Raw genomic sequence first — 70,198 nt, 5'->3', positions numbered from 1 at the left:
AGGAGTGCAGTTCCAGCTTTTACTGATATGGTTTCTTCTTGGCTTGAAGGTACGTGACATTAAAGTGACATTTTTCGCGTTTCACATCTACGTGACGGGCCACTGGCTTGCTGTTGGTAGCCATGTGACTTGTCATATGACCGGTTGCATGGCGCTGTCCTGCCATTTCAAGAGGAATTAATCAATTTTTCCACTCAAATGTGAAAAAGTAAAACATTTTCCCAGCAAAAAGAGCACTTACTTTTCATTTCCTTGTAAGGTTTCATAGCTGACAGAGTTAAAATTTTTCTTCCTATTTCCGAAGTTTTAACATGAAATGTATATTAATGTACCTTTAACTATATATGTAAATAGCTTCTACTTCTTTTTGATTTTTGTGGCCTGATCTGCATCGCATGCAACTCTGCTAAAAAAAAAAAAAAAACCTTTAAAGTGCTTCGAAATACGTAGAGTAGCAAAGCTGCAGTCTGAGTGGAAAAAGATTGCGACTGGAAAACCCAGCAGCTCTGTGTTTGCACTTTAACCACTTGCAAGTTCTGTGCCCATATGTCCGGGGAAGAGTTATTGTGGCTATAAGGTTTCAGAGCCTCAGCATCCGAATAATGAAGCTTTTCGGGTGGCTGATGTTATCGTTGGCTACATCCTCGCTATTCCTTTTATCTCCCCTTCATTTCCTCTTTTTTTACTTTCTGCCTCTCCCTCCCTCTCTCCCTCTCTCTCTCTCTCTCTCTCTCCTCTCTCTCTCTCTCTCTCTCTTCTCCCTCCCTCTCTCTCCCTCTCTCTCTCTCTCTCTCTCTCTCTCTCTCTCTCTCCCTCTCTCTCTCTCTCTCTCTCTCTCCCTCCCTCCCCTCTCTCTCCCTCTCTCTCTCTCTCTCTCTCTCTCTCCTCCCTCTCTCCCTCTCTCTCTCTCTCTCTCTCTCTCTCTCTCTCTCTCTCTCTCTCCCTCCCTCTCTCTCTCTCTCCCTCCCTCCCTCTCTCTCTCTCTCTCTCTCTCTCTCTCTCTCTCTCTCCCTCTCTCTCTCTCTCTCCCTCTCTCTCTCTCTCTCTCTCTCCCTCTCTCTCTCTCCCTCTCTCTCCCTCTCTCTCTCCCTCTCTCTCTCTCTCTCCTCCCTCTCTCTCTCTCTCCCTCCCTCCCTCTCTCTCTCTCTCTCCCTCTCTCTCTCTCTCTCTCTCTCTCTCCAGGTGGCTCTGCTCTCTCATAGGTATGCTGCTGGTTGGTGTCAGCATTATCTGTGTAAGTTATGTTAACTCAACTCACTCTCACCAGCTCAGAACAGTTAGTTCACCTTGTAATTGTCTTTTTGTACTCAGGTAAAGACGCTTGCTAAATATATGCAGACATAAACTGGAGACATATGCTTTCTCAATGGCTAATTAGAATTTCTTAATGTTTACATTTTTTGGGAGTGCCATAGAAAGGTGACATCTTTGGCTTTGTTTTGTTCTTGTAGGATTTTTTCAGTTTGAGTATGTGCCGACGGGGTGGTGGGCAGCTTGAGAGGCTGCATGGCGTTTCCTATGTTCCTGTCAAACAGGAAGTTGGGCTATTCTCCAGGATTTTTATTCATTTGAATATTTTTATTGGATTAGTTTTCGTGTGTGTGTTGTAGTGTGGGAATGGGAACGCCATTACAATAACAGTCAATAACATTAACAATAACAGTCAATAACATTAACAATAACAGTCCTGCAATAGCAACTCGGGATATTTCCTGCCTTTCTCTTAGACTACAGCACAAAGCCTGAATGGCTACCGCTCCACGGAGGAGGTTTAATGGAAAAGGAGAATACAACACTTTGTATTTTACATGTATTCCTCCTTCACAGGTGCCTTTTGCCAAGGACATCTATGGACTCATACTGCCCAACTTTGGAGTCGGCTTTGCCATTGGTGAGCCTTGACGTTACCATTTTGGATTTGAAGTGAACGAAAGTTGTTGATGTCTCTGGGTCTTGTTTGGACAGGCATTAAACCCTTCTGTTTCCTCTCCACTGATCAGACAATACCAATCTTTTTAATTTCAATTAAACCATTTTAAATTAAAGTTCATTTTGATTTTAATTAGTTGTCACAGATATGAAGCTAATTGGTTATAAATACAAACAAAAAAACAACAACAAACGTCTCACCCAACATTTATATAGCGATGTGTTTGTAGACTGCTGCTGTAAGAATTAAACTGATGACTGAATCATGTTGTTCCCCTGTGCTGTGTGCGCGTCCGCACGCGTGTGTGTGTGTTAGGCATGGTGGACTCCTCCATGATGCCAATCATGGGATACCTGGTGGATTTGAGACATGTCTCTGTATACGGGAGTGTGTATGCCATAGCTGATGTCGCCTTCTGTCTCGGCTTTGCTTTTGGTGAGGAGCTTATTCAGTCGGGTTTTCCGCAAGCACGCTAGGGTTGCGTTAGGAGATAGAGATTAGGGTTAGGTTTATGGTTTATGAAAGCCACAGTCCAGGAGAGATTAGCTGGACTGTGGCTTCAACAAACCTCAACTCATTCAAATCAGTGGATGAGTTCATACTAGTTCATATCAGTTGCTGTAAAGTGTCTGAAAGTGTCTCCTAAACCCAGAGGGCCTTAGCCACGCCCTCAAAGTCCTTAGCCACACCCCCAAAGTTCCTCTGCAATAAGAAAGAAAATCCTGGACCTGCTGTAGCCACGTGAGGACTGGGAGCAGGGAGTAACCACAGAAGGAGCATGTTTCAGAAAGCACTGGGATTTGGAGGTTCTTTATCAACATTTTCTGTTTACAACCAATAATGTAATGAAAACATTACATTAATGATAGATCAGCTACCAACTTTGGACATTATTTAGTAACCATAAGTCATTTTAATAAAGTATTCACATTCATCAACATTTTTCAAACTCAAGGGAGTGTTTCCTGGATCACTGTGTGCCCTTCCATAGTGCAGTAACTGCTTCTTTTCTTCTAACTTCTGTTCACTCCAAGCACTTAAGTCTATTAAAACACAAGTTAACATTACTTGTTAACATTACTTGCGGTTTATCATTACTGAAGTAACCCTAAAACAAAGGTTTACCATAAAAAGGTTTTTTTTTTCTCATCTAAGTAAGGTTACAGTCAGAGTTTATTTTTCTATGGTATATATTATTATGAAATAGTATTATGACACTAGCGTCTTGTTACACTATTTATTCAATGTCAAACAAGTGGAGTAATACATAATGTATGTAAATTTGTGTGTGTGTGCACGTGCAGGTCCTTCAGCCGGTGGAGCTGTCGCACGCAGTATCGGCTTTCCATGGCTGATGACCATCATCGGCGTGGTGGATATCCTCTTCGCTCCCCTGTGTTACTTTCTGCGCAGCCCCCCTGCCAACGAGGAGAAAATGGTCAGGCATCATATCCTCGTTTTTCCGCTTTGATGGTTGTTGTAGATCCACATTCGTGAAATATTACCCTTAACTGCCAATTCTAATAACTGCCAAAGCTGAAATATCATTTGAACCCTAACCCTGACCCTCTTTAGATTTGGTAGAGTGACAAGATTCTATTCACATGCTACATAGTCAAATACATCTCCGGAACGTCCTCTGAGGAAGCTTCTGGGTGGTTACATTGTGTGATGTGATGTGATTGGAGAAGGATACAGATGAATTCACACCTGTTTACCATCTGTATTAAATGCGTCTTTTCCCACTTCCTAATGAAGTTTGAGCAATCAGATTTAAATCTGCTTTAAATGTGTTTTTCGTACATTTACACTTTTTATGTAGGCATTCTGACTCGATAATAATCCTGATACTCAAGAGACATGAAACGACCAACAGTATATAGGAACAGGACATTTTAGCCAGTTGCTGTGACATACCAGCAATCCAGATAATTCTGTTTACACTCTGTACTTTTGAACTGGATCAAGAGGTTGTTCTGATCTAATGTCAACACGTTTGGGACAGAAATACTAATTATGTCATATAATAACAACATAAACATGAAAAAACAACATGTGTCTGAAAGGACAACTGTGGTTTTGGTGCTGTGTGTCGCAATAAGTGTTTACAAAATTGATATTTATAATAATGCTCCTTATATAACAATTATACATTTTAAATGCAAATGAGTGAGTTCTTGGCATAACAGCCCAGTGTTATGATAAGTGCCGTGCTACACTGCAATTGAGCACAAGGTATCATTCATCAAGAACATCTAACAAGGATAAGAAAGTTACTGTGGATCAATTAGCATAATCTGATTCACAAATAAAAAACACTCCCCTTTTCGCTTTCAGTCATCTGTGAACATTTTGGCCAGTGGTATTATCTTTAAAATACTCCAAAATGCTCAAGTCCATCAAAGAATGATTCTTAAGACTAAAACATATAAGATACAAGTACATTGCAAAAATTCTTTAAAAATAGTTCAGCTTTGAGCCCTGTTGAAGGTGACAGACAATGAGACAGTTGCAGAGTAACCCTGAGACAGGGTTCATAAGCATTTGCCCCTTCTTTGTGACTTCAGTGTCAAAAATGATCTTAAAAATAAGTAAACCTCTTCGCAACCTCCATGTACAGACTATCTATGCTGTCCCCTTTAGAGCCTTTGACATAACAGAATATGACCGAAATGGGAAATTACATTACATAAAAGATGCAAACAAAAGATTACCCAGGATGCAGGATGGCCTTAAGCAAAGATCAAAGAGGGATGCTGAGTGGAGGGCGTCAGTGTGATTGCCCTCAAATGCAGCCTTTGATCAAAGCTCAGCTTCCTGGGTTCTATCTCAACAAGAGCGCTACGTCGACTCTCAAGAGTATTCCCAAGGATACACACACACACACACACACACAAACACAGCCTTCTCCATAGTCTGGAAATATTAATGAAAATCTTACGAAACACTTCATCACTTGAGTTTTGGGTTTACAAAGCCATATTTAAGTAGAGTGAAACCACGCTATAATAAAAGTCCCACGATTAATAGTGAAACAACTGAATACACTTACAGAACAATCAAAGCATAATCAGTTCATCACATTTAATTTCACTTTTGCTTATTAAATAAGTGGCTGTCTCTGTCTCCGTCTGTCTCTCTCAGGCCATCCTTATGGACTCCAACTGCTCCATGAGAACGCGTTCCTACTCCACCCAAGGCTCCAGTTATCAGATGGGAGATGACATGGACCTGGACAGCCCAGAATAAACCCCCTCCCACCCCACCCCACTCCACCCCACCCCACCCATGTATGTGCCCTTCTGGCCTTTTATGTTGTGTTAATTGGGGGTGGGCTGGGATGGGGGCCAAGGCTTTGAGCACGACTACGTGGCTGGTTTTGTGAGAAATGTCCCCTTGTTTGTCCTCCTACACCCTGTGCCGTACAACATTGTTCGTTCTGCTGAAACCAAAGCTGCTGTCATCGTCCTTTAAAGCGCAGCGCATGAGGAGGGTAGCAGCCCCAGCTCCAGACGGAGCACTGGGGTCAGCGCAACCTTGCAGGTCCCGCAGAGGGCCTGCCAAAGCCCTTTTTATTAGACTCATACACTACATTCCCGTCGCAAAGTTCAAACCTTCTATACGCCTCATACTCCAGATATAGACCGCTCCTTTATGAGCGACTTACAGCTGAAATTACACTGTTTGCAAGTAACCATTTCAACCATTTAAAGCTTTGAAATTGCTAAATTGTCTCAACTGAGGATATCCAGGGGCTTTGCTTTCACTTTGTTCTTCTGAAAAAGCCTGTTTGTGACTTTAAAAATCAGCGACAACCACGGCAGCATAAACATTTAAATATTGAAACTCTTGCATATAAACTCTGTGAAACAGGACAACCCGAACAACCAAAACAATCACTAAGAGGCTACCGGGAAACCTTCAAAATTCAAATTTCATCACATTTATTAATCATATTTGATTGTGTTTAATATTTATTTAACATCAGAAAGAGGCATTGCAGCTATACAGAGCACACAGTAGATGTGTGCTGGTTGATTTTGGTAGGAGGGAAAGCTACTCTGTAAATTAACTCTTTTAAAGAAGTGCTTTGAACAGAGTACACGCACAGACAATGTGCACTTACATATCCACCTTTCTGAGTTTGATTTTCATGATTTACCTGGCTTAAAAATGATCATAGTTTTACAATGAAATGGCCTTAAAATGTTTTCCGCTGCACACTGAAAGGCGACTGAAATCGCGTGATGCATATGTCCTACACTGAAGGCTGAGAATAGACACTGATAGAGCAGCTTAGTGTGCAGAAGGATACAGGAGTAGCTCAGCCCTCACAGGCAAACCATGATTTATTATGAACGTCGATTATGGTTTGGGATGTTTCTGCTGTATTATTCATTATGAAAATGAATCAAGATTCATTTTATTCTTTCATGAGGAGCACATCATTACATCACAGTGAAAGATCCCCTTCAGCATGTCCAATCAAATTCATTTGTGTTCAGAGATGTGTTTTTATGTGAATTATAGGATAAGGGGTATGGTTTGTTTTGTGAAGGATCGGTGCCAAATTGAACAGGGTCGACCACTGAGATTACCAGGCTGCTCAAGACAACATCGCCCACATTATGTTGACAAATCAATCCCTTTTCATTTGCCAAAAGATTATTTTATTGTACTGTGACAGTATGTCAGTTTAAGTAGAATATATTTTGACTTTTAAACTGTATATACGATCGCCAATATCTATATTTTAATAATTTAAATGTGTTAAAATGTTTAGCTTATTAAAGATGTGTGTGAATCTTTTTTTTGTGTGTTTTAAAATGTGTTTATTTTTCAAATAGGCATCTTAAATTCAGTCTCAGATATGGTTTTGAAATTTTAAACATGCCCAAAAAAGCCATATCACTTAAATGTCCTTATTTTTTAATACGTGTATTACAAAGCCCATTTGTCAACAATCTCCCTCCACTCTTGCATTCGTTTGCTGCTGGATTACTTCCTGTTTCCTGTCCTATTATCATAGCAGAGTTCAACAAAACACAGCTGGGATGTGGTTAGAGCCGAAGCCTCAAACAGCACCATCTACCATCACGTAACGAGATTGTGTGTGGTGAAAGCTGTAGGTGGTGCTATCCGGCTAAACACGAACACGTACACACACACACACGGTAGGGGTTCAGCCACACACAGATGCACAGCAGAGGCTGATCACGGATCAGTGCCGTCATGCTGGCTACATCTAGGCCTTCACATCAAGGGTCTCACAATCCCAGTACTGAGGACCACTTGCCCCTCACAGCCTCCAGCCGGACTACCCGTGCAGCGGACGCTGGCATACAGTCGATGCAGCATTTAATAGGTCTTGCCAGCAGTAGTTTCCCCACACACGGTGGTGGCGAGATTCATTTTACTCGTCAAGTTGCATCTCGTACTCGTTAAAATGAGAGCTTCTGGCCGCAGTCCATAATCTGAGAGAAACATCAGACAAGTTGGGATTCTGCCGGAAGCCGGCATCCCTGCAGGGAAGCACTCGGCGTTAATTACCATCACGCAGCTCTTTAACCCGCCCCAGCACTCGGACAGTTAAGAGTGGAAACCATCACGTCATTTCATTTTATTTGCTTTTTAGAAGAACGGTTTCATTTGTGAACGTGTGTGCGCCAATGTTGGTCTGTGCCTTCATAAATGTGTCTTGTGTGTGTGCGTGTGCATATGTAAGGTATCTCCTCAATGCAAGGAGACAGCGGTTCAGCAGTTTTAGATCCTGTGGAAAGTCCTGTAGTCAGGGTTCAGATCGTACGACTGTAACTCTATAAGGTTCTTGTAAGTAGTGGATGGGACCAAAGTCCTACACCAAAAAAAAGAAAAATAGAAATAAAATGTTGAACGATGTGTTTGAAAAAAAAGGCCCCTTTGTGCATGTGTCATCGCTTGCTTTTGGTTTTAGCAGTTTAGGGAGAAGTTTAGGGCCACACGAAGAGGCCCAATTTCCACAACGCTCGAATAACGCAATCGACTCGTGCTAATATGTTGTATTGATTTTTTGTTTTTGTTTTAATATACTTTTCAGGTTTCCTTTAGTAAACAGGAAATAAGCGTTTCCAATTATTGATCAGAGCATCACGGTTTTCACAGGTGGACATCTGGTCACAGATCAATAATGCGCCGTTTCCTGATTCTTCATTTAACATTCACAGCATTCCTTAATGACTAAACTTAAATCTGAGTTTAGACATGGGAACGGATAGTTCACCTTACGTTTGATTTTTTACATTTCCATAAACCATAGCAAGGTGAATTCCAAACAAATAAAGCTTTTAATGAAGAGACCAACACCGAATAAATACAAAACCCATTCTTAGTTATGTAAAAAGTATTGAAGAGTAACTTACCAGAACTGCCAAGATGGTAAATACATGAACGCTAGCAGCTGATCAGAATTACACTAACTGCCCGCGATGAAGTTCATTATACAAATTCACAACTAGAATTCATATGCTAATAGTGGACACTGCGGTTCACTCAACATCCACCATGCTGCTAGATTCAGTCAGACTAGCCCTCTAAAACATGAAGAGAACACAGGATTCATCGGGAGAAGGTAGGGAGCAACACTTTTTCTAAATAATTTATTTGTATCAAGTGCATAAGCAAATATGATATGTCAGTGTGTAGTTACTACAGCGTTACACAAAGCTGTGCAGTGCTTTAGCAGCTGTCCATAACCATGTTTAAAACAAACGAAAATGAAGACATCGATACAAACAACAAAAATTAACCACCGTACGGCGCACTACTGCGAAAGGGTTTGAGGGGGTCGAGAGCGCAGCGTCCATCTGTGGTCAGGCTATTTACAATAGCGCCAAGGTTCCGTACAGACACTCCGATCTAATCGGCTTTCCTCTGTTCTCATTTGATCTATTCAGTCAACTCTGAGTGCGCCGAGTCTGTTCGGTTCAACTTCAACCAGAAGCATCCAAAGCGCACAGTGTTACACGAGCACCACACGAATCAGGTTTAAGGAACAGGAACATGAACGAGAAATCCGATTAGAGTCGGTTGTCTATACGCAGCTTAAGAAACATGACTCAGCCTCCGACGAGGAACGGCAGCGCTTGCGGAAACACTTCACCATAACTAGCCGAGGCGGACATGGTTTCTGTCGCCGTGGCGAGACGGCAGGAATTTGCACAGGAGCTTTTGGTGTTTGAAGAGCACAGGGTTACAGACACAGCAGCTACAGGACAGAAGAACGACCAGGTTTCCCCATTAACGCTCGAGCTCAGAGTCTGGAAACATCTCTGAGTGAATTAAAGAAATACAGACCATAATATCCCCTCCTGACCGTTACTGTGGATCTCCTCCGAAAACAGTGCACGGAAGCAGAGTAGTGAAAGTGAGTTTGTAGAGCAGTTGTGGCTGTAAGCGTCTGCTTTCCACACTAGCATATATCAGAAGCACATATACTGTTCGCAACCTGGCTCTGTTGTTCTCAGAATTCCCATCATACCTTGTGCGCGTCCTCAACCGCAGCCCCAATACTCTTCTAATTAACCTCGGTAATTAAGTAATATGGAAAGCTTTTTGATAGTGTGTTTAATGAATGCGGATGCTTTGCTGGACACAAAGCCATATGCGGGCCGAAGGAACAGAAGCAGCGAAACAATACTCGGGGGTTGCCAAGTAGAGTTTCAGTCAAATGGGAGAGAAGGAAGAGGGACCAGGGTGTGCATGACCACTCAGGTTGTGTAACGTTAATGAACTAGAGAGCAAAGCAATGTTGCCAAGACCCTCTGCACTGGTAGTACTAGATTAAGTTGTTTGGGGAAATATCTTTTCATGACGATTTAATGTATCAGCTTCGAGGGTATAAAGAAACAAACATGGGTGACAAACGCATATCAAAAATACAAAACAAAAACAGTAGAAAGAAAGAAAACAATAATAAAAAGAAAAGAAAAGATAAACAAAAAGCCAATGACTACGTCTGAAAATGATCTAACATTTGCCATTTTGGTTCAAATAAACCAAAATGACAAATGCCATTTTGCATCATGTGTTGGGTTAAGGTTTCAAACCATTTTTTCTCAAGTATCTGAGGTTTGTCATAATGATGAAAGTCACAGAGGCCCAAACTAATGAATGTGAAGGGACAGAGAGAAGATATTCCATAATCAAAACACACAATTATTAATACAATAAGAATACTCCTCCTGCAATAAGACTAATAATAAATAATTGAAAACAATGCCGCTACAAAGAATCATGTCACATTTGTTTGGCATGTCATTGCAACATATTAACAATACTAAAGAAAAACTAAATTGGTCCAAAAATACATATCATATCATAACCTGGTGACTATCCATGTCAAAACGACTCCCTTGTAATGCAATATTGAGACATTTTTAAAAAAAACAAAAAAAACATAAATAAACCAAATACTTATTATATAAGTGAAAAGAAAAACATCTAGTATTATAAAAAGTGCTCACATGCAGAGATGAAATGTGTACAAATAACTGTGGATCACATATTATGGGTTACATTTTAGTACTTACTTTAGTATCCTACTGGAAGAATGCAATCGAGAGCTAAAGGTCTCGAAGCTCTCAAAGTGGACTTGCCTGCTCCTGCATTTCCTACTGCAGGTTTTGCCAGCAATACAAAATTTGACCCAACTTCTACTGACAGCAGCACCTGTGGACCTGTGGTCTAGGCAAGACGAAATGGAACAAGAACTTTTTGGAATCAGGCTTTCCAAAAGGGCTATTTCGTTGCAAAACCTGGTGCTGTAGATTACCACACAAACCTCTATTGGATCTACGATTCTACGTTGGTCCCGAACGAGGACAATATAGGTTAACTCCAGTACTGCCCCGAAAGTAAAAGCTGTTGTTCTTGTTTGATATTTGACACTTTGTGCTGATACTCCTAGGATTGAGAACAATACTGAACAAAATGACAGTGGAAGAAGGGGGGAAAAAAAGAAAATAAAACATAAAAAAGCAGGGTGCGGGGGGAGGGGGTTATAGTCTTTTGGGTATTTTGGAAAACAACTTTCTAACTTCATTTTCGTATGAAATTCAAATGCTGGCGAGTCCTTGTCTTTTCCAGCAATCCCATGATAAAATGCGTCGCTGTGAATCTCAAGCCCCTGGAGGCTAGCCTTCTGTCAGCTAACGCGGCAACGCCTCCACACATATCTGCTCGTCGCTAATCTCATCCAGCATCTGCACGTCCACTGGGCTGCAAACCTCACTGCTGTACACCTCCGTGCCCATCATGTCTTCCTCCAGACCTCCCGCTTTCGATTTGGGGAAGCCATGTTGCTCGGAGGGCGAGGTGCTCTCCACGGACTCCAGGTCCTCGATGCCAGCACGATAGTGGATCATTAACAGAGTCAGGGCCTGGAGCCGCTCGCCAGACTTGGCCAGAGCCGACGTGACCAGGGCCTTGCGTCGCGCGTCAGCGGCTTCCCGCTCTTCGGACATCAGCGAGTTGTTGTGCTCCAGCTCCTGATCGATCTCTTGCTGTAGCTTGTCCAGCATCAGCTCGAGCTTCTGCGAGCGCTCATCCGGAGGCAGGCCGCGGTACAGGTCTCGGCCAATTTCCTTCACCGCGATAAAGACGCTGTCGTCTAAGCCGCCCTCCTTGCGCGCCAGTTTGGTGCCGCCGCCTCCGGGCGGCTGCTTCGAAGGGCTCGCTCCGACATATGTCTCCGTGTCGCTGCTTTCGTTGTCTGAGGTGTTGGGGGTGTGTTTTGGAGAGGGCTCGGCCGGTCCAGGTCCCACCTCTGGAACTTGCTCTGCCAGTCGGGTTTTGGGTACTTGCCGCAGATTAAGTAGGCGGGAGCTGGTGTTGATGATGTGGCGTGTCAGGCCAGTGGTCGCCCGGTTGATGGTGGACTTGGCCTCAGGGTCCGTGCTGCGCCGGTCATTAGTCGCCAAGCAGAAAGGATGCTCGGCAAGGCACTTCTCCTGACACTTTTTGTGGCAAACGTAGGCACAGACGATGCACTGCGACGCGGCCTTGGTCCACACCTTCTTCTTGCAGTATTCACACCATGTGGGATTCTGGAACTGCGTGTCCTGGAAATTGTGCCGGACCTCACCGATCTGCATGGGGTTGTAGCTCAGGTCATCCCGGGTTACTGCCGGCGCCTGGTCTCGATCCTTCTCACGTTCCTTCAGTTCCTCGTCATGCAAGCTCCCCTCGCGCTCAGTGAGCCCACTGGAGAGGTCCGACTCCCCCTCTTCCAGGTAGATGAAGTTGAGGGTGACGTCTCCGTAGCACAGCTTCTCACTGAAGCCCTTGTGCGTGTTCAGACTGCGCAGAGCAGTGCGGCTGACGTTGGCTCTGGGTTCTGGGGCACACAGACGGAAAGTGCTCTGGTATTCTGCAGAGGAAGTGGACAAGCACTCCAGGGCTATGTGCTCCAAATGCAAGCTGATGTGCCCCAAGCACAGCAGACCACCCAGCTTAAAGGGATCCTTGCACCAGAGTGCTACGTTAAGGTATTTATGGTTGCTTTCCACATCGAACACCACTGAGGATTTGCTCCAAGAAGCAGATTTGCTCTCGAACATCACCTCAGCAGACTCCCAGAGATTCTGCTCATCCACACTGTCTCTCCTAGTAGAGGCGCTCTCAACAATTTTTTCTTTGGCTGAATCTTGCTTACTGGTGACGGGGGCTGTGAGAAGTTCGTCGGTGGCCTCTGGAAGTTTGTTTATGGGCTTTGGCTCCAGAGCCTTATTGGCCATTTTCTCAGATGTAGGTTTGTCTCCATTGCTTGCGGCAGGCGTGATTTTTTCCGGACTTTTCTCCACTGCCGAGTCATTTCCTTCCGATGCGTTCTGGGATTCAGATGAAGCTGATGTCACTTTTATGTGGGGCCTGGGCGGGACAGGGGGACGAGCAGGTGGAGGAGGGGGGGGCACCGTTGGTCTCTGGGGTGGTTCAGATGGCTCCGCACTCTTGTGAGGCGACGGCTTTGGCAATTCCTTAGGCTGGGGTTTGAGCGGAGATTGAAGGCCGGCCAGGTTGAGCTTACGGTTGAGGATTGGGGAGATGGTGCCCAGGGGCTTGGAGGCCAGGTTGGCCACAGTCTTTTTAGGGCTTTGGTTAATGGACAGTAAGGAATCATCTTTAGCTTCTACACTGGCGGAAGCTCCAGCTGGTTTGGACTCCATTATCAGTTCCTCAAACTCAGAGTCATTGTCTTTGCTATCAGTTATGTCCATGGTGGTAATGTGGGCTGGGTCTTCCTCGTAACCTCCAGCGGGGGTGTATCCAGGATCCTCCAGGGGGTTTAGGGTCTCCGGGAGTGGTCCTAAGCTCATGGCTGGGACCTGGTGTCTGACTGGCCTCTCGTACAGGACAACCACTCGATCTCCTGCTTGCTTCAGTAGCTTCAGAACTTGGACAGATGATGTTACTTTGACTCCTGCACAGACATAGAGTAATTTCTTTACGATTGTAAAATGAGAATATTTTTCCTATGTCAGTGGTTGGTGATACCACCCCTGGGGACCAACTACCCTGCAGGGATTAGTGTTTCCCGTGATTCAAATCAATCCCCCATGAGAAACACTACTCTATGTGGTTGTAAAGGTGCCTGACCTAAAACTGCTCCATCTCCATCACTGAACACGTCAACCAAATACCAAACCACCCTCAGAAAGGTGTTATTTAAATTCATGTTTCAAACCTAAGTAGAAACAGTATGTCAAAAGACAACAATTACAGATAAGCCAAAGATATACCAGGCTCTTTTTATGAAACATTTGCAATAACTTTAATAAAATAAACCGTGAAATTTTAGATGAGCGTATAAAAATTTATACATGGTATAATAGCACTAAGATGAAAGTACATTCTGTACTTTCTGTATTGGGAGTTACATTAATTAACATTGACCTCCAATAGCAATGAGGCGATCTCCCTTCTGCAGATCGGCCTGGGCAGCGGGGGAGCTGGGGGTTACGGTCTCGATGCTCACGTGCACCACATCACCGTCAGAGGCTGGAACATGCCGGAACGTCATCCCAACGCTGCCGTTTGGACCCTTAATGACTTCAGTCTGCAAAACACAGAGCACGCGGAGACAAGAAAAATCAGCAGTGGCATTTTGGCAGTGCATGTTGGGCATTGTGCACTGCAGACGCTAAAGTAAATAGATTTTCAAAGCATGCCCAGCTGTTTATAATACTCTGTACTATATAAATGTACGGTTTCTGTGTTTTAAAAGAGGAAACATTTTTATATGGCTATATATCAATTATTATGAGACAAAGGGTTTTTTTGTTTGTTTTTAAAAAAAAAATTTCTAAAGACAGCACTGTACACCAACGTGACAGCACCAGCAGTTAGACCTACAGGCGGGTGGGCGGCAAACAATACTGAACCATAATTAGAGGGGGAGTATTTAAATTCTGATGGCTACGAGGCAGTCATCAATCTCAGCAAAAAGCAGCTTTTCCTACCCCACCCAAGAGCTTTCATCACCGTAAAACAATGAACTGGGAGTCTGCGAGAGAGGGAGGGAAGGCGAGAAAGAAAGAGAGAGAGAATGGCTTGGCAATTAAAGCCACACACACACACACACACACACACACACACACACACACACACACACACACACACACATGGTGGTCTGGTGGCTTTCGGTGCTGGCTCCGCCTCTGTGCAGCCCCCTCCTGCTTCAACCTGCTCGTGGCTACAGCAGTCCCACATGAGCAGGTCCGGAGCAGGAATCAGCCGCCGAGGAAGATCGCGTGGAGGTGCATCCAATTCGCACTAATGCGTAAAGTTCACACGAACTTCTCAATTGGACATCTATATATGATTTTGTGTGTGTGTGTGTGTGTGTGTGTGTGTGTGTGTGTGTGTAATCCGAAGTAAATAAATGCAGTCTGAGTCTATTTCCTATTTATCCATGTCTCCCCCTTCATGCTTCATCGTTCTCCCTCGTGTCTGTTTTTACTTTTTTGGGGGGGGTGCATATGAAACACTTCTGCCTGCTCAGAGATGGATGACAGTAATTTTGTTGCCGTCATTTGTTATAATCTTGAGAAGGGCACTGATCGAGTTAAACAGGGAGCGAAGAACCAGGCAATCTATGCACGCCAGCGGGCAGGGGGAGGGCACCAGGCTCTGATGACTCACTCAAAGAACCTTCTAGAACCTTATCAGGAGTTCTCAGAACGCAACACACAAACTACGGAAGGCTGAATGGTTCAAAGGGAAGCACAGTTTAGTTCGGTCAGCTCCAACAGCAAAAGCCCAACGCAACCTTTTGGATCCACATCCATGGGAATATTGACCATTAAAATAATAAACTGGAAAAATAACCTTACATGTAATGCTTCACTAGTTATGCCACTACTGATCTCCACAAACTGGAACTCGTGACTAGAAGGGGGGGAGAAACCCCTTTTGATTGTACCTGTGCAAGAATAAGTGTGAAACTCAAAGCAACACTTTACAGACACGCGGCCGGACGAACGAACGACGGAACTAAACCGTCAACTAAGTCTTTGTTCACACACAGTGAAAATGAGCTTAAACAACCTTTGCGGAAGAACATCAAGAGGGAGGAATTTCTTTTAGCACAAGCGATCATTTCCTCCTTCTGTTCCTGAGCTACTAAACGTATAACCTGTTCCATCTGTCGTCAGGGCTTTGTACTCCTATCAGGAAAAACTGAAGTACAAATGATTTTTTCAGTCGAGCTGATAAAAAAAAAAAAACTCAGTCAGTCAGACACACCAGCCAGAGCGCGACTCCCACAGGAGTAAAGAGGACGAAGTCATAAACAACCTCATTTCAGCCTTTGTTTCTTTACTCTTATAGTGCAGGTCAAAGCCGCTGTATATAAACCCGGTGAAAACAGCACTCAGAAACAGCTCAATATTAAACTGTCCACAGATACCATCTGCCGGATATAGAACAACCGCGGCACGCACAACCACGGTACACACACACACACACACACAACTGCAGTGCACGCACAACCGTGGTACACACACACACACACAACTGCAGTGCACGCACAACCGCGGTACGCGCACAACCGCTGCATGTGCACAACCGCGGTACGCGCACACAAAGTCGTTCCGTCACCTCCAGATGGAGAAGATCCGACAGACCAGCGATCATACACCACCACGCGAAAGAAAAGTCACACAGTTGCCTCGAATTTGAATAGAGACACACATGCATATGCAAATAAGTGAATGAATATATAAAGAAGGTTTTTATTGTTCCGGGAGACTGGCGGATGCATCACAGCAAACAACAAACCCTATTTGTAGTTGTCACTGAAATCAAGGGAGAAAAGGCTGTGATGTAAGCCACACTTTTATCTGTCTTTACCACAGATTACTCAAACAAAACTGAGATCAAAGTCAAAAGCGCATGCGTGTGTGCAGTCAAGAAGGCAGTGGGAGCCCCACCGTTTCGCTCACGTGAGCTCCCACGAGCCGCTCGGTTTTGCTCAGGCGAGCCTCACCGTTTCGCTCACGTGAGCTCCCACGAGCCGCTCGGTTTTGCTCAGGCGAGCCTCACCGTTTCGCTCACGTGAGCTCACACGAGCCGCTCGGTTTTGCTCAGGCGAGCCTCACCGTTTCGCTCACGTGAGCTTACACGAGCCCCTCAGTTTCACTCACGTAAACTCACATGAACCCCTTTGCTCGCTTTAGCATCTAATGTGGAGAAAGAACACAGTCAGAAGCATCACGACCCGGTACGTGCAGCGTGGCTTCAGTCCTGGCTGGCATGGCCTTGCTTCAGAGGGGTTTGTGGGTTCAAAGCTCAAAATGATGGATTGTGGGATTGGATTTGATTTATCAAAACAGCCACAGGACACACCTGGAACTTTTGAGATTGGTCAGGATGTTTGGTCAGACAGCACACCCAGGCCAGGACATTTTCAGCAAACTCAGCTCAGGATGTTTACAGTACCCTTGTTTCAGGATGCTTATGAAACACACGTCTTATATCGCATACTCAGACCAGGATGTTGACAGTAGTTCTGCAAAGGGCAATATTGCAATAATTATCATCCAATCATATAACATGGTTCTTCACACACACACAAAACACACAAACAACACACATACTCGTGCACACACACGGACACACAAAAACACAACCACTCCACCCACGTATGCATATTTCACACATTCCAAACCCCCGACTACCAACCCCAAAGAAATATTCAAGAGATATTTTTCTGCTGGTGACAAGTAACAATCTGATTTAAGAGGCTGAACAGTGTCTGCAGGGTAATCACACAACAGCAGTGTGTGTGTGTGTGTGTGTGTGTGTATGTGTGAGAGAGATAAGTGTAGGTAAGCGGATGTTGACACGACCTGTGGCTGGATCGTGATGATGGCATCCAAATGACAATTTATGCTTCACCTCACCTCTCGAACACATTACCTGGCTTTTGTCCTCTGTCTGTCTCACACACACACTCACACACACACACACACACACTTAAGCTTTCACCTACTCCTGCAACCAAACAATAACATCTCCTTTAAGGGAAATTGGCATAATAATCTCCTGCTTTAAACGCAGATTCAGGGTACCGACCGACCGGCTCGATCGCGGGTTCAGGGTACTGACCTAGTCAATCATGTATTGTTCTGAACAGTGCAGGAAAAAAAATAACACACACTCATGCACGCACACTCACAAGTGCATGTACACACAAGATCAAGCACATTTCTCTTCAGACATCATGCTTGGCTGGGCTGAAATTGCCTCTTCGCAGAAGGCAGAAGCATCAGTTTGTGTGTGTGTGTGTGTGTGTGTGTGTGTGTGTGTGTGTGTGTAGGAGAGACAGGCTGGATAAAGGGACTTATAAAGAGACAAATTACCTTCAAGAGATAAAAAGAAGATACACTATACAACAGCAGCTTTACACACACACACACACACACACAATGCATGCATTTTTGAAGTGTAAACACAGAGGTAGGAGAGGCTATCTGTGTGTGTAAGAGAGAAGGGACACAATCATGCAGGCATCATGTGTGTGTGTGTGTGTTCGCTAGCGCGTGTGTTTAGAACGTGGGGGGGGGTGTATGTGTGTATGCCCACGCGCTAGTCATCATGGTGACAGACATCCATTGAAGCCATTGTGACAGGGGACAGTTGCTCTGTGTGGACACCTGTTGGTGGTGAAGTAACTGTTCAACCCCACCCCCCTGCCAAACCCTTTTCTCTATCGGCGAGGTTAGTATACACGGGGGTGTTGATTTCACACAGCTGTGGACAAAGCCAGTCTCCCAACTTCCACTGTAATTTAAAAAAAAAAAAAAAAAAAAAAAAAAAAAAACACTTAAACCAATAAGAACACACAAGTGCAAGCACACACGCGCACACAGACACACACACAGACACACCTAGTACCATCGAGGCCGAGAAGAAATCTGATCACGCAGAGCTGTAGTCTCCACGTTACGCGCCACAGAGCACGACGGTTCTGACGAAGGTGAACGTAAACACCACCCCTGCACCTGATAAACGGGTGCGAACATTAGAACAGCTTCACCGCTCCAGACGAGGGTGCGAGGACACAGCAGAAGAAAAGCTCCCTCAACTCCGACCAAACAATGGACTCGTTTATCACACATGACCTCAGAAGACCAGAGAGGCCTCGACAACTCTCCCAGCTGGAAACAGCGACACGGGGCGGAGATTAACCTGATGCCCTGTGGGTTCATTCCTGGGGTTTAAGGGGCGAGGGCGTTTTTGACTTGGAGAGGCTGTTCCATTTGCTGCCTTCTCGAATCTTTCCATTTGTTCTTGTTATTTGCAGGTTTAGCCAAGCTCTGAGCTACAGAGGCAAGTTAACGAGTTTAAGATCGACCACAGGTGTGCGCACACGCACGCACGTGCACATACAGGCGCACGCACACACCGACACACACACACCCCTTGGGTCACTTGTTCTTGTGCTTGTGAGAAAACGTGCACTCACACATACGCATGCACACAGAATGGCAATGCATTGAGTGTTAGTTTATGATTATATGGTGTGCGATGCATTACAGGCATGTTAAAATTATCGTTATTATTATTTATTAGAACTCATTATACAGTGTAAAGCTGCTGGACAACAGTGATAGGAGGAAAACACTCAGACAACACACATCCGTGACAGCAGAGGTGGTAGTGGTGTGGCTTCTCCCCAACGGCCGTAATAGTGGAGCCACGACAGATTGTCTTCTCTCTCCCTCACCACCAGGAGCACAATCACACAAGAACCTAATTAGCCACTGCCAATTATCACAGTGCTGTTTACGCTCATCAACAACACAGGCGACAGCTACACCTCCGTCAGCTACAGTCGGCAACACCTCCAACAGCTCCATCACCTCGCAAGCATCAAAAACATCCACACCCACACCCCCACCCACACACCCCCACCCCCCCACAGCTTGGGTGAATGTGGCAGAAGGGTTTGGTCCAGCGAGTGTTTCTCTCTTCCCAACTGCACCGGACAGTAATCTAATCATCAGGCACATGTCAAAGAGATTAGTGTCTGAGTATAGGGTAGCCGTCCCCACAGGCCATGAGCACAGACACGTAGAGACGCGCGCGCGCACGCACGCGGCCAAATATACACACACGCAGACATAAGTCAAATGACAACCAATGCAGGGAAGGAAAACAATAACTGATTAATTAAGGGGGGGAGGTCAGACAGAAATGGAATGAAAACTGGCAAGACAAACGGAGAATTGAACACACCGATCTGTGAATATTTCAGCTGGGAAGCAGAGTCACAGTAACTAAGGAGCTGGTCATGTGTGTGTTACAGCTTGCACGGGCAGCATTTTGGCAGATACTCTAATCCAGAGAGTATTGTATATTTGTCAGTATGATGGTATCCGCTCTCCCCGGAACGTAATCCCATGCCACAGACCTTCCTCTAACCAAGATGCCAGTTTTTATCTGAAACGCACTCCCAACACTGTGGGATTAAACCCAGGATAATCTGGGAGATTTGGGAGCAGAGACGATCATTTCATTTTGCTGCGTTGAAAGCGGATTAAGACGCCACGCAGCCAGACCCCAAAAAAAGGAAGCGATCTGAAGTGAGCGGGAAGCGCAACTTTGGCGCGCGGAGTCTCGGACGTCTGGCTCGCGTCACGCGTCGCGCGGCGCTCAATTCGATCACTCGCTGCTCTCCTCCACTCTTGTCGGCGCAAAAACACTCCGTCTGACCCTGCGTGGCTCCGTAACCCCTTAGAACATGCTCTCACTCCTTAAAAGTGGCTTGACACTAAACTACCGCACAAACAAAATACATATATATTGTCCCCGCGTAGGCTTGGGTCTGTGAGTCTAGTGACACACTGACCATCGCTACACGCCGTTTCATTTCCTGGAGGCCCGATTTTTCCCGCCTCCTGGAAGAGACCACTACTGTCCTTTCATTCTAACGGATTTCTCTGTTGTTCCCTTGATTCATTATTGAGGTTTTGCTGTTCGTGTCATTCACATCCTTACGCTGCTGGATGTCGACCAGAAGAGGATGCTTCCCTATTATGAATCTTGGTTTCTCTTGTGGTTTCTTCCTCTCAGCCTCAGGGACTCTTTACTCACCACTGTCGCCTCTGGCTTTGGACTCAGACGTGTAAAATATAAGGTTGCTTTGTGAATAGCGCTATAAAAAAACAACAACTGACGGGCATTCATTCACACACTTGGCATTAGGGATCCATCAACGTGAAATTTCCTCCAAATAAACACTTAATGATGGTCTTTAATAAGTGAAACCACTATTTATTGGGGTTATTATTTATTATTAATGTGCGTTTTTGTTTCATTAAATGATTGCGCTCGTGTGTGTGTGAAAGCACTGCTTAAGCAGATGCGCCTCCCTTACTGTTGCGATTTTCATGTTGCCGGTGTGCTTTTGTGATAGGAGTTCGCGTTTCATCAAGCGTCAGACAAAAGGAGGGGTTGTCAGGGAGACAGGGACGTGAAAACACGGCCCTTCTCGACTCCATTCGGGAAAACACGGAAGCGTTCCTCTAGCCGCCCGGGCTAACGTGACCTCGCAGCGTCCTCGCCGTTACGCGCAGGCTCGTCCGTTCAGGACGGGCGGAGCGCCACCAGGGGGCGACACTCACTACAGGGGAGCACTGGAGGCTCTGCCGTCACAACTCCAAAGTTGACTCGAGGAAAGAGCGGAATAAAAACGCTCCAGGCCGTTATCACGCTGACATTTCGTGTATTCGTTTCCGCCTTTATCAGGCCCCGACTTGCCAGCCAGTTAAAAACTGGCTTAGACTGACATACAGCGAGGTAGACGGGCAGAGAGACAGACATGCAGAGAGACGAGGAGTCAGAGATGATTTTCAGCCTTTCGCTGAAGAGGGCAGTAATCAACAGGTGACATTTACTTTCAGATAATGACTGGAAACGTGGGAAACATACAGAAGGGCATTTAACAGCTTCCCGTGGCGCTTAGCAATGCTGAAATGGAATCTGGTACCACCGACACCTTATCGAACAAAGACAATCTAAAACAAGGAGCGTGTAGGTAAAGAGCGCATAGGTAGGCTCTATAACTGTGTGTGAGCCAAGACGCAAAGACCGACAGTTCACCAAAGCTCACCGCAGACGGCATCATATCTCATCACGGCAAACACCATAGTCTACCGCATAACCCTTTCCCACCAACAAATGGGCTCCATTCCTGTTCAGGCTTCCAAAAACCTTGGTTGCTATTCTGAGAACCGGTCCACATCTGCACCAATTTTGGATGGGTCACCAACGGAGGACGTGGCACAGTGCACAATGGAAGGAAAGTGTAGTAACAACACGGAGCATACGGATTACCTGCCAAGATTTGTGCTGCTGTTAGAAATATTTGTTTTTAATCTGAAAAGCAAGCTCGGATCAACTACTGGTGATTAAGAAGACAGATAACAACAACAAACAATTAATAAGTTGACGAGAGATAATGGACTATGACAATATTAATAACATTTAATATATTAATAATGTAGGCTAAGTATAACGTAATCAAGCGATAATCATTAATGAGGATGGAGAAGCAGGTTCAGCTTCCAGCGATACTGTAGCTGAATTCAGCACCCGAGTCATCTGGTTTGCCAGTACACCATGATGTGCTCGCCAATTACCCCATCCAGCTCCGCTGTGATAACTCTTTCCTCTACAACTTGGCACAGTTCAGGCTGAAGAAACAACTATTCTTTGGTTCCAGCTGTGAATGGACTTCTGGGACTTTGGGGTTCTGGGACCTATTTATGTTCGTGGAAACGTGCCAAAAAGTTCCAAATTAGATGCGTGACCTGGAACGATTCCGGTTCCTCATTGGTGAGAAAGGGCTAACAGACACCACCGCCGTTCACTACAAACACCATCACAGTTCACCAAAACATCATAGCTGCCCAGTAATCTTCACCATCACAACTATAACAGCTCCTTCAGAGCTCAAGCAGATATACAGCCTCTGTGTCTGTACCCCGCCCGGCCGCCCTAAACCCCCATCCCCCCAAATCCCCCCCAACGCCTTCCACGCCCCTGCACACAGGAAACGCAATAAAGTGCATAAAAATGAAATTTAGTCTCAGCACTTCAGTCTGGATCAAAACAAAACAAGGGAGAGAGAGACCAGCTGCCTGCTCACAGACCCATGAACAGCAAAAACACAGTCTGACTGACACACACACACACACACACACACACACACACAGGTATGTATGTCAGTGTTTGTAATGGCTGCGTTTATATCCATGTTAGTGTTTTTTGTGGGTTTCCAGCTCTGTGTGCGTATCAGTAGGAATGACGTGAACAGAGCTAGATGTTTAGGAACAGTGCCTGAGCCTGAAGGCTCACCCCAGTTCCACATGTTGGTGCTGGGTGGAACTGGAGCTCTGTCAGACTGAGGTCACAGCACCCCCTGACCCACGTGGCCTATGTGGCCCAATGAAAGGCCAGCGAAGGAGCCACAGTAGGAAACGCGTCCGACCGCCCGTGTGCAACAGGATGCGAGGAATACTGCAAAGACCTACAGTGCGCGCGCGTGCGTGCGTGTGTGTGTGTGTGTGGGCTCACATGTACAAACAGCCTCCGTGTGCTAGCAACAGCACAGTGCATGCACGCACACACATACGGTCTCTCATTTTCGGTGCCAGCTGTCTCACACACACACACACACACACACTCCTCAGTGCAGATAAACCAATGTAAATTACATAAATCTAAAATTTGAAGGAGAGAGAGCAAAATGAGAGTGGGAAATGAGGGAAGGGGGAGGGAGAGGAAAAGAGAGAGAGAGAGAGAGAGAGAGAGAGAGAGAGAGAGCAGGAACTGTAGAAGGGACTGGGAGAACCAGAGAGTAGCTGACTTTAAATGAGGTCATGACCCTCTCGTGGTCCCCCAGTTAAGGTGGAAAGATCACAACAATTGACCAGATTCTCACTACACACACACACACACACACACACACACACACAGTCCACAATGTTCTCTTGGCTGGTGATAGGACTTGGCGGACCTCACACAGACGAAAACACCTCAAGTATTGTTGCCCCAGCACACCAACACCAGCTCCACCACCACAAAAACCACCAGCACAGTTCCAGTACTCTCCACCATAGCCAATCCGAGAAGTCTTCGGCCTCCAATCGCAACGAGGCCTATTCCTATCAGTTTTAGACTTCCATTCGTGAATTTGCTTTTAACTTTAAAAGGGGACATAGCTGGGCTTTTCTATGCAAACTCAAAGTTTATTCTCAATGTTCTCTCTCCAGTTCTGCTTCTGGCATTTAATCTTTCCCATGAGGAACTATGGGTGCCAAACAGCTCAGTGAGAGAAGAAACCGTTCTGGTCACTCTTGCGAGGACGTCTAAGCCAGGACTACAGGAACCTCGTTTGAGTGATTGAGTGCATAAAAAAAGGTGAACATTCAGAGTTTCTCCATCTTCTCAGTAAGTGTGTGTAGACACGGGCGCTGGTTACTTGTAAGCACACAGCCTGATGTGTGCAGAGATCAAAAAGGTGAATAAATACAAAACGCACTGCAAAACAGTTGAAAACACACAAACCACACACAGACAAATAGGTTGTGAAGAAAGACAGAACCATCAGTAGTCAGCAATCAGAGCAGGTGTGCAAACACACACGGACACACGCGCACACTCAGAGTAATAAAACCCTCAACATTGCTGTAATGGAAAAGAGCCAAATTTAACCCCATTGAATTATCCGAGGTGAGAGAGTGTGCAAGTGTGTGTGGTTGAGTGTTTGGTTGTGTGTATTGTAAACTGCCCTGTGTATGCGTTCGTGCGCATTATGTATTCTAAAACTGCAGGGCGGGTAAGCCTCACTATCTGAGAGAACGGCCGTTAACATTAGCCCCTTTGGAGAAAGTCCTAATCTGAGCTCAAATCTCTGTTCACACACACACACGCACACACACACACAGAGGTGAAAATAAAAATGCACAAATGCACTCATACACACATGCATTAACACATACACACGCACACACATGTAAAAGAGACATGTGACCACATGAGCAGAGCTTTGCCTGGGACAGCTCAACTCAAGGAGGTCAAAAGGTCACACTCACCAGCCACAACCCCTGGGGGAATTTTCCACCTCTGCTCCCGGCCCGTGGGGCACAAGGGGGCAACAGAGCATTAGCACAAAGGCAGACCACCAAAGAGGAGCTGGACTGGCACTCGCACTGCGTACGGCAACCACTGCACACACACAGCAACCGCATGCATGGAAACACCACACACACACACACACACACACACACACGACAACTGTACCAGCTGAAGGGCTGAAGCAGGGACCTTTGTAGCTAAATCTACAACAAGTGACCACAGTGTGGAAGTGGAAAGAGGCAGACACCACAAAACATGGATACCAAGAGAGAAGAGACCCCTGTGCCCTAATGGAAATGGAACAGGAAGTCATTTTTTTCTTTGACCCCTTTTTACATATGACTTACTTTTGTTCTGTTCTCCTGACGTCTGGAGCCAGGGGCTTATAACCCCAGTTCACAAGAATGGAGACTAACTGACCCGAACAAATTCAGAGGCATTCGTGTGGGTGTGTGTGTTTGGGGCGGGGGGGAATCTGGGGAAGGTGTTTAGTAGCATGTTTAGTAGCATTTTAACTACGAGGGTTTTCACATTCCTTAAGGAACACAAATGTCCCCAGTGAGAGTCAAATTCCAAATAACGGTCAAATAATGAGTGCTCATTTCCATCCTGCACACCCTGTGCAATAAACATGCAACACTCTCTTTCAGGGAGCTGGCTCTGTGGTCTCGTGGCCAGAGCTCACGTCTACCGCCTGTCAGGCCTTGGTTCGAGTCCCGGGTAGGGTAACTGCCTCTGTAACACGGTATTATTGATTTTTCAGAAGGCATTTGATTCCATTTGGCATGAGGGATTACATTACAACTGCATTATATACTTTATAAAGTAGCAAGTCTAGATCCCCTGGACTCACCGTACAAGAGAGGGACATTCTATTCAGGGCAGAATTAAGCCAATTTACACCATCAATAAACATACAAAAAAGTGCTTTCCTGGATGCATTTAAAGACCAGTCCCAGAGCCCTAAACAGAGTGTATGAATTGGTAGAGTATCTTCTTACTGTCAAAGATTATGATTATTACTACTATTATTATCATTATTATTATCATCATCACTACTACTATTATTACTGGTGGTTGTGCTTGTTTTATTAATGCAGTTACTCATCAGCTTTTGAATATGCTAAATTATATTAATTTTCTGAAATGGAACTTCCAGTGTTGCTTTGGACAATCATGCCAATAAAGCCATCTTGACTTGACAGAGAGAGAGAGTGAGAGAGAGAGAGAGAGAGAGAGAGAAAGGGGAGAGAGGGAGGGGGAGAGAGAGAGAGATAGAGAGGGGGAGAGCAGCACAGAGCGAGAAACAGAGAGTGTGTGACCTTTTCCAGATGGTACAGTAATAATCCCTGTTTGAGACCCTGCTGAGGACTCCTATTCCCAAAGTCTGGAAGGTCCTGATAAAACACACACACACACACACACACACAGATGTATCTGCACGCACGTGCGCACACACACACGTATCTGCACACACGTGCGCACATACACACACACAGATGTATCTGCACACACGTGCGCACACACACACACACACACACCCCAATCTGCATCTGAATAGCTGTGCCACCCACACACCTGCAAATTCAGATACAAGTATACACACCTCACACACACACACACACACACCAATTCATAATATCAAAGATTCCTTTTTTTTTTATCATTAACTGAATGAATAATGGATAATCATGCATTGTTCATATCAGACACAATGGTGTTACACATCTCATTCACACACAACCACCCGAAGCACACACACAAGCAATCCCCCCCCCCCAAACACACACAACCACACACGCTCACAGGTTTATACTCTACACACGCATGCGCACACCCACACACACACTCCCTTTCATGTACACAAAGCCTATTGTGGCTGGTTTAATGAAGCTGCACAGTAGCATTTTGCTGCCTGAATCGTGTCTCTCACCATAACGCCTACTTTACGCCTTTTCACCATAATGGAACATCAACTCTGAACCTTAAACTCCCTTTCCTGCAAATCTTCACGTTTATAGATCATCTTAAAGTGAAGAACTGATTACTCTTATAAATAAGTACGCCGTAAGCTTCAGAAACGGCTGGGTAAGGCTCATTTACAATTTCATTGGTGCTACTGCCCCCTAGTGGATGACAAACACTGTTTTTTTTTTGCCATCTGAGCACAGGAAAAAAAATGTTAAAAGACATTATGTAAAACCTAGCTTATGGTTAATGAATTAAAGAAAGTTATATTATATACTACTGTAATAATATAATACAAATAATGTTTATTATATACAGTTATATTTTTCCATTACACACAGGAGGAAGGGGATGAAGGTGGATGTGTAAAATGGCTCAAAATGAAACCATTAACGTTTCCATTTTCAGTGTCAGGAAGAAGAGAGAAAACCATTTGAGAATGTTAATTCCTCTAAATTGCAATAATCAGTAAATGTTTGCTCTACATCTCATTTAGCTATAAATGTCAAACTGGATTATTGGAACATATTGGATTATTGCCTTTTTGTTCAACAATGGCACTTTGGGACATAATCCTACATCTGTGTCCAGTGGTTGTGTGGGGAAACTAGGGTTAGGGTAGTGTGTGAGACATGGAGAGAGAGGCGGAGAAATAAAAGAAAGGTGAATATTTATTTGTTTTGTTTGTTTGTTTGTTTGTGTGTGTACCGTTTTAATGGAGCTGCGGGGTTTTTCCCGCCATTCCTGCCTGCTGAGCTCGATAGTGCAGTGAACGTATGTCTTCCTCTCATACGAACCCAGAATAAACAACCTGGAGAGGGAGAGAGAGAGAGAGAGAGAGAGAGAGAGAGAGAGAGAGAGAGAGAGAGAGAGAGTGTGTTAAAACTGGCTCTCAGATATTGATCAGTTCTCCTTTTAAATGACCAGCAAAGACGCCGTTTGTCTCCTTTGGTCTTCCAGCGCCCTCTAGTGGAGGAAACTGTATACCACAAGCCTGACTGAAGACCACAGACAGGACGGCCGTCGTTAAGCGTAACTCATGGGGGTGTTGGAGTACACATATGGACTAACCCTAACCCTATGTTTATTTATAACGTCAAATTCACGGCGAGGCCAGTTTATTTATATAGCACTTGTAATAAACAGTGGCAACTGTAAAATGCTTTTCACAGACATTAAAATAACAGGAATAATAAAGTTTATTACATCTCAAGATCCATCATCTCTGGTAGATTTTCGCCGAAATAATTAAAAAGTTACAAAAACAATATTTTAAAATATAGTTATATAGTTGGCTTAAATAGAAAATGAATTTAAAAAAAATTTTAATAAAAGAATGAATCATCTTTTAATGTATTTTATCAAACTAAAGTAAATTTAAAGAAATAAAATATTAAATAGAAAAAAGTTCAATTATGTTTAATAAAAGATATAAAGTTCATAAATCCAAATTAAACTTATAAAGTGCCAAGATAAAGGAGGAAAATAAATCAATAAATGTAAAATAAATAAAAGCACACTGTAGTGCTGAAAATTATGAGTTCCATGAATTACATGGAATTCATGGCCTTAAAGTTCCGCCTACATTTCCATACAAGGCCTTGAAGACACGCCCACTTATAGTCTGCAGTCTGCTGGCCCGACATTACTGAAGAGAGGAAACTTTCCCTCCATTCTCAGACAGCCAGGGTCAATCGGCATACATGCGACTTGATTCAGTCAAATGCAAAACATGATTTTGGAGGCACTGCAGAACAGAACAAACGGGTAAAGGTGAACACAGTCACGACAGAGGAGACCTCGACGATCGTGAGCTCAACAAAGACGGAACCTCGGACATTCGGTACTGGACCGGATTCAAACTTTCTGGCTGCAGCCAGCAAGCTACTCTGTGCCAATTATGTCAACACGCTGCATCAGCTAGAGGTGGACACACAGCAACAGCAAAGTTTCGCACACACACGCACACCCTGGGTGTGTGTCAGGATAGGGTTGACCTCATAAATGGCCGACTACATGCATTATTAATGAGCGACTCTTTCTACCACCACACAGATACCTATGTTGGTGGGGTAGTTTGTGTGTGTGTGTGTGTGTGTGTGTGTGTGTGTGTCTGTGTGTGGAGAGAGAGAGAGAGAGAGAGAGAGAGAGAGAGAAAAAAACATTACATGCTCTATAATAAAATTCTCTAGAATTTCATCAGATCACCAAACAAAGAAACAGCCTACCAAGACTTTACATGCTAACCCACAGGTAATGTGGTGATAGTATGCAGTAACTGGGGCTCACTGCCAGGTGGCAGCATAGGACAGCAACAGAAGTTGATCTCACCAGCAGGTAAGCTCCAGCACACAGCTCACATTAGCAGGCATGAACAGGGCCTACGAAACCCGAGTCAGCATGGCTCTGACCCAGAACTGTGTAAATACTTAATAGTGGGGACACACCACTTCAAGACATGGTCAGAATCACATTCTAGCCAGATGTTATGAGTGTCAATGGAGCTGTCTGTTTAAGCCACAGTTGCAAACCAAAACCCCTCCCAACACATCACGTTCCTCCTTGTAGCAAACCAGGACCCACAAAGCGGAAACACAAGCTTCGAATTTGCCTTTTTGCTGTAAACAGCACTCACTAAGCGATGTGATTAGACTCGAATCAGGATACAATCCAGATAGACGTCGCTTGAAAAGACTGTGTGAATGATAAGGTGTTGGGCTGAAGCCAAAATAACTTCACCAGTCCAGGGCCTTGCTTAGCTAAGCCCACACACACAGACACATACACTACATCATCCTCTGCTTAGCAATCCAGCTTTGTAGTTGAACCCACTCAACTTTGACTACGGACGCTTTGATGACTAACCATCACTATAAAGTGGTGCTGATTCATGTTAACCCTTTTGCTAAGTGATTTACGAGCAAGTAATATTCTTCTGTTTTGTCAGAGTGCTGGCTGGTGCAACCACATGTGAGAGAGAGTTAGAACCCTTCGAAGACTCAGGCACTGCGAGGTTGTGGAATTCTCATTAGCATAGCATCCGCACACTTCTGTTGCGTCAGAGCCGGAGCTCCTCCTACCTGCTGCATTCAACAAGGGTCACACGGAGGCGTCCTTCCACCAATCGCATGTCTCCGATCGAGAACGCCGGCTCACATGACGACGCCGGTGTCGGCTGCACTTGGAATGGGAAGAAGGGCTTGTACCTGTCAATCAAAAAGAGGCAGACTGCTGTCAATCATCCGTCTGACAAACAACTGCACAGAGTGACAAAACAGCAGGCAACCGTGCAGGGCTTCAGTGGCTGTGTTACAGTATCTTTCACAGTAATCCCAACAGTATCATTAAGGACAACCGAAACAATCCCTTTCAATAGTGATCGCTCATAGCAGCCAACTGACTTTTTCGATCTAGAGGGAAGTTACGTAAATGCCTTTCACATGATCAGATGAGATTTGTGGTCCTTGAGCAATGACTGTAACTTCCTCTGTTGGATGGCCAAGTCACACAGCCAAGTACATCTGGCAAACAGTTTATGCAATTAGTTGTGTTCTAAGAGGGTGTAGCACCTCTGTAATGTAATTCATCTCTCTCTCTCTCCCTCCCTCTCTCTCTCTCTCTCTCTCTCTCACACACACACACACACACACACACACACACACACACACTTATACACAAACACTGATCATCACACATGCCTACAAACACAATGACCAGCAAACACAAACACGCATACGCACAAGCACATTCACACACACACAGTGGCCACTCTGTATTACCAGCAAACACACTGACCAGAGCACCACCCAACAACACACACACACACACACACACACACACACACACAAGAAAAACTCAAGTGCCGTCACGGAGAGCTGTTCATTAGCCTTGTACACGGAACCAGAACCGCATAGTTCTTGCTGTTTTAGCAGTCATAAAGGCCTGCAACACAAGGAAACAGGAAGCCCCCCACCACATTAGTACCCACACACTCTAGCCACACGGGCACCACTTTACATGGAAAGTGCTTTACATAATTAATTAAATGTTTTGTTTAATAATTTAACATATTACCAAATGAACAGGACAAGGCAAAGCAACCCCCAATTCTTTTTCCTGTAGTTTTGCACAGAGAGTTGTTTCAATCTCATCTCATTAAATCCCATACATTTATATAATAAATACCTTGTCTGATGGTAAGATTCTACAGTTAACAGATGCTTTATTCCACAGAAAGAAAATTTTGGGTTATTGGGTTGAGTTGGGTAATGTGGGTTATCCAGAGCATTATCGTTTACATCATCAGGTCGTTAGGTCAGTAAGCAATAGTCTGTTTTATCACATCTCCAGTTCCCCTCTATAGGCATCATGAGAATACTGAAAGAGGCTTCAAATGATGACATTTACAAAGCGTAAATTCCTGATCATATAAATACTGAAGGGGATCTGGAGTAACCCTACACACAGGTCACATGGTTTTATTAGCCTGAGAGGCACAGCAACCTTAGACACATCAAGCCCAGCTCCATTAATTAGCAGTTAACATAAAGCAAATAACAACTGTAACCCAAATCCAGACCTCACCTCATAGTGTGTGTGTGTGTGTGTGTGTGTGGTCTCATAGGTTATCATCTTAATGTGAGTGTTGGTGAAGTCCAACAAAATCCTCATCAACAAGGGCACAAAAAAACTCCAGTTTGGAAGCAATGTGCCATTATCAGAAGAGGCCAGGGTACGTAATACTTGGACCTTCAGAGGGAAGCAGGAAGTGACCTCATCTTGAATCATGGATCAGACATTCCAAACTCAGGACAAAAGATGTTTCACAAAAGATTGTACCCCCCCTCCCTCCCTCTCTCTCTCACACACACACACACACACACTCCCGAAATTCGACCCACTGTGTAAGGGCTGGCAGCTGCACCTCTCTGCCCTGCAAGACTCTTGATTAGAGGGACAAGTGTAGTTTGGGCAGCAGCCAGCAGGGGGCGGTGTGGGTCAGTGGTCTTCAGGATACAGTGACAGGAGAGTGTGGGTTACATGAGAGGGAGGACAGTTTACCCATAGGGTTGCTGACACACACACACACACTGTAGTGAAGTTGAACCAGCTGTTTGTTCCAGAGCAAATGAAAGCCACACTAGGTGCCCCTATCACTTACTCTCCACACACACACACAGCATTAAAAATGCAACACTCACAGACACAGATACTCATACAAGCATTTAGGATGTGTCAGGCACCACCGGGGGGAGGAAGCATGGAGCGGGAGAGAGAGAGAGAGAGAGAGAGAGAGAGAGAGAGAGAGAGAGAGAGAGAGAGAGAGAGAGAGAGAGAGAGAGAGAGAACGGGAGAAGAGTGGGAGAAATGGTCTCTTGCAGGCTGACCCAGTGGTGTTCCATTCTCCATGGCAAAATGGCTGCAGAATGTCACACAGTTTGAAGCTTCTTTGCCCGTAAACATCAGACTGAGCAGGTAGAGTCACCACTGCAGGGTTTAAATGTTCTTTGTGGACATGGTGCAGTCGTACCAGTCTTGGACCACTACCACTTCAGCGCAGAACGCGGCGTAGAACTCTACCGTATAATTTCCCCGTGTAGCTGTACAGTTTGCCAGACCCGAAAATCCCCCAGAAGCCTGGAGTTCAGGGGACAACCAAAGATGCAGTCTACCTGCATGGAAGTTCTACCCATCACAGAAACAGGCCATCCCCATCATGGCAACACAGCATCCTCAACACAGCAACACGCCACGCCGTCCCCTATGATGAACAGTACAACGGGGCCACAAAGTGAAAAGGTGTGTAAAGAGATCTGTGGTGTTTTGAGAGATCACTGCATATAGGTTAACAGATCACTGCATATAGGTTAACAGATTACTGCATAGATTATGAGATCACTGCATATAGGTTAACAGATCACTGCATATAGGTTAATAGATCACTGCATATACATTAACATATTACTGCATAGATTGAGATCACTGCATATAGGTTAACAGATCACTGCATATACGTTAACAGATCACTGCATAGATTATGAGATTACTGCATATAGGTTAATAGATCACTGCATATACATTAACAGATTACTGCATAGATTATGAGATCACTGCATATAGGTTAACAGATCACTGCATAGATTATGAGATCACTACATATAGGTTAACATCACTGCATAGATTATGAGATCACTGCATATAGGTTAACAGATTACTGCATAGATTATGAGATTACTGCATATAGGTTAACAGATTACTGCATATACATTAACAGATTACTGCATATAGGTTAACAGATTACTGCATAGATTATGAGATTACTGCATATATTATGAGATTACTGCATATAGGTTAACAGATTACTGCATATACATTAACATATTACTGCATATACATTAACAGATTACTGCATAGATTATGAGATTACTGCATATAGGTTAACAGATTATTGCATATACATTACAGATTACTGCATAGATTATGAGATTACTGCATATAGGTTAACAGATTATTGCATATACATTAACATATTACTGCATAGATTATGAGATTACTGCATATAGGTTAACAGATTATTGCATATACATTAACAGATTACTGCATAGATTATGAGATTACTGCATATAGGTTAACAGATTATTGCATATACATTAACAGATTACTGCATAGATTATGAGATTACTGCATATAGGTTAACAGATTACTGCATATACATTAACCAAATTACTGCATAGATTATGAGATTACTGCATATACATTAACAGATTACTGCATATACATTAACAAATTATTGCATAGATTATGAGATTACTGCATACTGGTTAACAGATCACTGCATATAGGTTAAGGAATACTGTGACACGGCAACTCCACACTACCTTATTGTCCTGAGTCTCAAATTAACCCATCGTTGCATATCCTTCATCTCTTTGGTTTCCTTCCACGCCACATTTGCTGAATGATTCATAGCGCCCCTGCTTAGAAACAACTCACAGCCCTTCACTGTCCGCTTAGGGGTCGTTTAGGTGGACACAGCGGGGGAAAAAGTACCCGAAGACGGGTACATGCTAGGTTCCATAAGCGTGCTAGGTGAGCATGCCTCTCCCAGAAACTCAGCATCTTTCTGAGTTTGAGAATAAACTTCCAATTGTAGCTTCATGTATCCTTCCCCTTTAGGACAGCAACCTTATCAGCGCCAGTGTCGTGGGCCAATTTCCAAACACGCCTTGGCTAGTTAAACACATCCCGAGTATGTGAAAAATCATGTACTGAACAATCCACTTAATTAGCGCCAAAACGAGGCACCAAAATCTGCATTGCAATTCGGTCCAGTAAATAGTGATCGTGCAGCAACAAGTTCCATATTAGTACCGGACACTCGACCCTACCCCCAACCCTAATCCCCGAACTCCTAACTCCTATACCCCAACCCCAAATCCCTATACCCCCAACCGCTACAACTCCATACCCACAAGATGTAATCCCTATAGCCCAACCAGTATATCCTTAATCCCTACACCCCCGAGCCCTAATCCTTATACCCACAACCCTTATACCCCTGCCCTCTAGACTCAGGATCCCTAATCTCTACACACCCCATCCCTATGCCCCCACGACCCCTATATACTAACCCCCAATTCCTGCAACCCCAATCCCTACACCCCCAACCCCTATACCCCAACTCCCAATTCCTGTACACCTGTATTCTCAAGGCCTAGACCCCAACATAATCTACACCATAACAACTACAACCCCCAACACCTTAACTACGCTGCCAAGAACAGCGATTGTTCCTCAGACTGTAATGAGGATAAGCAAACTCTAGTATCTTAACATGTGTGTGTAGATATACCGGTACTGTTGTGAGTGCGTACCACGTCTTCGATTAAGAAGGAAGTAACAAATATAGACCATCTTTGCACTGGGGGGCCATAGAGATCAGTAGTAGAGAGGCTGAGCCTTAGAAACTTTATTGATACAATACATATAATTACAGTTTTAGAATTACAATTATTTACAATTACTTACAACTATTGTAGTCTTTATGGTAGCTACTTCTTACAATTGCTTTGAACAAACATGGAACTTCATTGCGATTCTTGCCTTTGTTTACTAGGGGTTAGCTCATCACGCTTTGTTTACAATCATTACGCAAGGAGCTCCAGTATCTAATGACACTGTTCATTAGACGGGGAGTGGCGTGACGGACCTTTTAATTAGGGGCGTAAAAATCAGACCGTTTCGTTACCACTCGACTGCACAGTCGCGAACCGAATACGTGCCGTTACGTCACAGGCTTCGTGATGCGATGGATCCGCACCGCTGAAATGTCACGGTGACGTCCCGTTTTCCGAGTGGAAAAGAAAACCGTCGTCCTGATGACTAGTAAGGCAAAATTAAAAAAAGAGGGAGAGAGAGTGACAGCATACGAAAGCGAGAGAAAGAGGGGGAGGGTTTTTGTTTTGTTTTTTTAAAGAGGAAGACAGTAAGTGCGTGTCCAAAAATAGCGGAAAACTGAAGCAGAAATAAAGCAGTTTAGTGGAGTACGTGGGTGATCGGCACCTATAGTCCCCACAAAGAAATACCTCTGACCCCACTAGCCTGTAGTCTGCACTGCTGGCAAGCCTGTCACTATCACGACATTTTAGCTGACAATTCATTGTCCTACAAATAACTGCTATTAAACAATTTGTCTGGTTTTTTATTTCACTATTTGGAGTATGCCTGCATGCCTATAAATACTATAATAATAATAATAATATAAAAGTAACCCCCATGATGAAGTACCTTATTTATTTAGCAGCGTACTATGGGAAATAAAACAAATTACATTTGCATGCTTATAATAACTGCAAAACAAACTGCACTATCAAAATGAGCTGCTAATCAAAACAAACTACGGCCAAAGCATGTGCTCAACAAACTGATGGGGATGTTGGCAAAGCCGGTTTCATGTGCACGTGGTCGAAGTGCTTGTGCCCTCGTTCAGGAGCAGAGTCTCGACACGTTTCGTAGCGAGGCTTCTCTTCTGCTCATTTTTAGCCATTTTTATGCACATACAGGGTGAGAAACTACAGAAGTAAGCAGTTTGAAATCGCTTAATAACTCTCCACTTCCTTACGTGAAGATCTCCCCAACACCGAACTCCACTCATACTACTCCACCTCTGAATCGACTCTACGCTGGGTGACTCCTCTCTGCCCTTCTGTGACTTGGTACTGGATGGTATTCAGGATTAATTCATTTAATTCAGGGCGCATATGCGAGTTGAGTTGAGCTGAGGCAGGACGCATATTTGAGTTGAGTTGAGGAAGAACTGATACAATGATGAGCGATGTTTATTTATGGCAAATCCATTCTCATTAACCTTGGGAAACATAACACAAAGTTAAAAATAGATATATATTTTAAAAACAGTTTCTTACATTTATAAAATATAGCTAAAAATACATCTTAAAAATAGCTAAAATATATCTCAAAATAAAGTTAAAAAAAATGTTTTTATACTTGTGCACTTTTAAGTCTCTCCCTCTCTCTTTCTATCAATCAATCAATCAATCAATCAATCATTCACAATATCTGATTGGCTAAAACCAAAAAAGGAAAAAAAATGTCAAAGTCTACTGTGGTTTCTGCCTCGATCTTCCAGCCCAAACAGAAGCTTTCCTGTGTGATAATTCTTCTCCAAACAAACACACACCCTTCAAGTTCACATGGCAGGCACTGCAAATAAAGTGAGCCTCTGGGTGTTGGGGGTGAGCTGTACTGCCGCATTTAAAGGAAATCTTTGACTCCACTGTGCCAGCTGACCTGCAGTGTGTGCGAGACTCTTATCGGCTGCGTGCCGTAAACACCATTAAACTTTTAACACCTGAATGTTCGCATGACTTCGGCACAAAGTCCCGAGGTGCTCCAGCATGTTCTGCCAACAAGCTCAGCAAGACCAAAGAGACAACATGTCAATACCACTGACCTAATAACACATGCCTGACACCCAGTGATCACGTCAGCATGTGTCTGTGTGTGTGTGTTTTAAAACTGGAGGAGTGTAGCACTGAAACTGAGCTCAGGCCATTGGCAAGTTGGTTGTCCTGTGAAATCTATAAAGCATTTGGCTTCAGGGAGCTAATATCTGCAGAACTGGTTGTGAGAGAGCGAGTCAACAACACTGATTCTGTGCTGTAAGGGTCTGGGTACTGTATAACTGAAGTTAGAACTTAAATGCTGAGCTTGAAATGCAGAATGCGTGTGTGTGTGTGTGTGTGTGTGTGTGTGTGTGTGTGTGTGAGTGTGTGAGAGAGAGTGTGCGAGAGAGAGAGAGAGAGAGAGAGAGAGAGAGAGAGAGATCGCGATAGAGATATCAGTGAGTAGAGGGGGTTGCAGATATACTACACAGTGCTTGAAGCCTACACACAAGGTCATTGGTAGCTGCAGGATGAAGAACAGGGTTGAGTGAGAGAGTTGATGGGGGGGGGGGTGTTCTACTACCTTACTGATGTCCTTAACTCCGGCAAAGACATTAGAGAGGAAAGGAAGGGAGGGAGAGAACCAGATACCATCCTCAAAGGCGCGGGGCGAGGCAGGGCTCAAATAAAGTCCAATATTCAGTATTGATGCAAATTATTTAGCTTGCACTTCCTGGGCTCTCATTAAAACCTCACACGGTTCACACTTTCGCTTCCAGCAGTCGAGCAAAAAGACTACAGCAGCACATAAACTGTAGTCGTTCAAAGAAAAGTCGGGTATCAGGAATCCAGACCCCACTTCACTGTAGGACCCGGTAGAACATCCGCTACACAGCAAGTGCATCTGTGCCACACTATGTTAATGCACTAATAATTAAAAAGAACACAAGGAAATGACAAATTGGGCAACAATTTGATTACACCTATGGCTCTCTGAGCAATCATAACCACTCAGTCAGCAACTGATTCTACCCATTCAGAAATAATCTTTAAACCTTGAAACACATCTCAAAAGTACAACGTGGTGTGAAGGACCCAAAAGACCAGCCCTGTGGCCAGTGGCCTGATGCATCATCAGACACAGCAAAAGGGCCTTCGGAAACACACAAGCGCACCGTCCAAATGAACCCAGCCTTTAATATCTTAACATGCATAAGAATAACATTACATCTTAACATAAGCAACAAAAGTACAGCTTAATATACATATAAAACAATAACAATATAGCTTAATATGTTTAATATTTACTATATAGCTTAATATATGTCGGAGTAGGTTGTTTCTATATTGTATTATATATCCTATCTTCTAATATAAGGTCTCAGAATATCTGCATGTGCACACGTGTACATGCAGACATACTCACACATTCATGTAAAAAAAGAATAAAAACATACTTACTCTCTGCTAAGATAACCACAAGAAAGTGTGTTCATGGCTGTTCCTCGGCAGTAGACTACTGAAATAAACAGCAAGACTTTCTGCACTGCTTCTACTGCCCAAGATGAAGTCATGTCTCATATTCTGTGAAATGTTTGGCATTTTAGTTGCCATTCCTCTGCCCTTCATGCTGCATTTTCTCTGGATTTCCAGAGAAAGAGAAACACCTCTCCTCCCTTGGGAGAAAAACTCTTCACATCTCCCCATTCCCTGGCGCGCCTGTAGTCAGATCCTGGGGAGGATCCGTCTCTTCTCTGTATCGCCGATAGCCTAGGTGTACTTGTACTGTCACGTATATAAAGTTATTCTGTTTTTGTTGCATATAATAAAGGTATACTCTTACATATTTAAACTATACTGTTGACACCCACACTCTTAGCACTGTGAGTATTATTGCATGGAGTTTGTATATTAACTTCTTTTTAGCAGACCTGCATGAAAAGGGAGAAAACATGAAAGAATAGTGCCACAACTTTGCATTTCCTGCTTCTTATCTACACTCACATCCTATACATATAGACAGAAACACGAAGTTATAAAACAACCATTACATCTTAGCTGCAAAGCCCTGTGGTGTAGTTTACCACAACGTAGATAGTCAAAATGGTAGTGAAGTACACAAAACATGTGGTTTCTCTGGAGACTCTGTACTTCCCTACAATTGTGAAATGTACATAGGCTGTGAAGCAGCCCAAAATGTGCTTCCTAAGGTTGGACAACCAATCCTTGCAAGGAAAAACCAGCAGGCACTCAGTGTTACCAGAGTTACAGAAGCAACAGGTGCTCACAATGTTACCAGGGTTACAGAAGCAACAGGTGCTCACAATGTTACCAGGGTTACAGAAGCAACAGGTGCTCACAGTGTTACTAGGCTTACAGAAGCAACAGGTGCTCAAAGTTGTACAAAGATTGGGAAGCAAAAGGCACTCAGAGGGTTTTGAAAGGAAAACTTTTTACAAATGCTTTTATTCAGATCTTTTACTGTAAATGTTTGGCTGCCTAAAGTTGATCTACTGTAGCACCATAAAGGGAAAACAATAAACATCAGGGAGGCTGCATGCTGGCAGATAAGTGAGATCCTGCACATTAGTCTCTGTCTGAATGCCATTCTCATGCTTGGCTCGCTCACTGGGGGCTTGGACTTGGACATTTGTAAAGCTGCTTTGTTACAACAACTGTTGGAAATAGCGCTATAGAGATAAATTTGACTTTGACATTTAGCATCTTGGGATCAGGAGTCTGTATTACTTTAACAGCAGAGAAGCCAAAGTTTTTCAAAACAAAAAAAGCAAAACAAACCTCTGCTTGTTTGAAGCAGCTTCTCAAATTCTACTAGTATCTTTCTCTTGATCCAGTCTCTCCAAACCTGTGCATGAATCCTGTCTAGGGAATTGCTCTCATCGACCTCGGAAGAAACCTCACGCGTCCCCAAAATCGATGACAGACAAGAGATTTACAAGACCGTTTGCGAAAATGACTACAGTAACCAAGTAGGTCTTATGCACCTGTGCATGCGTCATTCAGTAAGGGGTTGTTGTTTTTTTTACCTTATCTTGTAGTTGGGCAGTGTGTGTTTCCTCTTGATGACTCGTTTTAGCTGGTTCACTATGATGGATGTGAGCTGGGGCAGAGGGCGGCCTTCAAACTGCGACTTCACCTCGAAGTCGATCAGAGGGTCCTCCAGAAACGAGAAGGACCAGTGCGTAAAAGGCATGCGGGTAAACTGCAGTTTCAGACGGCCTGCCACCCGGGTCATCTTCACGAACAGGTAGGCGGACTTCCCGAACACCAAATCTACGTCGATGGCCAGATGAAAGCCCCCGTTGTATTCCAGGTCGACTTCGAAATTGAGCTCCTCTGGCATGCCGTCCTCGTTGACAGCGACGGGCTTCATGAGTTTAGCCGTTTTGAACACCGGCACGGAATTGCCCAGCGATATGTCTCGTAGGCTGAGCGCTTCCAGCAGGCGCCCAGCCGTCTTGGTCTGGAGGAGCTCCTCGAATTCTACTCGTATCTTTTTCGTGATCCAGTGTCTGACCACCGGCGTGTCCCGGAGCTCCCGGAATAGAAACAAGATGATTGCGTTTAAGAAACCGCACGTCTCCGCTTTGGTAGTTTGCAGAGGCTCGTTTAGGAAAGGGGGCTGTCTTGGGCCACCGGTGCCGAGGGCATTCGCGTCCTGTTGCTTGGGAGAGGTAGCCTCTTGCGGTCGGGACGCGGTGGCGGTCGTGTTTTCCTGCTGCTGGAGCGACTCGGTCGGGTGCGGGTTACTGAAGTAATCTTTCAGCGCAGGATCGGGAGCGGCTTTCACATACTGCACCGTCCTGCCGACGCGCTCGGGGCTCCTCCGGTACAGCAGCGCCAGCTGCAATAGCAGCGTGACAACAGCGCCGCAAAACGCTGAAATCAAGATCAAATAAATCATTTTTCTCCGGTGTCCCCGTCGCTGTAACCTCGTTAAACCGACTTCATGTTTCACGGCTTAGGCGAATTAACAAAATAAAAGCGAGTTCCACCTGGCCGCTCACAAAGCTGCTATATCATCTGCCTTTTTCCTGGGCTCCGGAGGCCACAGCTGATTGGGCGGACGTGCCCTGGGTGCGTGATGACGGCACTGCTGTCTTACGTCGGTGCCAGAACTTGATGAACGTATAAGTGACCGGAAGCACAATCGTTCAGTTGATTAAAAGTCACCGGACAAATCATTTTGACACTATTGTGTCTATACTACAGTTTACACTGCAAAAAATGTGTGTGTGTGTGTGTGTGTGTGTGTGTGTATATGATATATATATATATATATATATATATATATATATATATATATATATATATATATATATATATATATATATATATATGTATGTATGTATGTGTATATATATATATATATATATATATATATATATATATATATATATATATATATATATATGTATGTATGTATGTGTATATATATATATATATATATATATATATATATATATATATATATATATATATATATATATATATATGTATGTATGTATGTATGTATGTTAAAACGAAGACGATTTAAAATGTGTTTGGCGTTTTTAATCAAGTTGATAAAAATCTTTGAAATAGGGTGATAAATTGCTTAAAGTTCATGTAGGTCTAAGAAGACTAAGATGTAATTATTCCATACTCTAAAATCTTTGCTAAGCACTAATAACCAATGGAAGTGTGTGTGGAATGATAGACAGATTATATGAAGTAGTAATACTTTTAACAAATTTATTTGTTAGACTTCATTACAGGATCAACAACAATTGCCTTCAGTGCCTATATGGCCAGATAATATTATTCCTCTCCCTTCAGCTGTTCCTTACAAATAAAATTATCTTTAAAATTGTGTAATACAATAAATGAACATCAGTTTCCATAAAAATCCACTACTTCACTAAAAGCTTTAAGTAGTTCTGATGTACCCATGTATACTTTCCTGAAGATAAATCTTTTTAACATACAAAAATGCCATTTTAATAAAGCAGATGTGCAGTTCACATGTGGTAATCCAGTCTAATACTCTGGCCACTTCATATCTCGAATGCTGTCAGATTTGTTTTTAATCTCTATTTCATTTGTCTTACAATCTTAAAAAGTAATTTAATCGGAGTGTATGTGCTGGGGTTTAAGCATAAAGAGACTGATTATGTCAGAGCTGTTTGTCACATGCATGCTATACACTGATAAAATGGACATCACAAAAAATGGAGCCCAACTATCAGAAAATCACTATCAGGTCGGTGTCTGGACATTTTTAAGCTTGTTAAGGTGCCATACAAAATATCGACTTCATATTTCATACAAAAGTTAAACTTCAGGTATCCTCTCTGGCCGTACGTGTCTATGAAACAGCTGCACACACACTGAGAAGCAGTCTGACAAATCGTTGAGTGTAGGGCGTGTACATGATCGACGAACTGTGGCGTGCTAGAAGGCGGGACATATAATGAATGGTCAAAGTAATTCAAAATAACCACACAGTGTATAAAGCTAATGTCAGCATGAAAGGACAGCCAAATCCTGGATATTTTAGGCATTTTAGAAATCCAGACCGGACATATCTTTTGGGTCCCAAAAAGCGGACAAGTCTGGGAAAAAGAGGACATATGGTCACCATGCATGAAACATCTTGCTATAAGGATGGCAGAATTAGGTGGCAATGCTGAGCTTTGTCGCAGCGACAGAAGCATGATAGGGGTAGTACATCCCGGACGCCGAACTTACAGAAAGGCTCTAACCCCACTTAACTCCAAAAGATCCCTAAGGCATGGTTAATAATAATAATAATTGTTACTATAATAACAGACTCTTGTTTGAAAAGAGTTTTAAAAATGTGAGTCAGAGAATTGCAGTCATTAGTTAAAATAAATGATGGCATACTCAAAAAGTAAATCATTTGATATTAACATTTCAGAAGATTTCTTAAAGGTCTGCACTACAATGTCTCTACAAAGTTATCTACTAAGATCTGCATTAAAATGTCATTCAAATGATAATGTTTCTTTTGCTATTTTTTAAAAATGTTTTATTTTGGAGCAATTACAGTGTACTGTAGTTAAAATGTAGAAGTAAAAATTCCAGTGTAGTTAAAGGTTTCCAGTGAAACATAACATTTTGGACAGAGGTCCTTCATCAGTCGTGAAAGCCCTGCTGTAGACATAGTGGGAATGTTGTGAGCCCTCTCACAGGTGGGTACCAGTCCTGGAAGATCACTGGGCTACACAGGTTAGGGTTCCCCCTGCTCTAGCTCACACCTTGCACACCTGATTTAGACAATTAAAGAATTATGATGTGCTTAATGACCCAGATCACTTGTAAAACACTGCAGGACATTCTCTATGAGGAGGTTTGGAGATTCCTGCTGCTCAGCTCACCAAGATCTGGTCAGTTAGAGAAACGGAATTACAATCTCACAAACTACTATGCAAGAGTAAAGAATGCAGTGAAAGAACTGGACTGGCCCCTTCTTGTCTTAAAACATCCTGAAGAACTCGTTTTCAGCAATGTATGCTTGTAGACAAAACATCATAAAGCCAACATAAGGCAGGTGTACTTAAAAACAGCAGTGTTGTTCTAGGACCTGGATGCATCAATGTGCTTTGTTTGGCAATGCTTTGTAAACTGGTCTGTAATCCTGGGTAAGCATTAAAAACCTTTTTTCTCATACAACCAGTTTCTCATAACTTCCACACCTCCAGACATACAATTACAAATTAGGTTGTATGCAGTTACCCACATTCTAAAATATGCAATCAATTTTACAGTGGTGCTTGAAAGTTTGTGATGCCTTTCGAAGTTTCTATATTTATGCATAAATTTGACCTAAAACTTTATTAGATTATCACACAAGCCCTAAAAGTAGATAAAAAGAACCAAATCAAACAAATAAGTAAACATATTACACTTTATTTATTGATGGAAATGATCCAATATTACATATCTGTCAGTGGCAAAAGTATGTGAATCTTTAGGATTAGCAGATAATTTGAAGATGAAATTTTGAGTCAGGTGTTGTGAATCAATGGCATAACAATCGAGTGTGAGTAGGTATAGTGTTTTATTTAAAGAACAGGGATCCCAGGAAAGTCTGATCTTCACAACACACATTTACGGAAGTGCATCGTAATATGAACAAAGGAAATTTCTGAGGAACTCAGAAGAAGAGTTGTAGATGCTCATCCGGCTGATAAAGGTTACAAAACCATACCTAAAGAGTTTGGAGGAAATAGACAAATGGAGGAAATTAAAGACCACTACTGAAGACCCTCCCCAGGTCCGCCAAGAAAGACCATTCCAAAGGCAAAGCATGTAATTGTCTGCGAGGTCCCAAAGGAAGCCAAGGTTCCGACTTCTATGCAAATAAAGGCCTTTCTCACAAAGGCTGAGGTTAATGTCTCTGGATCCACCATCAGGAGAACACTTAACAACAATGGTGTGTGTGACAGGGTTGCAAGGAGGAGTCCGCTTCTCTCCAAAAAGTACACTGTCGCTTGTCTGCAGTTTGTTAAAAATCACATGGACAAGCCAGAAGGCTGCTGGAACAATGTTTTGTAGACAGATTAGACCAAAACAGATCTTTCTGATTTAAATGAGGAGCATTATGTTTGTAGAAAGGAAAACTCTGCATTCCAGCATAAGACCCTCATGTCTTCTGTAAAACACGGTGGTGGTAGTTTCGTGGTGCAGGCCTCTTTTGCTGCATCTGGGCCATGTCAGGCCATCTGTCTGTGAACTGGATCTCAAGAGAATGTGGGTCATGCAGCAAGATGACAACCCTAAGCACACAAGTCATTCTACGGAAGAACGGTTAAATAAGAAAAGTAATGCTTTTGAATGGCCAAGTCAAAGTCCGGACCTTAATCCAATATAAATGTTGTGGAGGGACGTGAAGCGAAACCTACCATCATAACAGAGTTGAAGCTGTTTTGTACGGAGGAAATAGCTAAACCTTTCTCCAAGCCAATGTGCAGGACTAATCAACAATTACTGGAAACATTTAGTTTTTATTAGTTATTGCTGCACAAGGAGTCACAACAGATACTGCAAGCAAAGGTTCATACTTTGCACATTTTCACCACTCAGATATGTAATATTGAATCATTTTCCTCAATAAAAAAGAGAGACATATTTTTGTCTCGTTTTTATAATTTGGTTCTCTTCATCTACTTTTAGGACGTGTGTGACAATCTGGTGAAGTGTTAGATCAAAGCTACGCGGAAATATAGAAACATCTTAAGAGTTCACGAACTTTCAAACGCAAATATATGTACTCAAATGGCGTTAAGTTGCCTTCACAGTATCCATACGGCATAAAATAACACTGAAAGTGGCATAATACTGCCATCTAGTGTTAAAAAGTCATAGCCCTATAGTTAGCTGCGAGTGCTTTTATATTACATTACTGTATTACATTTAGATCAGCGAGCGCCACCGATGATTTGACCCATTGTCACTTACTCCTAGGGTATAAGCAAACAACATTTCTTTTTTTAAATGCGTGATTGCATGGAAAATTATTTTTATTTTATTTTTGTTACCTACACGATTAAAAAAAATCGAATCGAACCGTATCGCTTGTCTTGTGAAACAAGTGTGCTATCGAAGCCACAAAATCTAGACTATCGATTGTAGGTTATAGTCAATGATCAGAGCAAATTAAACTTTTATTGTCAATATATCTGAGTCGTTTTTATGTTCAAAAAATGAAATAACCAAAATCTACTTTTTAAAACCCAATATTCACAACCGATCCGGACCGTCCTGATTAAGACTTTGACCGATAGACTCCACGCACACAATCTGCTCCGCCGGACGGGGTCTTATCCATGCGTGCGCTCCGCTGCTTTGGTCTAGCACACGCAGCTAGACCAAACTCCGCTGCTTTGGTCTAGCGCGAGCAGCTAGACCTGGCTGTCTAGTTGCCAAGCGAACGTCGGTTTTTGTAGTTAGCCCAGCTAGCTAATAGACCCAAAACAATGTCTCAGCCGCCTCCCAAACCATGGGAAAGACGAATTCCTGGAACCATAACTGCTCCACTAAATTATCGGTCAGTAAAAATACTTATTCAAATTGTGCAGTTTTCCCCACATAATTCTGTGAGAAGCAAGTTAGCTTTCCAGCATCAACTAGCTAGTGTTAGCTAGTAAGGCTTAGAGGCCTTGATCCTCTGATATGGAAGTAGCAAGGGTAGCATAGTTATAACTCAACTTCTAGTACAGGACACGTTATATTTAAACTGTAATAAAACCCAGCTCGGTCTTATCAGGTGAGCCTTATTGTTATAAGCAGCATAGCAAAGTCAGCAACTAGACTAGCTAGTTACCAAAGTTACTCTCCTGTCTCAGCTGACATGTGCGCTGCATATTCAGAAACACTGCACTTATCTTAGACGTTGTGAGAGGCCTATTTCAGTTGAGATTTTAAACATAGATGAAAGCCTATATCTTAGGAGCAGGTTACATTTACATGTTTGGCATACGGTCTTATCCAGAGCAACTTCCATTTCTTGCCCAGGGACTCTTTCCCAGGCGGGGAACTGAACACTAGTTAACCACGGGAGAGGAAACATTGTTATCCACTACACTATACCAACACTATACCAGCAACTGTAGCATAAGGGGTCAACGATCAAAATCTGTGTCAGCTTTTGCTGTTTACAAACAGTGATGATCAGCTGGTAGTGTTGGAGCTGAGGTGTCGAGTACCGGACTGGAGTCCACTGAGATATTATGCTGATTAAGCAACTAACTCTAGAGTTCATGAAAACCTGACTGTGTGTCAGTTCCTGTGGCAACATATGCTTTGAAGCTAACCTGTTTTCTAACAGCTTTAATTAAACGAGCAATAAGTCATTTTTTAATTATTCTAATTATATGTGACGATGCCCACGTCATCCAAAACATTAAAGCCAAATAGCCAGGCGCTGTCCAAGATTCACTGATTTTTCGGGGGTCTACGCAATACAACAGATTTGATCGGGCTAGGTCTATGGCACTTCTGATAGGTGTATGATTCATATTCAATGTAATGTTGCATTATTTTTAAATTACTGCCACTTTGATTACAGGATAATATGTCAATCCTGTAGGCTAAGTATTCATGTACAAAAAGCACTCATATGTTACCCACTTGGATTACATTACACCTAGATAAAGTAAATTGTATAAAGAAAAAGCAGCTTGTATGAAATCAAGCCAAATATTATAACCAACATTTTAAACATTGCTTTGATTTATCCAGCTGCTGGATGTTGATTTTAGAAAACGTTTCAAAAAGTTTTTAAAATATCATTTTAACTTTTGCATTAACTAGACCAGCAGTTATTTGCCATGTCAGCTGCTGTACCTTTGCACAAGCTGTTGTATTACTTTTGTGTCTAAATATATGCTATATTCTGCATATGCAGAAATAAATAAATTAAGTGCCAGTGGTGTGAAATACGACGCTTCACGTCCACGGTCAATCCTTTTATAGGTGCTCCATTTTGGACAAATACTTTTATAGGTGCTCTGTTTTCAGTAATCAAGGCCACTCAGAATTGACTGATCTTGATTACTGAAATACTGATCAGGGGTTCTGGATCTCACAGCTCTGGATATGACATGCCGAGGTGAATTGACTCTGAGTTTAAGGTTAAGTCTAAGGTTTGTTAAACCAGCTTTGTGGAACACTCCCCAGGGCCCCACTGCTGTTTAGGGATTGTCCTGCTCCTACACACCTATGAAACTGTGCTCAGGACCGGAGATAGAGACCCCATTTCAGTATCCAAGTATTTTTGCAAGTTACTTATTGTTTGCTTGCTAGTCACTGTACTTGTATCTGTGTAGTCACTGTGTGTTTGAGGGACCCAAAATATTTTCATGTTTTTTTTCACAGATTGAAGCCACTAGAAATCTTATGAGATTGTTACCACTTTGTAACAACTCACCACTTTTTTTTTTATGTGTAGTGATTAAATATAAAACTTTATACCCTGTATAATTTACATGGGTCTATATGGCTATCCTAAATGAATTGTCCTGAGTGTATGTGTGTGTGTTTGTGTGTATCTGCATGTTTTATAAAGTTGTCCTTGTGTGAGTGTGTGTGAATGATTCTGTCTCGGCATGCCCAGTGGTGGATGGTGCTCTGTCCTGGGAGATGTCCGCTGTTCCCTCCCTCTACCCAATTCAGTCCCCCAGGGCGTGGAGGTTTCTGGTTGAGAGTACACGACGCACAATTAGCTGCCGCTTCTCTCCGTTGTGTGTGTTAATTGCACCGTGACCGTGGGTTCCTTGAAAGGCACTATATAAAGATAACGTCATTCACTCATTCAATGAGTCCTTCTCTAATCAGCCAGAATGATGCCTGTCTTGCCCAGTCTTTCTTCCTCATGCCTGGTGCTTCACTCCCCTCAGCTCTCCTGACTTCAGCACGCCACCTCCTGTAGTAGCTCCCCCGGTTCTAACGAGGGTGGCGCCCCCCGTCCCTCCTCGGCCCATCCAGCAGACGTACCGGCCCGCCTACAGCTCGTTCCCGTCCTCCTACGGAACCTTTGGCAGCTCTCCGTACGGAGGCTACAGCCCGTACGGCTACGGCGGCTACGGTCTGGGTTACGGCCGCCCGCGCTTGGAGGACGTGCCGCCTAGTCGCTTCGTGCAGCAGGCCGAGGAGAGCAGCCGCGGGGCGTTCCAGTCTGTGGAGAGCATCGTGCACGCCTTTGCCTCCGTCAGCATGATGATGGACGCCACCTTCTCGGCCGTCTACAACAGCTTCCGCGCCGTGCTGGACGTAGCCAACCACTTCTCCCGCCTGCGAGTGCACTTCTCCAAGGTGCTGTCAGCCTTCGCGCTGATACGCACGCTGCGCTACCTCTACCGCCGTCTGCAGAGGGCACTGGGCTTGTGGACACACGCGGACGCGGAGGACCTCTGGGCGGAGAGCGCGGCCGAGGGCTCCCTGGTGCCGGCGGCAGGGACTGGGACAGCTGGCGGGTCTGAGTCCAGGGTCAAGTCCTGGCCCATCTTTTTGTTTCTTACTGTCGTTTTCGGAGGACCGTACCTGATCTGGAAGCTCTTGAGAACTGAGGAAGGCGTAGAGGAGAGCGGTGAGACGTCATTTGTCCGTGTGTCACGGCCCTCCGTTTCGTCTCCTCTGTTTGTATATCCGCCTCTTCTTTCCTGTGCTTCCTCGGCATCTCTCTCTCTCTCTCTCTCTCTCTCTCTCTCTCTACAGCCCTCTCTCCCTCTTCCACTCTTCGCATCTCTTTTTCACTTGCTCGCTCCCTCTTTCTCTCCCCCATGTGTTTCCTCCCCATTCCCTTTCTCTCTTTCTAATTTCAGCACCCTGCATTTCTGACTGATTAGCATAGGAATGTAACCGCAGGGATTTCCTTGTGTAGCTGGGCCGAGGCTGTTGGTGGCTTTGTCGGTTGTGTATACCAGCACGTTGAATTTCAAATGAAACATTTACTATAGAGTTTATGCAGGCTGTCAACTTTAATTGGACTTTATCTGTGTCTTTGTTATGTGTGCCACGTAAGAGATGCAATTCCCTTCCATGGAAACTGCAATGAACACAGGACATGTTCCTTTTAGAGAGTGTCCTATGTGATGTTTGTGTGGTTATGTAGCCTTGTCCTCCCTGACTGATTGCTCTGTATCCAGGCACTAACTGGGCTAGTGGGGAGGATGACCATGTGGTAGCTAAAGCAGAGTATGACTTCATTGCTGCTTCTGAAGAGGAGATCTCCTTCCAGGCTGGAGATATGCTCAATCTGGCCCCAAAGGGTAAGACCCCACACCCATCAATAAGCATGCACTGTGACGCTGAACCGCCACTATAACAGCTATTTGCATCCTGCATGCCTGCCAAATAACCAGTTATGAGTAGTCATACATATTTTGCTTTTGTTCTTAACTATATCAGTTCTATAGTTGCAAATTGTAGCAGGAAATGTACTTTGTGCTACAGTAGAAATGCCTGCAATTTACTGATGAAGTGCAAAGCAGTTTATTTATGTGTAATTTTCTGCTGCAATTCGCTGTGTATGTTGTGAGTCATTTATTGTTTGCGCACTGAGAACTCTTGTCCTGCGGGTGGTCTGACTCTCTCGCCACAATCAGACCAACAGCCGAGGGTACGTGGTTGGCTGCTGGCCAGTTTGGACGGACAGGCGGTGGGACTTGTCCCTGCTAACCACGTCAAAATCTTGGGCAAGAGGCGTGGCAAGAGACAGCCGGAGCTGGAGAGGCTGGCGCAGCTCCAGGAGGGTCAGCAGGGTTTGTGTTCGAGTCTGGGCACGACGGGCGTCGCCACCCCAGAGACCTGCCACTCCCTGAGCACCGGGGGTGTGGCGACGTCAAAGACCCGCCCCTTCCCGGAGGAGCTACTGGAGGTTGCATATAAGGAAATTCCAGTGCCATACACCAACCCAGTGGTCTCCACAAATACCACAGCCACAAACACTGCACTGGGGACTTCTGAAAGGGTCGATTTGTGAATGTGAGAAAAGAAGGCAGGTGTGTGACCATGTGTGAGCAAGGGAAGGGTGTGAATCACTTCATCTGTGACCACGTGTGTGTGGGAGGAAAAGTTAGGGTGTGCTTGCAGGCATGCGTCAGGCTGGGACAATATATGAAGAGTGTTTCCCCTTACTGACAGAGCAAAGCCCATGACATGGAGACTTGCAGGGACATTACATCTCTGCACTTAGAAACTATCTGTAAAGGTATAACCGGAATGTTTTTAGTGCTCAACTACACTCATTTACAGATAGCACCCTGTTCAGTTCATCAATTGTAGTCTTTTATAGGGGTGGTATTGGAATACTGGAAACTAGTGCAGTATATGTCTAGTAGAGAGACATTAGTGATGGCATTGCTTTCACTGGGTATGTGTCTCGCCTTCTACCACAAACGAAGGGAAAACCACCATGTGAATAGAAACTGTCCTGTTTTGTTTTAAAAACCAGAGTCTGTCTCCTTGTCAAATGTTGATTATGGCTATAAAAGCAACAGAATGTACCATAGGCAGGGTTTACCTTGAATCAATCGATCTTTCCCCACAGAACACATTTTGTCTGTTTGCTAAATCCATGTGATTGTTTGTTCCAATATCTGTCCTTCTTCCAAAAAAATTAAAAATAACAGTTCAAAACCTTGAAGGGCAAATATTATTGTTACATGTTTGTTGACCTTGCTTTTGAACTGCTGTTATTTTAAATAATGCTTTTGTTTCCTCGGGTCCTTTTGATCAACATCAGACTAGAGTTAAAAAGCATAGTAATTAAGAAATCTGTTCCTTTATTGGGTTTAATTGACTTCATCTCTGTTTAAAATTGACAGAATCATGTAGATATATTTAAAACGTTAGATCTGCAGCGTTATGTTTTATTGAGACGTATTATTGTGAACAAGCAGCTAGCCTAAGGGGAATGTTCCATTGGCCTTGCATAGCTGTGCCCAGTCTAATCTTCTGCGCAGAAACAGGTTGTGTGAGTGCAATATCTTTGGGCAAATGGTAAACTTGTGTCTATTTCTTAACTGTCTTGTGCTATGGGTTTGTTTGTACCCTCTGATTGTTATTGTATAATCATTAACACGTGCAGTTGTGTAAATATAGAAAGAAATTTCACATTAAAATATTTTTCACAAACTGATATCCTTTATCTTTTTTGTTCAAAAAATCAATCGTATTCCTAGTCAGTTTAGGAAGTTGAAGAATTATGTAGCTATATCTGTAATTCATGTATGTTCATTTTGCAGTCGCTTCTGGGCATAAACACTGGACGCTGCTTTTTAGTTTGTAAAATGGTCTTTACCTTTCAAGTACTATTAATAGTTAATAAAATACGCCGTGGTTTATTAATAGTTAGTAAAATACGTTAATCTAAGCCATTAACGTATAATGGCGGCCTGGCATTTGGTAACGATAACGACGGGGAAAAAAAGGAGCCGCTGTCACCAAGCAACGGAGACGCCCTCGTGCACCTGCTGCACTGCGGCACCGGAAGAGCACAAACCCAAATAAGCAGCTGACCGCTACGAAACGGAGCGACCTGCCAACTATCGTCGGTTAACACTGAACACGTTTCTTCACGGCCTAGTCATCTGGCCCGGGCTGGTCGTGTTCCTCAGCCGCCACTCACATACACGGCCGTTTACGGATGGGAGGCGCCGAGGAGCTGCCGCATCGCTGGACGCGATAACTCCCATCACTAGCGAGCCTTTTCTTCCTCTCGGAAGGGGAACGAATCCGGATATTTTAAACTGGGGAAAAGGACAGAAAACACGTGTATGTATACAGCCGCAACTAAACAATGCGTTTAGTCCTGTAGCCGCTTGGCTAGACGCTGGAGATAGACGAGACGTTGTCGACCGGTTGCCTGGGTAGGTCAGCAAACGTCCAGCATCGCCGGCCGCAGCATCGCTGGGCAGATCTGTTCCGGAGGTACCCAGGAGCTTTATCTCGGTTACCGGCACACAACAGCACCAGTACGCCAGGAGACAGCCAAAAAGACGAATGTAGGTGAGCTCTGTTGACAGTTAATCTAATTATTCCTGTTCACAGTGTATTGTTCAGCAATGCGCCGTAGGCATATTGGGACGGAACCCTGTACGCTGCGAGGGTTATTCGGCTTAACACAATATGGATCCTGTATTCAGCTACAGACAACTGCACAGTGGATCAAATAAATGGTTACAGATATTAACAAGATCATATTTATGAAAATACTGCGGGCAGGCGAACCTGTGCAGATTGGGGGGTTTTTTTCTGTTCCAAAACGTGCATTGTCCTTCCTAAAACCGGTCGCACCGTTTTAATTCGCATGTTAAACGACGTCTGCCTGCACATTCACTTCGTTTCTGGTTTCAGATAATGAATCGCCTTTGTTCTGTCAACAATAACGTCCCATGCGATAACAACCTCCTGGTCCTGGACATGGTTCTGAGCTCTCTCTGGGCGGTGCCACAGCCAGTCAACTGGGAGAACGTTGCCAGGCTCGTTCCTGGCTTTACCCCAAAAGAGGTAAAGCTGAGCTTACTGATGCTTAGATCTGCTCTAATATTGCTCCTATGATTTAAGTTTAGGACTTTGCTAGTTTGAACTGTTCATAGATCACCTCCTATGTGGGGTTAAAGCCAACGATGGTCTCTTATTTTAATACAGTTTTATTTTTTATGGGATTTCATAAACTCTAATGTTTTGTGCGTTAGCAAATAATTCCCCCAGTTCTCCACAGGACTTTTACTCTGTTATTGTATGTAATCCGCTGTTTACAGGCTGCAGAAGTACAGTACAGTATATTTGTCCTCAGAGGCCCACGATATGACCACAAGCCTCTTATATGTTCCCGTTTTCTGCATATAAAAAGTCCAAGTAACAATATATGGGCACAAGTGCTCAACCTTAAAGAGAACCAGCGTCAAACCAGCTGTGTACCTGTGCCACATGTTGCTTTTGCTTTGGTTTCTGAGTGTGGCTCATTATAGGTGTCCCATTACACTGGAAGTCCTCCTTCATTTTTGGAGAAAGTGTGTCAGGTCTCCAGTACTGTCACTCTGAGTATTGGGAACACGAGTGTCACTCTACAGTTGCGAGAGCACGAGCATTTGTGTGTGTGTGTGTAAGGTGGCAGAGTATCACTTTGTGAACTCTCATAGTCATAAGAATTGGCATTGTGAATAGCTGAGGATTTTCTATTTTGTAAATTTTGTTATGATTATTTCACAAATTGAGTATGTCATAGCGTTCATCGCCGCTAAGCTGCTCATAGCATTGCCCCCGCAGGACTGGTGTGTGACCGCCTGATAAAAACATGACCCTTACATGGCTCTCGAGAGAATGAATCACTGTCTAAAAAGTGGAAATGTTGGAGCTGTTAATGTCATGTGTGTGTGGTCAGTGCGCACGCAGGTTCGATGAGCTGAAGAGCACCGGGAGTCTTCCTCTAGTGGATGATCATTGTAACATGCTGACCGTGACTAGCGGCTCTCCGTCTGAACCACTCTCCGCTTACATCAGGTCCACACTCTTGGACCTCACCGGAGACACGGCAGAGCCACGGACCAATCAGAGCGTACTTTCTGTATCCGGTAAGTCGGTAGAGTGGGATTAGGGTACCACACTCTTCTTTAATTCACAACATACAAGGAAACTAATATGGGGAGTGATTTGAAAGTTTGTTCTCCTGCTGAAGGTCAACCTTCCTGTGTGTCGTGTTTCCTGAGTGCTGTAGGGCCATGTTACCGAAAAAAAATTAGACCCCACAGAAATTGGGAGCAAGGGGACAGATTCCGGTGTGATAACTGCTGTCAGTGAAGTGGCCCAGATAGGTTTCAGTACTGGGTGCCTCTGATTCTCTTCAGGACTGAGCGTGACCCCTGCAGAGAGAGGATGCAGAGCTGAGAATGAGATCACATCGGCTACAGAGGATAGAGAGAACGAAGATGGTGGGAAAAGGTAGAACCTCACTCACCCTGGAGTGTTAGCCATATCTGCCCTGCGCTGCAAAGTTTAACACCAACCCCGCTCCAAGAGAGCTACCACCCAGCAGAGTTTAGCACTAACCCTGCTCCTGGAGATCTACCACCCAGCAGAGCTTAGCACTAACCCTGCTCCTGGAGATCTACCACCCTGCAGAGTTTAGAACTAACCTTGCTCCTGGAGATCTGCCACCCAGCAGAGTTTAGCACTAACCCTGCTCCTGGAGATCTACCACCCATCAGAGTTTAGCACTAACCCTGCTCCTGGAGATCTACCACCCAGCAGAGTTTAGCACTAACCCTGCTCCAAGAGATCTACCACCTACAGAGTTTAGCACTAACCCTGTTCCTGGAGATCTATCACCCTGTAGAGTTTAGCACTAACTCTGCACCTGGAGATCTACCACCTACAGAGTTTAGACCTAACCCTGCTCCTGGAGATCTACCACCCTGCAGAGTTTAGCTTCAGCCCTGCTCCTGGAGATCTGCCACCAAGCAGAGTTTAGCTCAACCCCCACTGTTGGAGAACTTGGAGATGTACATTGCTAGTGGACCTCCAGTATCAGAGCTGGGTAAATCAGCATATAAATCAGCATAATTGTACCATGTGCTATTCATTACAGTGTTTTGGTAATATAACTGGTTTATATCACTGGTGATATCACTGCTTTGTGTCACTGGTAATACCACTGGTTTATTTCACAGGTAATATCACTGGTTTATATCACTGGTAATATCACAGGTAATATCACTGGTTGATGTCACTAGTAATATTGCAGGTTAATTTCACTGGCAGTATCACCAGTTTATTTCACTGGTAATAACACTGGTTTATGTCATAGGTAATATTACTGGTTTATGTTATTGGTCATATCACTGGTTAAGTTGCTCATCTTGGGTCTTTCATCTCAGCCCTACCATGGTGATCCACGTGTGTGATGAAGCAAAGAACCTGAAGCAGGATTTTGAATGTCCACGCCACCTGCTGGTGAAAGAGATGCGCTACTTCTCAGAGTACTTGTCCATGGATGTCCAGCGGTGGGAGGAGGTGGACATCTCCGTGCACTGTGACATCCAGATCTTCGACTGGCTAATGAGTTACGTGAAGAGGAACTGCGAGGAACCTGAATCTGAGAAGTACATCGAAAGGCCCAAGCTGGGTCAGTGTATGTGTGTGTGTGTGTGTGTGTGTGTGTGAGTGTGAGCTAATAAGATTAGCACTCATTACAATGACTGGGGTTCTGAGAGAATGTGTGTGACAAGCATTTTCTATATACTATATGTGCCGCAGTGAATTGTGTGGAGCTGTTATTTGGCTGTTTGTGATGTGGTATGGTCATGGTGTGGTTAGTGTGGGGTTGGTGTTTGTGATGGGGTTGGTCAAGGTGTGTGGTGTTGAATGATGTGGGGTTGGTGTTGCGGTGTTTGTGATGTGGTCTGGTCATGGTATGTGATGTTGTGGGATTGGTGTGTGTGTGAGATGTGGTTTAGACATTGTGTGTGGTGTTGAATGGTGCAGGGTTGATATTTGCATGTTTGTGATATGATTTGGTTATAGTGCATTGTGTTGAATGGTATGGGGTTGGTGTTTTGTGATGTGGTCTAGTCATGGTGTGTGGGGTTGAATGGTGTGGGTTTGGTGTTTGTGTTGTGCTTGGTTATGCTGTGCAGTGTTTAATGGTGTGGGGTTTGTGTTTGTGATGTGGTCTGGTCATGGTTTTGTTTCTGTGGGGTTGGCGGTTGGTCGTAGTGTGTGGTGATGAATGGTGTGGGTTTGGTGTTTATTTTGTGCTTGGTCATGCTGTGTGGTGTTTAATGGTGTGGGGTTGGTGTTTTATGTGTTTGTGATGTGGTTTGGTTATGGTGCATGGTGTTTGCTTTCAGAACCCAGCAATGTCATCTCCATCCTGATCTCATCCGAATTCTTGAAGATGGATACTTTAGTAAGTGTGAAATTTTCAGTGACTATAAATACATAATAAATACTTACACAGATAGTAAGTGTGAACAAGTGTGAACTAATGTAGTGTGGTGAGTGTTCAGAGCATGACCAGGTATATGCAAATACCTATAGCTTTCAAAACTGGTAACATTTTAGTTCACGTACTTAAAGACTTCATGTAACACAAAGGTAAAGTGCACAGAAGCTGTATTTTATTAAAAATGTATTAAAATCTTATTAAAGATCATGCTCCTAAAGTGACACACATGTGCAAAGAGCTTCACGTGTCACGTACCTCCAGAGGTAAATCTAAATGGAGTCAACAGTAACGGCTACTAGCCTAAAGTTAGTGCTCTGCTAATCTGAAACGGAGGCTCCAAATTCAGAAACATATTATCCTGAGCGCGAGGAGGTGAAAGATGGCCAAGATTTGAATGATGGAGCTCTGTGATGTCACAATAGCTCCTTCACTGGTGAAGAATATCTGGATGTGAAACCTGAGCCCACTGTTATCGTCCATCTTTCCTTCTCAGCAGCGCAAAATTATGACGAATGTCAGGTGGGCTTGACATAGCAGTTACAGGAATTTCAATCTGGCTGTTCAGACTGAGTCGCTTTGCCACGTATTGGATAAGGATCAGATGTCAGTAACGCATATGGAAGTGTTGGAATTGAAAATGACAGATTTTTTCTGTTCCCACTGCCATCCAAATGACAAATCTGTCTCGCATATGTAGAAAAAGATCTGGATTTGGCTTTTTATAACCTGCTGTGTGAACGTCGCAATGCGTGGACTCTGGTTTGTGGATTTATGGGTTGAACCGTGGCCTGCTGGCCTCCTCATCGGCCACTCGGTGCTCTCGTACGCCTGTTGGGGGGAGTTAACTCCTTCCAACGCAGGTGGAGGAGTGTATCCAGTTCTGTGTGTCAGTGTGTGTGTGTGGCCGAACGTTTAAATTCTGGCGTCCTTCCCCGCAGGTGGAGGAGTGTATCCAGTTCTGCCATAAGCACATGAGTGCTGTCGTGGCAACACAGTGTAACATGAGCTGTATCAGCAGCATGCTGGTATCGCGCATCACCCAGCTCTTCACGCACAACCAGGCCCACGACATCAAAGACAAGAAGGACAAGTTTAAAAGGTGAGCGCAAATTTACGTCAATTTTACATCAGTTCTCAGAGGAACTCGTATGGCTGATGCACCTTTCTTCCCAATCATTTTTGACTTGTTTATATATTCGTATTTGAAATTTTTTGTCTGTGTTTTTGAAGTATTTAAAAAAATAATTGCATGTGTGTTTACCCTCAGTAAGTTGTTCCAGAAGAAGATTGAGAAGTTGTTCAATCCTGATGGTGAGAATCAGGACTCTCCCGGATGTGCTGCTACGCTATACAGGTGCCACAGCACAACGCAGGACACACACACACACACACACACACACACGCGCGCGCACACACACGCCTTGATATTTTTAATATTTTTAATATTTAATAAGTATTTTAATATTTAATAAGTATTTTAATACATCGCCCCCTGTCTCCCTCCAGGTGTAGTCTTTGTCAGAAGCTTTTAACCAAAGACACTGAAAGGAAGATTCCGTGTGTCCCAGGCAAACTCAATGTGGACTCTCATGGGAATATCGTCTACGCACACAGCAGGTTGAGTGTCTGATCATTGTCTTCGTATTGAGTTGTTGAGTGTTTGATCATCATCTGCAGACAGTAGGTTAAGTTTCTGATCTAAGGCAGAGCTTTCTTTGAATATATTTATATATAATACAAATATATATTTTTTGTTTTGGTTTTTGCTGGTTATTCTCCCCTTAGGCATAAAGGTTGGGATGTACATGAGTATCTGAATAGCTTGTATGAGGAACTGAAATCCTGGGTGCTGGTTTACTGGAGGATCTGGGGTACCATCAACTTCCTCACCTGTTCATGCTGTAAACAGGTAAACACACACCTGCTGATGCTGTAAACAGGTAAACACACACCTGCTGATGCTGTAAACAGGTAAACACACACCTGCTGATGCTGTAAACAGGTAAACACACACCCGCTGATGCTGTAAACAGGTGATCACACACCTGCTGATGCTGTAAACAGGTAAACACACACCCGCTGATGCTGTAAACAGGTAAACCCACACCTGCTGATGCTGTAAACAGGTAAACACACACCCGCTGATGCTGTAAACAGGTAAACACACACCCGCTGATGCTGTAAACAGGTAAACACACACCTGCTGATGCTGTAAACAGGTAAACACACACCCGCTGATGCTGTAAACAGGTAAACCCACACCTGCTGATGCTGTAAACAGGTAAACACACACCCGCTGATGCTGTAAACAGGTAAACCCACACCTGCTGATGCTGTAAACAGGTGATCACACACCTGCTGATGCTGTAAACAGGTAAACACACACCCGCTGATGCTGTAAACAGGTGATCACACACCCGCTGATGCTGTAAACAGGTAAACACACACCCGCTGATGCTGTAAACAGGTAAACACACACCCGCTGATGCTGTAAACAGGTAAACACACACCCGCTGATGCTGTAAACAGGTAAACACACACCCGCTGATGCTGTAAACAGGTAAACCCACACCCGCTGATGCTGTAAACAGGTAAACACACACCCGCTGATGCTGTAAACAGGTAAACACACACCCGCTGATGCTGTAAACAGGTAAACACACACCTGCTGATGCTGTAAACAGGTAAACACACACCCGCTGATGCTGTAAACAGGTAAACACACACCTGCTGATGCTGTAAACAGGTAAACACACACCCGCTGATGCTGTAAACAGGTAAACACACACCTGCTGATGCTGTAAACAGGTGATCACACACCTGCTGATGCTGTAAACAGGTGATCACACACCTGCTGATGCTGTAAACAGGTAAACCCACACCTGCTGATGCTGTAAACAGGTGATCACACACCTGCCGATGCTGTAAACAGGTAAACACACACCTACTCATTCTGTAAACAGGTAAACACACCTGCTCACCCTGTGCACAGGTAAACACAGTCAGACCTGCTTAGACTCTAAACAGGTAAACACATCCTCACTTGTATTAAAAGAGGTACACACACCCTAATCTGCTCATACTTTAAAGATGGAACAGGTCCATACCTACAGTAAAAAGACCAGCACACGCTTGTCTGCTCGTATTGTTAACGATAACCCAGTCTGAAAATATTCTGATTTCTGTTGTATAAGGCAGTGGTTTTCAGAGTGGGAGAATTGGGGAGGGGGATCATTTATGATGACATATTTAAGCTCTAGATCCCAGCCATACTAGGGGTGGGGAGAGCGCTGGTGAATATAGGATAGAATTCCAGAGTTTTTCCACGTTATAGAACTTCCATTGTCCAAGTTTCCGTCTTTCTTTTCATTTTCAATACATCTTAGTTACTTAGACCTACAGTATTCAAGATATAAATGCTACATGTAGATTAATATAATACTAAGATATGTAAATGCATGCATAATACATGCTGTATTAAATGCATACTACTCTTTTACTCCACTAATTTAACAAACCCAGTTAGTGGCAGTAGACGCATACTTTACCGTGCAGTTCATTACTGGAGCTTACAGAACTAGTGTACAATATTTAAACTACTAGACATCCGGTAACTTATTTACACAACTGTCTTTTGCAGCAGACGGTTAAACCATGATATTGTACGGGCACCGCTGAAACTACGTCAGTACACGGGCTACTTACAGGGTTTGTAGTAGTGAAAATGTTTCAGTTCATAACATGTTCACTTGGATGGACTTCTAGTACTTCCAAGATAAACTTAATGAGAACTAGAAACAAGGTACCAATGAAAATCAAATACAGCTCCAGTGTAGCTGTTGTTTGCCACTTTGCAAGTTAGATTTTGATACACAGCAAGACTGTGTGTGTGTGAATTCACTTGTGAATGCATGTGAATAAAGAATTGCTTTTTATATTATTACTATAACCGGTACCACAATTGTTAGACTTTGTTTAGTTCTGTTGTTCATTTTAGTTGTTTTCACAGTGTGTGGGTGTTCCAGACAGAAGTGGCGCTGACCATGGCAGAAAATCTGTAAAGCTGCTCTGTAACAATGGCCCTTGTTAAAAGTGCTGTTTGACTTTGACCCCTCAGCAGCTGCAAGACCAAACCTTCCCCTCCACCGAGGCAGACGACTTGCTGTCAGCTTTATGTAGCTTCTTCCAAGGCACTGGTAGCAGTGGGTGAGAAACCACATTTACAGTAGGAAATAAAACAGAAATGACATGTTGTGCTTTCTGTACAAGAGAGTGTAAGTCTCTCTGTAAGTCGGAGCTTATCTGGCCACACGACAGACATTTTAGTGAGAAGTGTGAGTGAAAGCTGGCCAAAGTACATTCAGATACAATCTGGACTTGGAACAATAACCTCTTGTAACATCCTGAACTGCACTGCTGTGTTTCTTCTTCCCAGGTCTTGGCACTGCTTGTTGTTGTTTGGTATGGCATTTGTGCTCATTCAGTAATTCTTTCTAGGTATTAGCATTGACTCCTGTATCTAGCAGTATCTTAGTTCAATGGTATCTTGGACTCTAACCTATTGCGCTGGCTAGGATGCTTTCTCTGAGTTGATGAAGAGGAACTTTTGTAAGTCGATCTGGATAAGAGCGTCTGCCAAATGCCGTAAACATAAATGTAAATACATGTTAAGGCAAAGTGTGAGCAGGCCTATTGAGAAGTCATCTTGTCGGGCTTGTCTGGGCTATGAACAGAAAAGAAAGTGACATATAATTAGGATAGTAACGGCATATACACTTACTGGCCACTTTCTTAGGTACACCTGGTCAACTGCTCGTTAATGCAAATAACAAACCGGCCAATCACATGGCAGCAGCTCAGTGCATTTAGGCATGTAGATATGGTCAAGATGACCTGCTGAAGTAAAACTGAGCATCAGAATGGGGATGATAGGTGATTAAATGACTTTGAACGTGGCCTGGTTGTTGGTGCCAGACGGACTGGTCTGAGTATTTCAGAAACTGCTGATCTACTGGGATTTTCACGCACAACCATTTCTAGGGCTTACAGAGAACGGTCCAAAAAAGAGAAAACATCCAGTGAGTGGCAGACTGGTTCGAGCTGACAGAAAGGAAACAATCACTCAAATAACCATCCGTTACAACGGGTGTGCCGAAGAGCACAACATGTCTAATTTTGAAGCAGACGGGCTACAGCAGTAGAAGTCCACACCGGTGCCACTCCCGTCAACTAAGGACAGGCAACCGAGACTGCGGTTCACATCGACTCACTAAAATTGGACAAGATTGAAAAAACATTGCCTGATCTGATAAATGTCTGCTGTGACATTCGGATGGTCAAGTCAGAATTTGGCGTAAACAACAGGAAAGCATGGATCCATCCTGCCTTGTGTCAGTGGTTCAGGCTGATAGTGGTTGGATAATGGTGCCAGGCCCATTAGTACCAGTTGAGCATTGTTTAAATGCTACAGCCTACCTGAGTATTGTTGCTGACCATGTCCATCCCTTTATGACCACAGCGTATCCATCTTCTAATGGCTACTTCTAGCAGGATAACGTGCCATGTCACAAAGCTTAAATCACCTCAAACTGGTTTCTTGAACATAACAGTGTGTTCACTGTACTGAAATGGCCTCCACAGCTACCAGGTCTCAATCCAATTGACCTTTGAGATGTTTCCTCTGTTATTGAGATGTTTCCACTGTTATAGAGGTGTTCCACTGTTATAGAGGTGCTGCTCTGTTACAGGTGTTCCTCTGCTATGAGCTGGCCCAGTGCAGGTACCACCCTCAGCCTGTGGTGTTCCCCGGTGTGGGTGCAGAGCGCAGCTGGCATGGTACTGGGTTCTATCCCTGCTGCAACCGGAGGGCTCTTCGGTTCGACCCCGCCGCCATGCCCCACGTAAGATAGAATTGCCTAGAACTCTGTATCCTGCCCAGGGTGACCTAGAGCTATGCTGGCTAGGGGTTCTGCTTGTAATCACATGGGAGACTTTCTGTGTGTGTGTGTGTGTGTGTGTGTGTGTGTGTGTGTGTGTGTGTGTGTGTGTGTGTGTGTGTGTGTGTGTGTGTGTGTGTGTGTGTAACTGCAGGGTTGTAAGCTCAGGGACCATGTAGTGTGTACAGTGGATAGTGAGGACTGTTTGGACAATATGAAATCCGTCCAGACCAGAATTCTGAATGACCTGCTCCTGCATCGAGACGTTGTGTGTGTGAGCAGCCCTCCGGTGTCTGAGAGGTCAGCATCAATGTTCACCAATGTTCACCTGTGTGTGACTTCCTTAACAAGGATGTGTTTCATTTTGACATTTCATTTTGAGTTTTAACTCCTTGCTGGATTTGACTGTGCTGTGATGGCTTGTGGTTTTGATGCAGCTCTGTGGAGTCGCCTGCTGGGGACGTGCGTGTGCAGGACTGCAACATTATGCCAGAGCCTGGAGTTCTAAATGTTCAGAGAGGCAGAGAAATCACCGCCGTCAGTCTAACCCGCTACGCCATTCCAGTATAAACACTGATCTCACACACAGTTAGTCTGTTGTTTCAAAAGGTTACTTGCTGTGAGCCTCACAGAGATTTCCTGCAGTTTCTGATAGCTTGTCTGTACCCTCTGCATCGTCTGATGAATTATGGATCCTGTTTGGGTGATAATTACAAGATAACATGCCCGTGCTATGGGCCAGAGCATGTACAGCTGATCCCATCCGGGGGCAACACCGGCCCACACACAATTTCACAGCGGCGCACGGTTCCAGACTAAAGTCAGAGCGAAATGCTCACAGATTTCTGGATGGTTGCGGGAGGCTGCATTTCACCACTGATATATTTTTATGGTTTTAGTTTGTGTGCTTCAGATGAACAAAACATTCAAGTTCAGAAATATCCTGCAATGAAAAAAAGAGTTCTGGGATCTAAAAATGTCTCCATTAATGTGTCCCCATCTGTTTCAGTTCTCGCTGTTAAAGAACTGGAGTCTTCAGCTGGTGAGAACACACACACACACACACACACACACACACACGCACGCATATGCAGAAGTCGTACAACCACACCGATACACGTTCACACTCAACACACTCTTTCTCATGCCCTCAAATCAAACATTTTAGTGCAGGGACTGTAGTGCATGCACTGGTCTTCTCATTTTCAGTGCCCTTTGACTTTTCTCAGAGACAGCAATCTCTCCTGTCTGAGGATGAGGAATATACCACAGGGTCAGAAGTTACAGAGGATGAGGTTGGGGATGAAGAAGACGCTTCCAAGAAACAAGGTTGACTGAGTCTGTAGTAATGACCTCTAATAAAACTATTAGGAACTTTAGGAACTTTATTAGAAACTTTAGAATGTAGTGATTGCTTTTGGCCTGAAGGTGGCAGCTAATTACTGTTAAAAGTGAATGCTCTTGAACAACAGCCTTTAAAGACGGACATTTAGTTCTTTTTGCACAGTGGCAAAGAAAGCACAAAAACCAGGCAAGCCTTTGAAAAGACAAGTGGTCTCACCCAGCATACAGCACAGAGAGAAGCCTGTAGACAAGGTGAGTCAAATGTTTACCGTCCCTAACTCTTTATCCCTTCATTTACTTCTGCAGTCAGCCTCAAACTCACTGTTTTCTTAATCCTTTTAAAGGTTCCTTCACGGGACTCAACCCCGTTCACGTACGTCTTTCTGCTGTCTCTTCCAGAAGTGTTTATAGCTCCTTTTATTGTTTATAGCCACGTAATATTCAAATTCGTATTACGGTAATCACATGTGGATCACAACTGGATCAATTACCTGACAAAAATCACATTTTTAGTTCAGTTCCCTGGAATCCTTAAATTGTAGTCTTTCATTTCTTTGTTTCGTCTGATTTGTCTCTGTCTCTACTCAGAGTAAGCATGCAGATGAGTAAATGGGACAGCACTCGCTCATTGAGGTTTAACCAGGACGCTCAGAGGGAGGAAGGTACACACTAAGAGTTTGAAGTTCTTTTCTAACCCAGCTGTCTGGCCTAAGCCCTAAAACCTCAACTCCTCCCATATACCACTCCCCTATCTCACTGACCACTCCCCTATCCCACTGACCACTCCCCTATCCCCCCAGACCACTCCCCTATCCCCACACAGCCTGCCCCATTCACTTTGGTTCCACAAGCTGCAACTGCTGTTACAACTGGAAATTGAAGAGGAACCATGCGAATGCTACGGCAAGGGGGAGCCAGGACAACAGGTCAGAGGGGCGATATCATCATCATCATCATCATCATCATCCTCCTCCTCCTCATCATCATCATCATCATCAACCCGTGTACCAAGCTCAACACCAGAGCTGCTGAGATTAAAGATCATGATTTGAGATTAAAGATCATGACTAAGCTGGACCCCAGTCATAGCAGACTACCAAGACCAAGTGAAGTACCTGAAGGCTGCTGGAAGATTTGAATGTAGCAAGACAAACATTCACCACTACTACCATCACTAAGACCAACCACCTGATACACACCACAGCAAAGGCGATACTCAAGATGCTTGGCTAAAAGATGAACATCATCGAGAAACAGTATCCTTCGTGGAGAACGAGTTTGGAAGCCAAGAGAGGAGCAACATGGAGAGAAGTTAGAATGGTGTGATGAAGGTATCTGAGAAATACAACAAGCTGTCCATGCCTGAGACCTTGGAGATCTGAGACCTTGCTAAGCAAAGACTAACAGCCCTGGCTGAAGAGGAAGCCAGGAGAATAAACAGGATGTTCTCCCACAAGCTATCCGAAGTGTGTGCCACAGCAACAGTAATACTTGAGATGCTTGGCTACATGATTAAAGAACAGTAAGTAAACAATAATAGTTCAGGCTGCAGAAGCTAACTGCTTCTGGCTGAAGAAGCTAACTGCACTCCATGAGCACCTGGCAGCACATTAAGAGTTCACCCACTAACAGATGGAACCCGCCGTGAATGGTCAACTGAAGGCCAGACAGTACTGATCCTAAAGGACCCCCAGGAAGAGGACGGTTCCATCCCATTACCAGCTGACAACCTGCCTCTGCACAACATCATTGCATCTGAGATGTGTAGAGGCACATGGCTCCGTACTTGAGCGGGACACAGAAAGGCATCAGCAAGAACACCAGAGGAGCCAAGCACCATCTACTGGTGGATTTAAAAACTCACTTGAGACTGTAAGACAAGACAGACCAATCTATGCACCACCTGGATTGATTATGATTCAGTGCCCCACAAATGGATCCTGGAAAGCTTGAGGCTATGCAACATCAACAGGATTCGAAGAGCCTTCATCAAGAACTCAGTGGGACTGTGGAAAACAACCCTAGAGGCCAACAGCACCATCAAGTACCAGATATGAAAAGGAGTAACCATCAACCAACTCCTCCCATGGAAGTGAACAAGACAGCTCACTAATCCATCTCACCAGTATATACAGCAACGACACTGGAATGTCATTCAGACTGGATAAGTGTCATCAGATGGTTAGAAGGAGAGAGAAGGTAACAAGAACTGAATGGGTCGCACTAACGGAAGGCGACATAGCAGATGTTTAGGGTGGCTACAAGTACCCTGGAATCCCACAGGCAAATGGGAATCATGAAGAGACCACAAGGGAAGCAGCTACAGACAAATACCTAAAAGGTGAAGCAAGTCCTGAGAAGTCAGCTGAATGGGAGGAACAAGATCCGGGCTCTCAACACCTACGCTCTACCTGGCCAAAGGAGGTGATAAAGGCCACTGACCTCAAGACAAGGAAACTCCTCTCAGTGCATGTAGGGTTTCATCCCGAATCCAGCATTCTGCACTAAGAGGGAGGAGGGGGGCCAAGGATTAGGTTGCATGAGTGCCACTATCCAGGATGAAACATCAAAAATCCAGGAGTATGCCAGGATGGTAGCCCGAACTGGTGAAGCGCTCGGTGAGTACCTCAGAGAGCAGAAACCCGAGGAGGTTGGGAATGAAGAGGAGCAGAAATGATAACGGGATGATAAAACCCTGCATGGTATGTAGCACCGGCAGATAGTGGGTTAGTATCGCTAGAAGAGCTAGGAAAGATGCGGAAGATGAAGGCAACATCGGTTCCTCTGGTAAAAAGAAGGATAGAAGCTCTAGCTCCCAAACTGGGAGAGTGGCTCCAGCATGATACAAGGAACATCCAAAGTCTCCGTCCAGAAGAGTGCAGTCCGGGGAACAGCTAAGATACCACGCAGGACTCACAGGCAAACTCACAGGCACCAAGCTTGAAAGAAAAAGACCGTCTGGTGAAGGAATGGGGAATGAATATATATATATGTGTGTGTGTGTGTGTGTGTGTGTGTGTGTGTGTGTGTGTGTGTGTGTGTGTGTGTGTGTGTGACCTGCTATGTGTATATGTAAATAACTTGTTGTGTCTTCCTTGGCTCCCTACAGACCAGAGGAGAATGGTGGAGGTAATTGATCATCTTACCAAAATGCGCTTTGGTGACTTGGAACAGATCAAGTCAAAAGACACTAAAGAGGTAGAGAAGAACCACCTTCACTGTTGTATGTGTGTACGTATAATACATATTATTCATATAACATGTAAATCACATGTTATGTAATATATACATATTACATACATATATGATGTATAATATTGTGTAAGTGACTATTATGTTCTTTGATGTGTGTCAAGCTTGCAGGAGGTATCTACTCCAGACTAGAGGCCCAGTTTAAGAGCTGTACTCAGTCAAGTGGCAAACATAACAGCTCAGACAAAACACTCCGGTATGACGCACACATGCTACAGCATGTAAAGCACAAGTGTGCGCTGCACACCAGCATTTAGATGCACAAGCTGTTTGGTACACACCCCACAACTCAACAGTGTAATGACTACACACTGCCATAGTCACACACACACACACACACACACTACTACAGCCTCGCGCATATGTTCTATTCATACATTAATCTGACTGCTGTTTTTTCATCTTGACGATTACTTGGTTTTCCGTGTGAAGAGATGGACAACATTATCTACTACACACAGCATCTACTAATCGACCGCTTCTTTCTGTAGGCTGAAGACCCGCTCCGGGCCATCTAGGCCAACGTAGAAGAGGAATGAAAGATGACCTGAGCGGTGTGTGAAAGGAAGACTCCTGAGACTGCTCAGACAGATGAGAGACGCTCCATCTCTCCTTCACCCGTATCCCATTGTCTGAACCACCAGAGGACAACGAGCAGTGATGAACATTTGAATCAGTCTTCCCCATTGCTAGCGGTGCTACTAGCCTCACGGATGTTGTCTTTCTCTCTCCCTGTGATCTTTTTTGCCGCTTCTTTGCTCTTTTTGATTCTTTCATCTCCTGTTATATTTCACATGCTCATAAACCTGATGTAACCGCACCCCTCCCAATGCCCCTGTAGTAACCTGCACTTTGTGCTGTCCTAACACACCAACCCCTGCTGGTGAGCATTAAACTTGCAGCCAGCGTTGGCTCCGAGAAGCGGGCTTGTCTTACTAACCTGGCGCACTCAATCTAGAATAAAGAATGGAGCGGAGCTTGCAGGAGTGTGCGCTTCACTTTCCTGAACCTTAACACGAGGCTGAACTCAGTCTGCTGGCTAGCGGCTGTAGTTATAGACAAGGCCGTGGCAGCGAACATCAGCTCAGCTGGTAACCAGTCCTGTTTCATAGTACATTAGAAAATTGTTTGGGGTAGTTTAGAGATAATAGTGGGGTTTGGGGTAGTTTCTACAGGATGGTGGGGTTGGGGTAATTTGATGATTATGGGGTATGGAGTAGTTTTAGGATGACATTGGGATTTGGGGTAGTTTGGGCATGTTGGTGGGGGTTGAGGTAGTTTGGCGATGCGGATGGCGATGGTGATGGAAACCATGGCAATGAGAGGTATTGGCACTCATGAGTTGGAGGACAAGTCGAAATAAATAAAATTTAAAAAAAAGACATTTGGAAATTTTGCTTACAATGTGTTAACACACTTCTTGTTTTAAGGTTTATTTAAAGTGTTTTTTTTTTTTTTTACCATATTCATGTTAACAATAATTATAGAATTCCAATAAATGGAACATTTTGGTCATTGCGATAATGATGAGAAATTTTCATACCATTCTAGAAGGAAGTGATGAGATATGTCTGCTGATTGGGTGATCCATGTTGTGAGTGACTAAGCTAATGGTGTGACTGTGAGTTACAGGCTTTTGGCTGTAATTTTTGGAATGTGATGGGGATTGGCTATCATTGCTGGGGGTTGATGGGACAGTCACTGTTTGGCTGAGCTCGGGCTGTTTATGCTACAGCAGTGGAGCTTCTGCCATTTTCCAGCTAAAATGAGCTTGTTAATATCCTCAGTGACAACAGAAACCAGAGCCACATCACGCAAAATTCTCTCTCTCTCTCTGTGTGTGTGTGTTCATGTTACACTCACGTCTTTATCTTTCTCTATCGTCTTTTTATTTGTCAAGCTAACATTGGTCTCTCACATTTGTGACATTTTGAACTTCTCTTTTTTTCTCTTACAGGAATACAACTCTCTCTTTACAGCTGACAGAAAGTTGAGTACTCTTTCCAAAGATTAGCAACCACAGACCTGGTGTCACTTTTCGCGTTACTTACAGGCGTTGGGCTTGGTTCTTACAAAATACTACTCACAGGCTGCGGGCTGGGGTCTTACAAAACACTGCTCAGCAATTGGGCTGGGGTCTTACAAAACTACATAGAATAGATTTAGATTTGAAACATGTCTGACAGCTTACACAAGTAAAATATTCAAAAGTGTTTCTTTTCACAAATAATGAACCATTTCAAAAACAGTTTCTACATATTCAGTACATGCAACACTAAAACTATTTGAACAAATGAATGTGAACTTTACATTAGAGAGTTTAGAACATTGAGGTAATGTTTTTAGGAAAAATTTTAAAGTACTGTTTATTATCCTGTATTATGCTCATAAAGTGATCGGTGACCTCAGTGTAATGGCCTCTGAAATTTCAGTCTCTGTGGGCCTACCAGGTGCACAGTGATACAGAAGCGTGTTTGAAGGCATAAAGATTTGTTTATTTAATTAAAACCTTTAATAATGCCTTTCTGGGCATCTGGGGACACGGTGCACATAGCTTCAAGGCCACTGTGCAGGAGCAAAGTGGATTATTCTGGTTTATTATAGCATCAGGTGACAGGTGTTACAGGAAACAATCTTATCAACTGTGGGTGGGCAAAATCTTTTTTTTAAAGGGAAAACCTTTCACTGGGATATAATAGTGTCCATTTTCAATTTGCATAATAAATATTGGTGGTAACTTCAAAACTTAGAATGTAAAAAATTACTTCATTGCACCTGAAAACTATAAAAATGAGTGTGTGTAACTCAGACATTCTCCAGAGGTTACCTCAAATGCACGTTACGGTTAACCTGCAATAGAGAATGGGACCTGCTATTCTCTTCAACTAATTCTTGAGTCTTCATTTGTATTCTCTATTCAGAGTTATAACTGGCAAATTGGGAATCTATACCATCCTGAACATGCTGAACAAAGATATTTGTAGAACCGTGTGTTTAAAGTTGACATTCAATGGACACTGGGACAGGAGCAAAATAGTGGTTGTTTGTGTAGCAGAACAAAGCTGTATATACACACATGCTTCACTCACACACGCGCACACACGGCCACAAGTGAAAGGTAAACAGTGGTTGCATTCTCCATGTGAAGGGTCATAGGTCATATCATTGGCTGCTCCTTTGTTTATTGTTCCTGGCAGTGAAAGCTTCTTCTCTTCTCACTGTCATTATAATCAACAGCACAGAGCCCTGAGGGCGTAAATAACACGCTCCAGTAACCAAACTGGGTTTTACCATGTTCTCCATGTCTTTACAGGTAATCTAATTGTTCCTTTTGTAGTAAGTTTACCACTGGTGCAGCAGGGCATTGATAGCTTAATGCATATTAAATTCCCACAAACAATTTAACAGATGTGACAGGCTTCCAAGTCAAGAAATTCTGCGCTTGAGATGATGGACGTTAGCCACGAGAGGGAGCTCTTCAATCCTATACGTACATTCGGTGATCCTGCAAAGAATTGACTCCTCCTCATTGTTTGTATTCTTGCTTTTAAAGTTCACCTCCAAGAAAAGGGCACCACTATTTATAGTAGGCTAACGCCATAGACTATAAACACACACAGATTTCTACAGATGCATTATGCATTTTTGGACTTTGTATGATTCAAAATATGTGAGAATTATGATGCAGGTCACTGTGGCAAAACAAAGA

At 43.9% G+C, this 70,198-nt stretch overlaps 4 protein-coding genes across 9 annotated transcripts in view; 3 read left to right on the top strand and 1 right to left on the bottom strand.

The window, feature by feature from the left end:
* Positions 1–7,827, top strand: part of slc18a2 (solute carrier family 18 member 2) — a 24,557-nt gene extending 16,730 nt beyond the window's left edge. Inside the window, exons 12-16 of the mRNA XM_035532883.2 lie at positions 1,183–1,234; positions 1,828–1,891; positions 2,246–2,365; positions 3,235–3,368; positions 5,075–7,827. Of these exons, the coding sequence (XP_035388776.1) occupies positions 1,183–1,234; positions 1,828–1,891; positions 2,246–2,365; positions 3,235–3,368; positions 5,075–5,179 (475 nt within the window). The 3' untranslated portion in view covers positions 5,180–7,827. The remainder of the gene's footprint in view (positions 1–1,182; positions 1,235–1,827; positions 1,892–2,245; positions 2,366–3,234; positions 3,369–5,074) is intronic.
* A 1,941-nt stretch (positions 7,828–9,768) lies between these two features.
* pdzd8 (PDZ domain containing 8) lies at positions 9,769–40,683 on the bottom strand. The gene is made up of 5 exons (XM_027017826.3): positions 39,531–40,683; positions 29,659–29,784; positions 27,287–27,389; positions 13,859–14,021; positions 9,769–13,385 (listed from the first exon to the last, which is right to left on the bottom strand). The coding sequence occupies exons 1-5, from the start codon at positions 40,406–40,408 to the stop codon at positions 11,116–11,118; spliced, it is 3,540 nt and encodes a 1,179-aa protein (XP_026873627.2). The 5' UTR covers positions 40,409–40,683; the 3' UTR covers positions 9,769–11,115.
* A 4,712-nt stretch (positions 40,684–45,395) lies between these two features.
* On the top strand, positions 45,396–51,148 carry pex13 (peroxisomal biogenesis factor 13). Its single transcript, XM_035533089.2, has 4 exons — positions 45,396–45,556; positions 47,907–48,595; positions 49,155–49,277; positions 49,614–51,148. Exons 1-4 carry the CDS (start codon positions 45,486–45,488, stop codon positions 49,988–49,990), a joined length of 1,260 nt encoding a protein of 419 aa, XP_035388982.1. The 5' UTR covers positions 45,396–45,485; the 3' UTR covers positions 49,991–51,148.
* Positions 51,149–51,457: 309 nt separating this feature from the next.
* On the top strand, positions 51,458–69,290 carry sanbr (SANT and BTB domain regulator of CSR). Of its 6 annotated transcripts, none has more exons than XM_035533132.2 (21): positions 51,460–52,017; positions 52,366–52,518; positions 53,396–53,585; positions 53,859–53,952; positions 54,888–55,135; positions 55,860–55,918; positions 56,896–57,056; positions 57,225–57,311; positions 57,464–57,574; positions 57,743–57,866; positions 61,705–61,857; positions 62,048–62,193; positions 62,331–62,430; positions 62,903–62,935; positions 63,123–63,222; positions 63,401–63,489; positions 63,582–63,610; positions 63,826–63,899; positions 66,347–66,468; positions 66,594–66,685; positions 66,981–69,290. In XM_035533132.2, exons 2-21 carry the CDS (start codon positions 52,369–52,371, stop codon positions 67,015–67,017), a joined length of 2,199 nt encoding a protein of 732 aa, XP_035389025.2. In that variant the 5' UTR covers positions 51,460–52,017; positions 52,366–52,368; the 3' UTR covers positions 67,018–69,290. The 6 variants fall into 6 exon arrangements, 4 of the variants coding, with proteins under 4 accessions (XP_081578072.1, XP_035389025.2, XP_035389026.2 ...); XM_035533133.2 differs by having other exon boundaries at positions 51,460–52,013; positions 66,981–69,289; XM_081721945.1 differs by having other exon boundaries at positions 51,460–52,013; positions 66,347–66,435; positions 66,981–69,288.
* The last annotated feature ends 908 nt before the right edge of the window (positions 69,291–70,198 follow it).

Source organism: Electrophorus electricus, chromosome 10, assembly GCF_041902795.1.
Source record: "Electrophorus electricus isolate QZ-2024a chromosome 10, ASM4190279v1, whole genome shotgun sequence".
Classification (NCBI taxonomy): Eukaryota; Metazoa; Chordata; class Actinopteri; order Gymnotiformes; family Gymnotidae; genus Electrophorus; species Electrophorus electricus.
This window is presented reverse-complemented; position numbering and strand designations above follow the sequence as displayed.

What these genes read in the sequence shown, in the direction of transcription:
- pdzd8 (XM_027017826.3), bottom strand. Translation starts at nt 40,408, where the DNA reads ATGATTTATTTGATCTTGATTTCAGCGTTTTGCGGCGCTGTTGTCACG. An exon ending in CTGCCCAACTACAAGATAAG is followed by an intron (nt 29,785 to 39,530) that starts GTAAAAAAAACA and finishes TTTGATTGACAG; the next exon opens with GTACAAGCCCTTCTTCCCAT. An exon ending in ACCCTTGTTGAATGCAGCAG is followed by an intron (nt 27,390 to 29,658) that starts GTAGGAGGAGCT and finishes CTCCCTCTCCAG; the next exon opens with GTTGTTTATTCTGGGTTCGT.
- pex13 (XM_035533089.2), top strand. Translation starts at nt 45,486, where the DNA reads ATGTCTCAGCCGCCTCCCAAACCATGGGAAAGACGAATTCCTGGAACC. An exon ending in ACTGCTCCACTAAATTATCG is followed by an intron (nt 45,557 to 47,906) that starts GTCAGTAAAAAT and finishes CACTCCCCTCAG; the next exon opens with CTCTCCTGACTTCAGCACGC. An exon ending in GGAAGGCGTAGAGGAGAGCG is followed by an intron (nt 48,596 to 49,154) that starts GTGAGACGTCAT and finishes CTCTGTATCCAG; the next exon opens with GCACTAACTGGGCTAGTGGG.
- sanbr (XM_035533132.2), top strand. Translation starts at nt 52,369, where the DNA reads ATGAATCGCCTTTGTTCTGTCAACAATAACGTCCCATGCGATAACAAC. An exon ending in AGACGCTTCCAAGAAACAAG is followed by an intron (nt 63,223 to 63,400) that starts GTTGACTGAGTC and finishes CTTTTTGCACAG; the next exon opens with TGGCAAAGAAAGCACAAAAA. An exon ending in AGCTCAGACAAAACACTCCG is followed by an intron (nt 66,686 to 66,980) that starts GTATGACGCACA and finishes TTCTTTCTGTAG; the next exon opens with GCTGAAGACCCGCTCCGGGC.